The sequence below is a fragment of the Hemiscyllium ocellatum genome, chromosome 38 (genome assembly GCF_020745735.1).
Source record: "Hemiscyllium ocellatum isolate sHemOce1 chromosome 38, sHemOce1.pat.X.cur, whole genome shotgun sequence".
Taxonomy (NCBI): Eukaryota; Metazoa; Chordata; class Chondrichthyes; order Orectolobiformes; family Hemiscylliidae; genus Hemiscyllium; species Hemiscyllium ocellatum.
Window position 1 is genome coordinate 31,498,466 of NC_083438.1, and position 72,089 is coordinate 31,570,554.

Here is a 72,089-nt window from a genome sequence, read left to right on the forward strand (position 1 = left end):
CACCAAGACTAAGCTTCTCTGTTCCCTTTAATACATAAGTCGTGGTCTGAGCAAAATTTGCTGATGTTCTGATGGATTTAATGTGATCTTGTAAAATTTGCATTTTCCTCTCTGACGACATAGCTATGCAAGTCCATTGTTGTGAAAAGTAGTTGCAACTGCTCAAATACAACCAGTGAAATTCCAGACCGTTTCTAAATAGTTAACTTAGAAAGCTGAGTTTTAAATAGTCTACCAGATAAAGGGAACCTAAAATTTGCAAAGGAAGTTCTTTCACACTTGCTTTAATCTTGTGGGATTGGGCAGTTGAAAGAGGAAGGAGAGAATGAGGAACTATATGTGTCCAAAAGTGACCAAGCAAGAGAACAAATACAAACACTTGAACCAATCCATGGTAAAAAGCACATGCAATTCTCCTTCTCAAGACATTTTTTCATGCCATGCACCTATAACCGCATGAGTTATAGTTCTGGATACTTGCAGAGTGATTTAGGGTTGGCAAGATTCAAGGGATAATAGGAAAGGACAGGGAAAGAGGCTCAAGAGGGGAAAGAAATGGACAGACTCATTGAGTGGGCATGCCTCTCTATTTGTCACCCATTCCTGATTTTCTTTGAAGTAAGAACTTCCGATCGGAGACTATTTGGCAATTACAAAATGAATCTTGTTGTTCCAGACCTTGAGTTACACAACCCATTGCCACACTGAAACCTCACAAAGTTGTTAATCTTCCCAAGTAAATACACAACAAGCATATATCTGGTTTCTTTGACTACAGTATTAAATCCAGGTAAAAACAATGACTGCAGATGCTGGAAACCAGATTCTGGATCAGTGGTGCTGGAAGAGCACAGCAGTTCAGGCAGCATCCAAAGTGCAGTGAAATCGGCGTTTCGGGCAAAAGCCCTTCATCAGGAATAAAGGCAGTGAGCTGGAAGCATGGAGAGATAAGCTAGAGCAGGGTGGGGTGAGGAGAGAGTAGCATAGAGTACAATGGGTGAGTGGGGGAGGGGATGAAGGTGATAGGTCAGAGAGGAGAGGGTGGAGTGGATAGGTGGAAAATGAGCTAGGCAGGTCGGACAATTCCAGACAAGTCATGGGGATGGTGCTGAGCTGGAAGTTGGGAACTAGGGTGAGGTGGGGGAAGGGGAAATGAGGAAACTGTGGAAGTCTACATTGATGCCCTGGGGTTGAAGTGTTACGAGGCGGAAGATGAGGCATTCTTCCTCCAGGCGTCTGGTAGTGAGGGAGCGGCGGTGAAGGAGGCCCAGGACCTCCATGTCCTCGGCAGAGTGGGAGGGGGAGTTGAAATGTTGGGCCATGGGACAGTGTGGTTGATTGGTGCGGGTGTCTCGGAGATGTTACCTAAAGCACTCTGCTAGGAGGCGCCCAGTCTCCCCATTGTGGAGGAGACCGCAGCGGGAGCAACGGATACAATAAATTATATTAGTGGATGTGCAGGTAAAACTTTGATGGATGTGGAAGGCTCCTTTAGGGCCTTGGATAGAGGTGAGGGAGGAGGTATGGGCACAGGTTTTACAGTTCCTGCGGTGGCAGGGGAAAGTGCCAGGATGGGAGGGTGGGTTGTAGCGGGGGGGGCGTGGACCTGACCAGGTAGTCAGGGAGGGAACGGTCTTTGCGGAAGGCGGAAAGGGGTGGGGAGGGAAATATATCCCTGGTGGTGGGGTCTTTTTGGAGGTGGTGGAAATGTCGGCGGATGATTTGGTTTAAGCGAAGGTTGGTAGGATGGAAGGTGAGCACCATGGGTGTTCTGTCCTTGTTACGGTTGGAGGGGTGGGGTCTGAGGGCGGAGGTGCGGGATGTGGACGAGATGCGTTGGAGGGCTTCTTTAACCACGGGGGAAGGGAAATTGCGGTCTCCAAAGAAGGAGACCATCTGGTGTGTTCTATGGTGGAACTGGTCCTCCTGGGAGCAGATCTCTTGCAAAAATGCCATCCCGTATTCCCAATTCCCCTGCATCCGCCGTATCTGCACCCAGGAGGACACGATATGTCCACTCCCCTGCTCCTCGGATGCTGCCTGACTTGCTGTGCTTTTCCAGCACCACACCTTTCGATCAAAATAACTAAGTACACAATGGCAGAAATGAGCAAAGAGGAAAGTTGAAAAGGTTTTGAGATGGGATTGTGGAACAAGACTAGTACTATCATCAAGAATACTGTAAATAGGTACCAGGAATGTTGACAGAGACAGTGACAATCACAGCCCATAAACAGATACATGACAAAACTAAATATAATTCAATTTCCACAGTGTTCCCTGAGGTAAGTGATTTTGAACTACATTTAATATTGGCTGAACTGTATAAATAGTGTGCTATTTCGGCTGGAATATACGGTGATATGGTTGTGGATTGGGTGGGAGATGCACGTGTAGTGCTTGCAAAAAAAGTGTTGGATTAGTACGGCAGTGGCTATTTTCACTGGGAGGATGGGATTTCAGCTCGAGTTCCATCACAAACCAAATACAAATTACATCTTCACCTAGTCAAACACCTTACTCAAAAATAATCAAGAAGGTTATGGAATTCTGTTTGAATGTTACTAGTTGTGCTCATCCAACATGGTGTCATCCGGCAAATTCTGATATTACATCGGCAAAGTCACCACTGATCTCTTGTTATAAACATCGGACAGATGATGAATTTTTACTTCAGGTGTGTCAGGCCTGCAGTAAGATGGGAGGTTAAGGCGGTGGATCTTCATGGTAACCTCAATGGATACAGGTATTGAACCTGCAAGCTGGGAGCACTCACTATCACAAATTAGCTATGCAGCCAACTGAGCTGCAGCTAACAGGAAAGCTGTAGGAAAATAATGGTCAAATTTCAGTCGCCCTCAACAAAAATCGTAGGTTTCCCCAACAGTATTAATTGTACAGAGGAGAGGAATTGCTTTGGAATTTTTTTAAAAATGCTTACTTTGTGAACTTGAATGTTACTTCGGTTACGATATGACTGTTTAAATATTGCATCATGACTAATGATGGATTTTCTTGTTTCTTTTTCTTGCTTTTCAGCAATAGAGGAATTCTAGTACAGGAAAAAGATGAAAGCAATGTGCTCAATAATTGTGAACACTGACGTCAGGGAAGATGTTGCATAATGGAGACCCTGAGGGGTTTTCTTCTCTATGGATAGACTCCACCATCCTGTCAGTTTGAAAATGCTGAGACATTATCACTTCTGACTAAATATGCATGAATCACCATCTGGTCTGGTGTATGCAACTTCCGATCCATTTCTTGCCATTCTGGGCATCCCAGATAATTTGTAACCTTGAGAATTGTGTGGTATTATCTCATTATACTTGCTTCGTGTCTGCTGTGTTTAATTAAAATGTGGCCATTCTCTACTACAATGATTTAATTTGTATACTTTTTCAACGGTCCTCCAAAAAATAAATTTCAGTCCCAAATAAATAATGATTCAGGTGAGTAGTGTTTCATTGTATTTTTGAATATTGATGTCTCCTGCAAGCAGATATTGATCCAGCGTCCTTTTGTAGGGAGGTGAGGCAGAATCTCACCATTATTGCAAGTTTGGCGAGTGGATGTGGTTTATCAAAGGGTGTTGTCGTGTTTTCCATTCTAATGCTTGACTTCTGTCCATTGTAAAACAAACATTTAAATTAAACCAAAATAATATTGTAACTAGCACACAGTTTTTCAGTAGTACATAGTGGTACATTAGCTTTATACATCAATCAAAGCTTTTCACCGTGCCTCGGTACATGTGACAATAAATATATACAATTCAATCATGTTTATCATTCATATTATTTTAAAATGACACTATGCAATCCTTTGATGGACTGCAGCTAGGATATTTACATTCCTTCTCCCTGTTTCGATTATGTGCTTTGCCTCACTTGTCTGGCTTCTTTCTCTGTCTCTCACTACTGCCTGACGCTTTTGAACAAAAGAGGGAGTCATATTGAGTACATTGATAAAGCAAAGTGAATTAGTCAAGGTGATGTACACTGTTCATCCAGAGCCCTTGTTTCAAATCCCACAAATGATAGATGGCAGAATTAGAATTCAATAATAATCAGGAAATGACAAAGTAATGATGACTGTGAAAATATTACCAGTCATCAGGGGTAAATAAGACATCATGTTCACTTTTGGAAAGAAAATCTGCCATCTTTATCCATGATTTGCATGGGATTTTTTTCCAGGCTCTCAACAATATGGGCTATCATTCACTGCCCTCTGGGGCATTAGGGATGGGCAATGAAAGATAATCCAGCAAGAGATACCCACATTCCATGAATTACTGGAATGGCTTTTGATGAAAGATGTTGTGCAGTAATATTATGCCCTGCCCCTGAGATTTCTGCTTCTTATTTGGTCTACTTCGTAATTACTTTGAATTCAATGACTAAAGGATGGAGTAACACAGTTCTTTCTTCCTTTCATTGGTGTTTCTGAGGTAGGTGTTCCCTATCCATGAAAATTGTTACAATCACAGTTCAAAACCACTCTACTATGCATACTTTTACACTGTACTGCCTGCCTTGTATAATTCTTGGCAATGATTGTTAGAATGATGTTTGTATAATATTATAAATATAGACAAAGTGTACTCAATGATTTGGTCCAAGTTAATAATGCTGTATCTCTCCATTCTTTGTATCTCTCCATTTTCAAGTCCCCCCTCACTTATCATCAACCCCTCCCTGTTTCCCTTAACCTTTCAAATCTGACAATCTCAGCATCTCCAATCCCTCATCATCTTTCCATCTCCAACCTTTCACTCTCTCTCTATCCCTCCACCTCCAATTTCTCATTCCCTGTATATCATCTCCATACCCTAGTAATGTACATTAATATCTCCAACCTGAAAATGTGTCTCCTTTTCTTCAGTCTTTATACCTGTCTATCTCCAAATCCACATTCATTCTATTTTTTTACCTCCACTTCCTCAACCTTTCCATCGCACCTTCTCTCGGATTCTCACGTGTTTCCTATCCTTGTTATAGTGATGAAAACAAGATTGGAAGGAATCCAAAATGGCACAATCATAAATTGACCCTAATGGGGGAGCCAATGAGACAAGCTGATTCCTATATTCAATCAGCATAGGTTCCTGACAAACAAATGAAGAATTTCTTCAGAGGCAAGAATTCTAATTGCACATCCTACAGGCAGCACAGTGGCTCAGTGGTTAGCACTGCTGCCTCACAGCACTAGGGACCTCGATTCAATTCCCACCTCGGGCAACTGTCTGTGTGGAGTTTACACATTCTCCCTATGTCTGTGTAGGTTTGCTTCGGTTTCCTCCCAGAGTCCAAATATGTGCAAGTTAGGTGAATTGGCCATGCTAAATTGCCCGAAATGTTAGGTGCTTTAGTCAGGGGTAAATGTAGGGGGAGTGGGTTGCTCTCTGGAGAGTCGGTGTGGACTTGTTGGGCCGAAGAGACTGTTTCCACACTGTCAGGAATCAAATCTAATGTCCAATAACACAGAGGAAGCAGAACATTTCAAAATGTGGCACAATTACTCAGTCACTGTTACTCAACTAAGGAAACATATACAATTATATTGGAACCAACATTGTAAATCTTATTATAATATTGACCAAGTCACTGGCTACAAAGCAAAAACAGGCAAGCCAAAGATTGGAAGAATGTTGTGAAACTTGAAAGTGTTCAGAAAAGATTTACAAGGATATTGCTGGGGTTGGAGGGTTTGAGCTATAGGGAGAGGCTGAATAGGCTAGGGCTGTTTTCCCTGGAGTATTGGAGGCTGAGGGGTAACCTTACAGAGGTTTATAAAATCATGAGGGGCATGAATAGGATACATAGACAAGATCTTTTCCCTGGGGTGTGGGGAGTTCAGAACTAGAGGGCAGAGGTTTAGGGTGAGAGGGGAAAGATTTAAAAGGGACCTAAGGGGCAATGTTTTCACACAGAGGGTGGTGTGTGTATGGAATGAGCTGCCAGAGGAAGTGGTGGAGGCTGGGACAATTACAACATTTAAGAGGCATTTGGATGGGTATATGAATAGGAAGGTTTTGGAGGGATGTGGCCAAGTGCTGACAAATGGGACTGGGTTAGTTTTGGATATCTAGCAAAAAAAAGTGCAGATGCTGGAATCCAAAATGGACAGGCAGGAGGTTGGAAGAACACAGAAAGCCAGGCAGCATCAGGTGGTGCGGAAGTCAACATTTCGGGTGTAACCCTTCTTCAGGTATCTGGTCAGCACGGATGAGTTGGACTGAAGAGTCCGTCTTGTGCTGTATATCTCAATGAATCTAATAAGCAGTGCTTTTCAACTTTTAAATTCAGGGTATAGGCACGTCTGCCTCATTAAGCCCTCTGCCGTTTGTCATCTACAAAAATGGCAATGGGCAGGTGGTGGTGTCCCTAGATTGATTAAGCAATGATGATGTCCCTAGATTGATTAAGCAAATGCCACATGACATTTTGGAAACATGGGTTCACCTCGCGCCATGACAGTTGAATTTGTAAATCGGTAAAAATCTGGAAGGACACATTTATTGGTAGAGGAATTGAGTTCCGGAGTCCTGAGGTCATGTTGCAGTTATATAAGACTCTGGTGCGGCCGCATCTGGAGTATTGTGTGCAGTTTTGGTTGCCATACTATAGGAAGGATGTGGAGGCACTGGAACGGGTGCAGAGGAGGTATCCAGGATGTTGCCTGGTCTGGTAGGAAGATCGTATGAGGAAAGGCTGAGGCACTTGGGCTGTTTTCATTGGAGAAAAGAAGGTTTAGGGGTGACTTGATAGAGGTGTACAAGAAGATTAGGGGTTTAGACAGGGTTGACCATGAGACCCTTTTTCCACGTATGGAGTCAGATATTACGAGGGGGCATAGCTTTAAATTAAGGGGTGGTAGGTATAGGACTGATGTTAGGGGTAGATTCTTTACTCAGCGAGTCGTGAGTTCATGGAATGCCCTGCCAGTAACAGTGGTGGACTCTCCCTCTGTATGGGCATTTAAATGGGCATTGGAAAGGCATATGGAGGAAAGTGGGCTAGTGTAGGTTAGGTGGGCTTGGATCGGCCAACATCGAGGGCCAAAGAGCCTGTACTGCGCTGTATTTTTCTATGTTCTATGTTCTATTCACCTCACTGCACGCACTCACAAATGTTCGGCTCATTAGCATCATTTTTGGAAAGAAATATCCTTTCTGACTTTGATTTACAAATGACACCAGACAAATATCAAGATCTGTCTACTGAAGAATGAATGATTAGAAAAAAAAACAACAGCCCAGTGAGTTGATGCTACTTTCATTGTTATTCACTGTTCTTAGGTGACATTTGTGGGTGTTTGTAATCATAAAAATAAAATGATTCACTTCAACATTTCTAGTGGTATCTGTGCTAACTGTTGTTTCGTCATGGTGTCTAACTGTCTTACCGATTCACATTTCTGAACAGTTACCATGGTAGCGATTGCAATCTTTGTCCAATGCAAGTGTGATCTTTCAAAATGTCTCACCTATTACTTGATGGCAATGGCAGCAGCAGACCTGTCAACTATTTTCACTAGTGTTATACTCAATCAAATTATTGGCATTTTCTTTCCCAGAAACTATCCATCGTTGACTCCAGTATGTCGAACAAAAACTTTCCTGGTTTATATAACGACAGACTGCCCTGTATGGTTTACTGTTGCATTTAATTTTAATCACTTTACAGCCATCTGTTGTCACAAGTTGAAGAGCAAATATTGTGCACAGGAAATGGCAGCTATGGTAGTAGGGATTCTGTGCACTCATAGTTGTTTGAAGAACATTCCCTGGTACTTTCTGTTGGAATCTTTGTACATAATTAACAACTGGCCTTGGTATTGCTGAATAAGACCAAAATTTCATATTTCAACTGTATGTCTAACATTTTCTTATTTTGGCCAGATTAAGACTCCTTTTCTACCATTTCTGGTTATTGTGGTGCTTAATGATCTCACCAAGAGAAAAGTAATCACTGTGAGCAAAGCTTGTGTTCCTCTTGTAGAATATGGGAAGTCAGGGTCCCCATTAGTGTCCCCACTGACTTCATCTGCAGGAAGTGCCTCCAGCTCCTCGGAAACCGTGTGAGGGAGCTGGAGCTAGATGAACTTCAGATCATTTGGGAGGTGGTGGGGGCAATTGAGAGGAGTTACAGAGAGGTAGTCTCACCTCAGGTATAGGAAAAAGGTAGATGGGTTACTGTCAAGGACGGAATGGGTGCAGGCAGATAGTGCAGGGATACCCTGCGGCAAATCCCCTTAAGAATAAGTGTACCATTTTGGATACTGTTGGAGGGGGATGACCTGCCAGGGAAAAGCCATAGCGGCCAGGCCTCAGGCACTGAACCTGGCTCTGTGGCTCAGAAGGGAAGGGGGGAGAATAGAAAAGTGCCAGTGGCAGGAGACTCAACAGTCAGAGGAATGGCAGGAGATTCTGTGGTCACAAACAGGCCTCCCAGAAAGTATGCTGCCTCCCAGGTGCCAGGGTTCGTGATGTCTCTGATCGAGTTAACAGGATTCTGAAGGCGGACAGTGAGCAGCCAGATGTTGTGGCACCAATGACATAGCCAGGAAAAGGAATGAGGGAGTTGGGTTGGAAGTTAAAAAGCAAGACAAGCAGAGTAGAAATGTCAGGAGATTAGTAATCCACTCCCTGGTGCAGGAGGGGGGAGGGGGGTGGCTTCAGATATGTAAATCATTGGAGTACCTTCTGAGGAAGGTGGGACCTGTACATGAAGGACGGGTTGCAGTTAAACTGGAGGGGCACCAATGGTTAGAGCAAATTGGGAGGGTTTAAATTAGTTTGGCAGGGGGATGGGAACCAGAGTGACAGATCAGGGGAGAGTGTAGTTGTTGAACAGGCAGAAATAGAATGCAGAGAGTCTGTCAGGAAAGATACCGAGTTGATGGGGCAAAGGGAAGAATTAAAGTGTGCTTGTTTCAATGCAAGGAGTATCAGAATTAAAAGTGATGAACTTAGAGCAGGGATCAGTACTTCAAACTTCGATGTTGTGGCCATAATGGAGACATGGATTTCACAGGGACAGGAAAAATTGCTGAATGTTCCATCATTGAGATCTTTTAAAAAGAGGAGGGGAGTAGTGTTGTTAATTAGAGTGTGCCTTGCAGCTTGAGAAAGAGAGTTGATGAGGAGGGTTTGTCTGCTGAGTCAGTATGGGTGGAAGTCAAGAACAGGAAAGGAGCAGTCACTTTATTGGGTGTTACCTATAGACCCCCCAATAGCAGCAGAGAGATGGAAGAACAGATTTGTACAGCAGATCTTGCAAGGGTGCAGATGTAACAGAGTTATTGTTATGGGTGTCTTCAACATCCCCAATATTGATTGGAACCTCCTCAGTGCAGATGGTTTGGATGGAGCTGATTTTGTCAGGTGTGTCCAGGAAAGATTTCAGATTCAGTATGTAGATAGGCTGACTAGGGCGGGGTGGGTGGGAGTGCATTTTGAATTTGGTGCTAGGCAACAAACCAGGCCCGGTATCAGACCTCTTGGTGAGATAGCATTTCGGTGACAGTGACTACAACTGCGTCACCTTTACCGTGGCCATAGAGAGGGATTGAAACAGGCAGAATGGGAGGGTATTTAATTGGGGGAAGGGAATTTATACTGCTATTAGACAGGAGCCATGGAAAATAAATTGGGAAAATTTGTTCTATGGGAAATGCACAACAAAAATGTGAAGGCTGTTAAAGAAGCACTTGTTGCAAGTGCTGGATAACTTTGTCCCACTGAGACAGGAAAGAACAGTACAGTGGATGGCAACAGCTTCTAGTCAAAAGGGAGAAGGAAGCTTACTTAAGGTTGATGAAGCAAGGATCTGGCACAGACTTACAGGATTACAGGGTAGCTCGGAAAGAACTCAAAAACGGACTGAGGAGAGCTAGGAAGGGGCATGAAAATGCCTTGGCGGGAAGGATTAGAGAAAACCCAAAGGCGTTCTACATGTATGTGAGGAATAAGAGAATGATCAGAGAGAGGTAGGGCTGAACACGGATAGTGGAGGGAACTTGTTCCTGGAGTCTGAAGAGGTAGAGGAGGCCCTCAATGAATTTTTTGCTTCAGTATTTATGAGATGAGGGACCTTGTTAATAGTGGGAACACCATGGACCAGGTTAGTAGGCTTGAACAGACTGATATTAAGTGGATGTACTGGAAATTCTGGGAAGTATCAAGATAGATAAGTCCCCAGGGCCAGATCAAACATATTCAAGGTTACCATGGGAAGTGAGGAATGAGATTGCTGCACCTCTGGTGATGATCTTGGCATCCTCGCCCTCCATGGGAGTTATACCGACTGACTGGAAGGAGGCGAATGTTATTCCTCTGTTCAAGAAAGGAACTAGGGAAATCCCTACTGGAAGGTTTCTGTGAGGTAGGATTTATGACTATCTGAAAAACAAAATTTGATTAAAGATAGTCAGCTTAGCTTTGCAAAGTTAAAAATCACAAAACACCAGGTTATAGTCCAACAGGGGAAGCACACTAGCTTTTGGAGCGTTGCTCCTTCATCAAGTGGTACTGGAGGGCTCAATCCTAACACACAGAATTTCAAATCATGGCTCTGTGAAGGGCAGGTCATTCCTCACAAACCTTATTGAGTTCTTTGAAGATGTAACAAGACAAGTTGATGAAGGTCGAGCAGTAGATGTGGGGTTTATGGATTTCAGTAAGGCATTTGATAAGGTTCCCCATGGTAGGTTCATTCAAAAGGTTAGGAGGTATGGGATACAGGGAAATTTGGCTGTCTGGATACAGAATTGGCTGGCCGACAAACAACAGCCAGTGGTAGTGGATGGCAAGTATTACTCTTGGAGGTCGGTGACCAGTGGTGTCCCACAGGGATCTGTTCTTGGGCCTCTGCTCTTTGTAGTTTTTATAAATGACTTGGATGAAGAAGTGAAATGGTTGGTTAATACGTTTGCTGATGACACAAAGGTCAGTGGTGTTGTAGATAGTGTTGAGTGCTGTTGCAGGCTACATAAAAACATTGACAGGATGCAGAGCTGGACTGAGAAGTGGCAGATCGAGTTCAACCTGGATAAATGTGAAGTGGCTCATTTTGGAAGACTGAATTTCAATGCTGAATACAGTGTTAAAGACACGATTCTTGGAAGTGTGGAGGAACAGCAGGATCTTGGTGTCCATGTACATAGATCCCTTAAAGTTGTTACTCAAGTTGGTAGGGTTGTTAAGAAGGCTAATGGTGTTTTGTCTTTCATTAACAGAAGAATTGAGTTTAAGAGCTGAGAGGTTTTGCTGCAACTCTATAAAAGCCTGGTTAGACTACACTTGGAATATCGTGTGCAGTTCTGGTCGCCTCATTTTAGGAAGGATGTAGATGCTTTACAGAGGGGGCAGAGGAGATTTACCAGGATGCTGCCTGGATTGGCTGACTTGTATAATGAAGAGAGGGTGAGTGAGCTAGGGCTTTTGACACTGGAGAGAAGAAAGAAGAGAGGTGTACAAGGTAATAAGAACATCAGAACTTAAGAACTAGGATAAGGAGTAGGCTATCTGGCCCTTTGAGCCTGATCCACCATTTAATAAGATCATGGCCGATCTTTGCGTAGACTCAGCTCCACTTACCTGCCCACTCATCGTAACCCTTAATTCCTTTACTATTCAAAAAAAATCTACCTTCGCTTTAAAAACATTTACTGAAGTAGCGTCAACTTCACTGAGCAAGGAATTCCAGAGATTAACAACCCTTTGGGTGAAGAAGTTCCTTCTCAATTCACTCCTAAGTCTGCTCCCTTTAATTGTGAAGCTACGACCTCCTGTCCTAGTTTCACCTGCCAGTGGAAACATCCTCTCTACTTCTATCTTGTCTATTCCCGTCATAATTTTATATGTTTCTATAAGATCCCCCTCAATTTTCTGATTTCCAATTAACTTAATCCCAATCTTCTCAGTCTCCCCTCATAAGACAAGCCCCTCAACTTTGAAATCAACCTAGTGAACCTCCTCTGCACCCCTCTCCAGTGCCTTTCTCAAGAAAGGAGAACAAAATAGCGCACAGTACGCCAGGTGTGGCCTCGCCAGCACCTTGCACAGCTGCAACATAACCTCCCCACTTTTAAACTCAATCCCTTTCACAATGAAGGATGAAATACTTCCTCAGCACTGACCCTCTGACAATGCAGCACTCTCTCAGCACTGACCCTCTGACAGCGCAGCACTCCCTCAGTATTGACCCTCTGACAGTGTGGCTCTCCCTCAGTACTAATCTTCCAACAGTGCGGTGCTCTCTCAGTGCTGACCCTCAGTGCGACTCTCCCTCAGTACTGACTCTCTGCCAGTGCAGCACTCCCTTCATACTGACCCACACTGACAGTGTGGCATTCACTCAGCACTGACCCTCCAACAGTGTGGCACTCTTTCAGTTTTGACCCTCACTGTGGCTCTCTCTCAGTACTAATCTTCTGACAGTGCGGCGCTCTCTCAGTGCTGACCTTCAGTGCGGTGCTCCCTCACTACCGACCTTCTGACAGTGCAGCACTCCCTTCATAATGACCCACACTGACAGTGTGGCATTCACTCAGCACTGACCCTCCAACAGTATGGCACTCTCTCAGTACTGATCCTCTGACAGTGCTGCATTCCTTCAGTACTGACGCTTCAACTCTCTCTGTAATTACTTTCCAAGAGTGCAGCACCCTCTCTGAACTGATCCTCTATCAGTGTGGCTCTCCCTCAATACCTACCCTCCGACAGTGCCTGTCCTTCAGTACTGACTGTCCAGTAAGGAGGCACAACAACCGACCCAACCTCCACCTGAGTTGTTAAAGTCAATGGAGGAGGAGGAAAGGGAGGAGGTGGGAGAATGGATAACAGTGAGAAACATCCAGAATTGGAAAATGTGTCGGGCCCCCACAGGCTCATAGTTAAAAGTAAAGAGGCAGCTGCAAGATGGACACACCAGCAACTCATCTCATGATGAAGATGTGCAGAGCGATGGCCACCAACAGAAAAAGAGGGTCATACAATGGGGAAGAAGGAGAGGAATACCCACTGACCCAGAAATAGCCAATGTTCCAAGGGGTCTGGTAAAACCCGACATCCAGCCTTCAGGAATCACAGCTCTGGGCAACCGGGAGCAGCAACATTCTGAACTAGGAACAGAGCACGACAGTGCCTCTGTCAGACTCAGAATCGCAACTGAAAACCAAAATGCTTGAAATGACCATGGGTCAGGCAGCATTTATGGAGAAAGAGCAAGCTAACATTTCAAGTCTCGATGACTGTTCATCAGAACCTGAACTTCCTGGCTTCGCTCCCACCCTAATGACACCAAATTAGGACATTTCCTCCCATGGAGGAAAGGGGCAGCTACCTCAGTGCAGAGAGTGTCCAACAGTTACCCTACAACACCAGGATGCAGAGAGTCCACCAGTGATAAAACCGCCGGTGAATGGACAATGGGTCAATGGGTAACTCCATGAACTCTCAAAATGTGTTTTAAAATTGCCTTTATTAATATGTGTAGCTTTAAATGTATTATACAATGTGTTTCCACGATAGCTTTATCTGGCCAAAGTCAAAGCAGACCCCCTGTTTCTGCTGGAATGTAGGGTACCGCACCTTAGCAGCTACAGGAGATGGTCAAGCTAACGGGCCAATGGACCTTCAATTTGGTTGGGGAGAAGAGAAATAGTTATTGTTCCTCCTGCCTGGGTACTCTACTGTGAGGAGGCAACTTCACTATCTCCAAGGTTAAGGAGGTTTGGGTGGCCACCTCCTCATAGCAGACGTTACGTAGAGAGACGTTCCCAAGATTAATTAATATATAAGCCCCGGTAGTAAAGAGTGGCTGGCCATTCTGCAGCAGTTCCCACTATAACACGTGCAAAAAGACATCATCACCATCTTCCACAAGCAGCAGGGAGGAGATTTGAAATTGGTGACTAATTTCATGCTGAATGCAGAAACTCATCATCACTAAACGTGTCAGGTCTGCTCTGGGATCAGTGATTCACCCTGACCAAACCTGTGCTGTAGTTGGCAGAACGATCTCTGAAAGCCTTGCGCTCCTCAGGGATACAATTGCCTATTTATAGGATAGAGGGAGTGGACACTTGCCTCATCAACCTGGACCGGGAGAAGGCCTTTGACAGGATATAGCACACGTACATGTGGAATGTACTCTCCAAAATGGGGTCTGGGAAGGGAATAAAATTGAGCCCAATTGCTCACCACAACATTGTTAGTGTGGTCTCAATGGGTAGAAATCAGGAAGTTTGTCGATCAGATCCGGAGTCAGGCAGGGCTGCCCACTCTCTCCTGCCTTGTTTGTGTGTTGCATAGAGCCCTTTGCTGAGTATATCAGAAACATTGTGAGCCCAAGAGGGTGACTATTCCAGGCAGCGAGGGCCAGCAGCTCAAAGCCTCCCTGTACATGATTGATGTCACCATTTCTGCTCAGGTCCACTGTCAGTGCACAGACTCATTGAACTCTGTGACCATTCCAAACAGGCCTCGGGAACTGGGCTGACCAATCCTTTATCCCCTCCACCATCAGGGCAGGTTACCTGAAGATGCTGGGACTGTGGTTTGGAGGAGCTGAGGCATGTGAAAAATCTTCAGAGAAGTGCAGCACCAAGGTGAAGCAGAAACTGGTCTTTTGGGAGCACCGCTCCCTCTCCATTATGGGTAAAAACCTGGTCATCAAATGCGAGGTACTCTCTCTGTTGTTGCATATAGCGCAGGGCTGGCTCATTCCCAGAACCTGCACCATTGCAGTCACCTGAACCATCTTCCAGTTCATCTAGAGGTCTAAGAAAGACCGGATCTGCAGGGACTGCTTGTACAAAGCTATCGATAAGGAGGAGGGGTAGGGCAATAATCTACCCAATGTCACCGTCATCCTAATGGCCACTTTGGGTGTGGCTGCTGCATCAAGCTGTGCATAGATTCTTGATAAGCAAAAACCAAGTGTCACTACATACTGAGGTTCTACCTGTCCCCGCTGTTGCAAAGATGGGACTGGCCTCGATGCCGCAGAATGCTCCAAGAGTTCGACCATTCTATATCATAAGTCCTTCATGGAGAAATTTGCAAAAAAAAACAAATCAACCATAAGTTCATCAGGAAGCGGTCAACACGTAGGATCCACAAGACCCTGAGGGAAAAGGAGAGAATGGATCCTGTCATGTGGTTCCCTGAGCAGACTGTCAAAGTCATTTGGCAGAATGCCTCATCTAACAAGCACTAAGACATCACTTGGCCTGCAGTGAGAAGGGCAATACCTGTGAGATCCTTCATGTACAATTTTGGAGAAGATTTGTAGCTCAGGTTGAGGTTCAGGTTGTAAGTTTCCTTGTTCAGTTGGCAGGTTTGGTTTCAGACAATTCGCCACCATGTTAGGTAACATCATCAATGAGCCTGAAACTTGCTGGCCTTCCGGAACAAGGAGTTGACCCTGACTAAGTGCTGCAGACTGGTACATCCCAAGGTTCAGAACTACGTGCTGAGTGAAGCACTAAAGCTTGGGGAAGCTATTGCCAAGATGCAGTGGGGAAAGACCATTTTCTGGGGTCTTTCTGCTGGTTAAATGGGGATCCATTCAGTTTTCAGACCCTCCAACAGCTAAAAATCTATGTAAATATAGTATTAGATGTGTTGGTGAGGACTTCGGTTTTTTTGGATAGAGTCAAACTCAAATGTGTGTCTGTTTCCTTAATCTGCAACTGTGTACCACAGGACTGTGTTTGTAACTATGTACATATATAAAGGTATTTTTATTAATAAAGTACATATTTGAAATTAAAAAGGAGGTTCTCCCAGGACAAGACTACCCCATTGCACTTTGGGTGTTCTAACCCCTGCAATGTCCCCAAAAGCAGGAAATTCGACTGCAAAGTTTGTCACAGTGGGGGACTGCATTCACACTCTTAAAAAGATTTAAAAGCTAAAAGCAGATTATTTCAATATTGGCCAATAAAGGGTGCTTCTTTGAGAATACTACTGTATTTTAGCTGTTTCTCTTTAGGTGCTATTCCACCACATTCTGCCTCCTTTTACATTACTGCACACTGCCAAAAACTTAGATGGTACCCAATGAGTATGCGTGGACTATTGCAACGGCAATCCAGTTGTAAAGTCTGAGTCATATCCTTTTCCACTTTTGGAAGGCTGTATTGAAAAGGTGGGATAAGCAATCCATATTTCTTAATTAGATTTAGAGGATAGTGGCAAGTATCTTCATACAATTCTGTCTTTCATGACACTCAATGAACAGTTCAGCACTCCCTCAGCACTGACCCTCCGACAGTGCGGCACTCCCTCAGTGCTAACCCTCCGACAGTGCCCACTCCCTCAGCACTGACCCTCCGACAGTGCGGCACTCCCACAGCACTGACCTTCCGACAGTGCCCACTCCCTCAGCACTGACCCTCCGACAGTGCGGCACTCCCTCAGCACCTACTCTCTGACAGTGCGGCGCTCCCTCAGCACTGACCCTCCGACAGTGTGGCATTCCCACAGCACTGACCCTTCAACAGTGCCCACTCCCTCAGCACTGACCCTCCGACAGTGCCCACTCCCACAGCACTGACCCTCCGACAGTGCCCACTCCCACAGCACTGACCCTCCGACAGTGCGGCACTCCCTCAGCACTGACCCTCCGACAGTGCGGTGCTCCCTCAGCACTGACCCTCCGACAGTGCGGTGCTCCCTCAGCACTGACCCTCCGACAGTGCGGCGCTCCCTCAGCACTGACCCTCCGACAGTGCGGCACTCCCTCAGCACTGACCCTCCGACAGTGCGGCACTCCCTCAGCACTGACCCTCCGACAGTGCCCACTCCCTCAACACTGACCCTCCGACAGTGCAGTACTCCCTCAGCACTGATCCTCCAACAGTGCAGCACTCCCTCAGCACTGATCCTCCAACAGTGCAGCACTCCCTCGGCACTGATCCTCCAACAGTGCGGCAGCCCCTCAGTACTGACCCTTCGACAATGCAGCACTCCTTAGTACTGATCCTCAGGTAGTGCTCCACTCCCTCAAAACTGACGCTCTGACAGCGCAGCGCTCCCTCAGTACCAATCCTCCAACAGTGCGGCACTCCCTCAGCACTGATCTTCCGTAAATGCACCCCTCCCGAGAATAAATTTTTAATAAAGTTGAGTTCCTGCTGAACAGTAGTGCTTGCCCCTAAATGCCTTTTCTGGAGTCAGTTAAGTGGAAATGAAGTCCATATGACAGGTGGAACTGGAATCAGGAAGAGCAATATCCCGTGTTACCTGCCTCCAGAGGCTCTGAGCTCAGCAACTGAGAGAAATGTTCCCAGTATTGCTCCTGGGCCTCGGGAGAAATATTTGCTGTGCAGGAGAAATTGGAGGAGACCACATTACCAAGGAGGTTAGATCAAATGAGGATGGCTGGTTGCCGATTGTGTAATATTATGAACAAGATGAAGTTCCTCAGTGACTACTGAGCGATTCTTAGTCATTGTACTAACAAGCATGTTCAAATCACGATTTGGAAATCATCCTCAATTCTGCTAGCTGCGCTACTCCATTAAAAGTAATGTCTCCAAAAACAGCCCGTTCCTCAATCAAGCTCACATTATTCAAAAACTAGTTTCATCAGCTGGTTTCTCAGGAAACGAAACTGCCACCCATTTCTGGAGAAAATACTCTGAGAGCAGTATTCAAGTTATTAGTTATGTCAATATCTAGGCACTGCCTCAGCACTGATCCTCCAATACTGCGGCACTCTCTGACAGTGTGGTACCCCTTCAGCACTGATCCTCCGATAGTGTGGTTCGCCCTCATTACTGAACCTCTGACCACACGGCAGTTCTTCCTAATACTGGAGGATCTCAACCTGAGCTTTGAGGTCAAGTCTCAACCTGGCTGTAATCTGATGCAGGAGGAGCAAAAGAGAGAAAGAGCAAAATCAAAAGAGAACAGGAGACAAAGCAAGTTGGACACAGTAAGTCAGAGACAGAAGTGGGTTTAAGTCTAACAGAGACACAAATTGTGAGGGAGAGAGCTAGTGAGAGACTATTTGAGGGCTACAGATTACAAAAGAGAAGAAGAACCAAAGAAACGGTGGAAGAGATACAGACAGCGGGAGAAAACAGAGACAGAAAACCAAGATAGAGAAGGAACTAGAGAGAGGCAGAGAAAGTGAGTGGAGACAGAAAGAAATTGGAAAAAACAGAAACCATGGAAGAGAGAGAGATGAAAGAGACAGAGAAAGAACAGCAATCGAAAGGGGAGAGACAGAAAGACAGACAGAGGGAGTGACAGAAGAAAGAGACAGTGATAACTCGAAACTTTAACTCTGTAAAATGTGTACTTGAACACTGGTTGATGTGCTTTGATGAAGTATTTTATTAAAATGTCTCTTTTTTTTGTTTAGGTGAGGAACTGAAGATGGGAAGAATGGCTGTGGTATTGATAACTCTCAGATTGCTGTCAGGTATGAAGCAATTATTACCTAATCTCTCCAAACGGACATGATTCAGGCCATCATGCCTGGCTGGCTCTTTGAAAGATCTCTCCACTTAGCTTCAGTCTTCCCATGCTTACCACCCTCCCCACCTTGCACTGTCCCTGCAATCTCTTCCCCCTACAGTATTTCACTGACACCACTGTTTTCAAAGGTTCCTACTGAATGTACTCCCACTTCCTTTCAGACAAAGGAACTCAGAGCACAAAAACTTGTTGAGTCAAAAAAAACAATTCTCCTCCTCTCCCTCCCCCCTCCCATTCTTTTCCTGATTCTCTCCAATCTGTCTCCCTCTGGTGACTGACACCCTCCCCCCACCCAACCCCCCAGACAGATTTCTGTCTGTCCTTAAATAGCAAGATCAAGCATGTCAGTGAGGTATGCAGCAATCAGTGTCCTATACAACTGTTGCAAAATGGTTGCACTCCATCTCTTTTTCAATAAAATCTGATATTGTGTTTGCCTTCTCATTAAGTACGTAAAGACAGAGTCCATAGCCTTACTGCAGACTGTCTATACTAGTGCATTCCATTCTTCAAATCCAAAAAAAAAACACTGTTTTGAATTTTGTTGATTTCAATTTTGATTTTTTTCTAAACAGTGCCTCTTCCAGAGGCTGACACCCTTTAATCTGCTTTCGAGTCATAGAGATGTATAGCACGGAAACGGACCCTTTGGTCAAATGCGTCCATGCCGATCAGACATCCCAAACAAATCTAGTCCCACCTGCCACCACCCAGCCCATATCCCTCTAAACATTTCCTTTTCATAACCTATCCAGATGCCTTTTAAATGTTGCAATTGTACAATCCTCCTCCACCACTTCCTCTGGCAGCCCATTCCATACACACACTACCTGCTGTGTGAAAAAATTGCCTTGTAGGTCTCTTTTATATCTTTCCCCTCTCAACCTAAACCTATGCCCTCTAATTCTGGATTTCTCCATTCCCTGTCTGTTTATCCTATCCATGCCCTTCATGATTTTGTAAACCTCTATAAGGTCACACCTCAACCTCCGATGCTCTAGGGAAAACAGTCCCAGCCTATTCAACCACTCCCTGTAGCTCAAATCCTCCAACCCTGACAACATCCTTGTAAATCTTTTCTGAACCCTTTCAAGTTTCACAACATCCTTCCATTAGGAAGGAGACCAGAATTGCATGCAATATTCCAACGGTGGCCTAACCAATGTCCTGTACAGAGGCAACATGACCTCCCAACTCCTGTACTCAATGCTCTGACCAATAAAGGAAAGCATACCAAACACTGCTAATTAAGTCTGAATAAACACTTTTCACTCGGCTCAAAAGACCGGCATTTTATTAGATCCTGAAAGGTCTTTTCAAATTGGATGTGGCAAGGATGTATCCTTTTAGAGTCACACAGCAGGGAAACAAACCCTTTGGTCTAACTGGTCCATGCTGGCTATTATCCCAAACTAATCCAGTCCCAATTGCCTGCATTTGGCTCATGCCCCTCCAAACATTTCTTATTCATGTAATTATCCAAATGTCTTTTAAATGTTGTAACTGAACCTGCAACCACACTTCCTCTGGAAGTTCATTTCACATACAGACCGCTCTTTGTGTAAAAATTTGCCCCCACGTCTTTTTTAAATTTTTAGCCTCACCCCTTAAAAATATGCCACCTATTCTTGAAATGTTCCACCATTGGGTAAAGACACGTGACATTCACTTTATCTATATACCTCTTGATTTTGCAAACCTCTTTAAGATCATCCCTCAACTTCCTACACTCCAGTGATAAAAGTGCCAGGCTATCCAGCTGCTCTCTTCCATTCCTAGCAACATCCTGGTAAATCCTTTCTGAACCTTCTTCAGCTGAATAATATTCTTCCCCAGATAAATGGATTTTTTTTTCTGATTGGAGATCAGTGGCTAGCGGTATGCGTCAGAGATCAGTGTCGAGACCTCAATTGTTTACAATTTACAAAGATGATTTAGAGTTGGAGATCAAGTGTAGTGTGTCAAAGTTCGCAGGTGACACTAAGATAAGTAATTGAGCAAAGTGCACAGAGGACACTGAAACGCTGCAGTGGGTTATGGACAAATGAGTGGACAAGGCTCTGGTCAATGAGTACAATGTTGGTAAAGGCCATCCATTTTGGTAGGAATAACAACAAAATGGACTATTATTTAAATGGTAAAAAATTGCAGCATGCTCCTGTGCAGAGGGGCTTGGGTGTCTTCTGCATGAATCATGAAGAAGCTGGTGAATAGAATATGGCCCTTCACTGCTAGACAAATAGAGTTTAAAATAGAGAGTCTGTGCTGCAGCTGTATAGTGTGCTGATTAGGCCACACCTGGAGTACTGTGTACAGCTTTGATCTCATTATTTGAGAAAGCATGTACTGGCACTGAAGGGTGGTGCTGAGGAGGTTCACTAGGTTGATTTCGGAATTAAGAGGGTTGGCTTATGAGGAGAAATTGAGTAGACCGGGACTATGCTCATTGGAGTTTAGAAAGATATAAAACTATGAAAGGAATAGATAGGAAAGAAGCAGGGAGGTTGAGTCCACTGGTGAGTGTAACCAGAACAAGGGGCATAGCCTCAAAGTAAGGGGGAGCCAATTTAGGATTGCATTGAGGAGGAACTTTTTCACCGAAATCTGTGGAATTCCCTGCCCAGTGAAGAAGTTGTGGCTGCCTCATTGAATATTTTTTAAGGAAAACTTAGATTGTTGAACAGTAAAGGAATTAAGGATTCTAGTGAGCAGGCGAATACGGGGAGCTAAGTCCACGAAAAGATCAACTATGATCTTACTGAACTGTGGAGATGGCCTACTCCTGCTACTATTTCTGATGTTCTTATAACAAGGCAGCCAGAATGGCACACAGTACTCCAGAAAAGGCCTCACCAATGTCCTTTACAACCTCAACATGAATTCCCAACTCCTATACTCAAAGTCTGAGCAATGAAGGCAAGCATAGCATACATCTTCTTAACTACATGTGATGCAAGCTTCAAAGAATTATGCATCTGAACCTGTAGGTCCCTCTGTTCTACAATTCTACCCAAGGCCCTACAATTACTGTATGACACTTGCCCTTGTTGGTTTTACCAAAATGCAATACCTCATATCTATCCAATTAAACTCCATCTATCACTCTTCAGACCATTGACTCAATCAATCAGGATCACTTTGGAATCTTAGACAGCCATCTTCACTATTAATGATGCCACCAGCTTTGGTGTCATCACAAACTTACTAACCATGCCTTTTATATTCTCATCTATGACATACATAAGGGGATCCAACACCAATCCCTATGGAACACCACAGGTCTCAGACCTCCAGCCCAAAAAACAACCGTCCACCACCACTCTATCTCCTGCTGTTAAGCCGATTTTCTTTCCCATTGGCAAACTCACCCTGAATCTCATGTGATCCAACTTTACTAATTAGTCTATCAACTTGTCAAAGGCTTTACTAAGTCCAAATAAGCAATGTCTATTGCTCTGCCCTCATCAATTTCTTTGTTACTTCCTCAAAAACTCAATCAAGTGGGTGAGACACGATTTTCCTCACACAAAATCATGCTGTCTGTCCTTAATCATTCCTTGCCTCTCCAAATACATCTAAATCCTAACTTTCAAAATCATCTCCAACAACTTACCCACCACCCACAAGTCTATAGTTTCCAGGCTTTTCCTTGCAGCCTTGCTTAAACAATGGCACATCATTAGCCATTGTCCAGTCACCCTGCACCTCACCCGTAGCTATAGATGATACAAGTATTTCCAAAAGAGCACTGCAAATTCCTCCCTAACTTCCCACAGCACCCTGGGATACACTAGATCAGGTCTTGGGGATTTTATTCACTTTTATGGTTCTGTGTTAAATTTGCCATTTTAAAACAGAACATGTATGTGACTTTGGAACTCATTGCCTCAGGCAATGGTGGAAGTGGGAATTGTAAATACTTTTAAGGCAGAGTTAGATTCTTGTTGGGCTAGGGAATCAGCGGTTATTGGAGATAGATGGGAGTGTGGAATTCTAAACATAAACAGATCAGGCATGACCTTATTGAATGGTGAAACAGGATCAAGGGGCTGAATGACCAACTTCTGTTCCAGATTCAGATGTTCATTCGCATTAATGTGCTGTTATCCATGTTAGCCTCCTCTGTACTCTGTCTCCTAATTCAATGACAATTGGTTGTGTAATGCCTTGTACCTCTCCCTATTTCTCTGTCTCTCTTACTCAGATGTGGCGACAGAAGAATGGACAATGACAACTTCAGATCGAAAGGCCATCAGTGGGTCATGTGTGGTTATACCTTGTATATTTGACTTTCCGTCCCACACTTACAAGGCCGTGCACGGAGCTTGGTTTAAGTACTGGTACTCATGGAAATACACTATCGCCTACAGCAAAGATCCCAATTATAGGATGTCCACCTTTGTTGGACGCACAGATATAATTGGGGACTTGGAGCAAAAGGATTGCTCCTTGAAGATTGATAACCTCAGACCTGAAGACAGTGACAACTATTACTTTTATGTGGATGTGGAGGGGTTTGATGATCACACCTTCACAAAACCAATCCAGCTACAGGTTCTAGGTAAGCCCCAATCCCTGTAACAGTCTATTGGGGTATGGATCAGACTGAAAGTTGTGTGTTCAGTCTCATTGCAGGAGATATCTCACTGATTTGATCACAGGGTGCTGTACTGTCAGATGGTCACTACTGATATAGTGCCGCACTGTCAGAGGGCCAGTACAGTGAAAATGCAGCACTATTGGAGGGTCAGTGCTGGCGGAATGCCATACTGTCAGATGGTCAGTGCTGAGGGACTGCTGCATTGTTGGAGGGTCAGTGCTGAGGGAGTGCAGCACTGTCAGAGGGTCAATGCTGAGGGAGCACCACACTGTCAGAGGGTCGAGCTGAGCGTGCACCACACTGTCAGAGGGTCAGAGCTGAGCGTGCACCACACTGTCAGAGGGTCAGAGCTGAGGGAGTGCAGCACTGTCGGAGGGTCAATGCTGAGGGTATGCCGCACTGTCAAAGGGTCAATGCGAAGGGAATGCAGCACTGTTGGAGGGTCAATGCAGAGGGAGCACTGCACTGTGGGAAGGTCAGTGTTGAGAGAGTGCCGCACTGTTGGAGGGTAAGTACTGAGGGTTTTCTGTATTATTGACAGGTCGGTAGATGAGTCTAATAATTGCCAGTTATATTGTCTCCCACATTTACCATATCACTGCTTGTGAATCAGAGGAGGTCAGTGTGGAAGGACTCAGAAGAGGAGAGACTATTGCTGTTTGAACATTTTCACCATTCAGTGGAACTGAATTTGAAGTTTTGAAAATCAGACAGACCTTGCCACCATGGTTGGTCATCAGGAAGAGAGATTCAGGGACAGCTGTGCAAGAGAGCAGTGATCTGGGCAGAGAAATGGCAGGTACAGTTCAGTGCTGAGAAGTGTGGAGTGACGTACTCTGACAGGACTAACAAAGAAAGAACAGACAACAAACAATTTATCAAGTGTAGTTGGACGGACAGAGGTACCCATTTTGAAAGATTATACTAATAAAGTAGTTGAAACAGTACATGGGTCCCTTCTGCTTTGAACCTGAACTTGAGGTGAGTGTAGGGAGAAATTGCTGCACGGTTAGAAGTGGATGGTTCAAGCTCCAGTTCAGTACTGACCTGAGCTCCCAGTCACTACAACAAAGATGCAAAGGCTCTGGAAATGATGCTGGAGAGATTGACCGAATGGTTCCTGGGAGCAGGGATTTTCGTGACAGGTTTCAGGTGAAGAAGCTAGAGCTGTTCCCCTCACAGTGAAGGAGACTGGGGGCAGTCTGACCAAGGTGGCCCAGATTGAGGACAGGTTTACATCAGGGAAACAAAAGAAAGCTGTTTCCATTGTTATGAAGGTGTAGGTCTGAACTGTACCTTTAAGACAAGAGTGGGAGCTGGCACGAACTTAGAGAGGCGCAGAGTGTGCTGGAAGATTTAAAAATGTAACATGTGGTTGACACAAACAGCTGATACTGTGTTACCATGGTACAAAACAAATTCAAATTCGGCCAGTTTACATTATGCCCTAGATACCAAAATCTGATCAAAGTTGATTTTTACTGTTTTTAATGACATCAAACCAAGTGATCCAATGTTTTGGGGTATAAAATCAGACATCTTGAACAGTTAGGAGGAGAGTGGCAAAGAGCACCAACAAACACAGACTGCTAGCAGAATATCTCTCTGAAAGGTACCTGTTTATAAGAATTTTGTGCAGCAGAAGACTGGAGAAAAGACGACCCCAGAACAAGCTAGAGAGGAAAATCTAGAGAGGAGAATCACTGTGTAGCGGGTCACTGATGATACAAGGACTAGGGGAGACAGATTGAAGCTTCTATGGAAGAGATACAGAGGGCGGTTTGTGAGGAAAGACAGGAGTTTGGAAGAATGAGGTGGAGAGGTGAGGGGATATCAAAGAAAATTTTAAAATTCTGATGGGACTAGACAGGCTAAACACAGGAAGGATGTTCCCAATGACCAGGGTAGTACACAATCAAAAGGTGGCAATCTAAGCATGCAGGATAAGGTATTTAGGACTGAGATGAGGAGAAATGCCTTCACCCAGAGAGTGGAGAGTCTGTGTAATTCTCTATCACAGAGAGTAGTTGAGGCCAAAACATGGAATGTTTCCAAGAAGGTGTCAGATATGATAATAATGGCTAAAAGGATCAAAAGGTAAGGGGGAGAAAATGAGGAACAGGGGATGAGCTGGGTGATCAGCCATGATTATACTGAATGGCAGAGCTGAAGGTGGAATGGAAGGGGTTATTGTCAGTGATTTCAAAAGAAAATTGGATGGATGCTTGAGCGAAATAAACTCATAGAATGACAGGAAGAGACCAGGAGAATGGGACTAACTGAATTGCTCTACAGAGCAAGCCAGCACAGAGTGAATGGGCTGAAAGTCCTTGAGTTTTTAAGATTCTGAATTCTGAAGGAATACCATAGAACCAACCCCAACATCCTTCCAATGGATGCTAACATCTGGCTCTTCCCATTTTACAGATGTTCCTGACCGTCCCAAGATGTTACTCCCAGGGGATATACAGGAAGGGACACTGGCACACATCATCTGCAAAGCCCTCCACACGTGCCCTGATAACCCTCCCAAACTGACCTGGAGTCAACTGCTGTCTTCCTCAGTGAGTGACACCATAGAGAGCGTGGACGAGATTTCCACAGTGCTGACTTTTAACCCTTCATACAGGCATCACAATCAAATTGTCCACTGTACATGTGTCTACCCTCAAACGAACCATCGAGTGTTCAACTCGGTCACCTTGAGTGTGAAATGTAAGTTATTGGTAACATATTGCTGCCTGTGATTGAGATTGTATTGATCTTGTATTAAATCAGGTATTGCTCAAGGTGCAAATAGGATCTACAATGGATGATGCCAGAACTGAGAGGTTATAGCCATCAGGAGAGACTAAACAATCTGAGGCTCTTTGCTCTTGATGAAGCCGATGGGTGACCTGATCGAAGGTGCTTAAAATTCTGAAAGGGTTTTCTATCGGGGAAACATAGAGAAGATGTTTCCAGTTGTGGGGGCAGGGGGCCGATCATAGAATGCACTCCCTAAAAAATCCAAATGCAATTCAGAAGAAACATCTTTCCCTCAAAAGTGGTCAGGGGGTGAAAATGTGGGATTCATTCCGAAAGGGAGTTGGCTGGAGGGAAATATGGTACTCGCTCCCATAGGGAGTGGGGGTGGGGAGAATGTGGTACACGCTCCCACAGGGAGTTTGGAGGCAGGAGAATGCGGCCTCGCTCCAGCAGGGAGTGTAGAGTGGAAGGACTCACTCCTAAGGGGAGCGTTGGGGTGAATTATTTCAATGTATTTGAGTGGGAGAAGTTTGATTAACAGATGATGGAGAAATGGAGAGAAGGAGATGGTGATAGGGATGGCAGATGCTGAAGAGGTTGGAAACAGGCTGGCGTGGGCCAGAAACACCGGTGTGGAGAGGAGAGAGATGTTCCTGTGTTGTAGTTTTGTTGTAATTCGGTGTAAAATTATCTGCGGGTCAGGGACCAGCACAGTTTATACACATGCTAAACTTGAAGTTGTCTGCAGCTCATTATTATTTTCAATTGCTATCCATATCTGGTGGTTACACCTTATTCTCTTGCATAGTTATTTACATAATGTGGGTAAAGCTAGCTGGACCAGTATTTACTACCACTTGAGAAGTTGGGGGGTGAGCTGCCTCCTTGAACCGCTGCAGTCCATGTGTTGTAGGCAGACCCACAATCCCTTAGGAAAGGCATTCCAGGATTTTGACCCAGTGACAACAGATGATATATTCCTAAGTCAAGATGGTGAGTACCTCAGATGGGAACTTGCAGGGGGTGTTGTTCCCACGTATCTGTGCTCCTGTCCTTCTAGATGGAAGGGGTCATGGGTTTGGAAGGGGCTGTCTAAGGAGCCGTGGTGAATTTCAGCAATGTATCTTGTAGATGGTACGCACTGCTGCTACTGAGTGTCGATGATTGAGGGAGTGGATACTTATAGATGTGATGCCAATCAAGCAGGATGCTTTGTCCTGGATGGTGTTGAGTTTCTTGAGTGTTGTTGGAGCTGCACCCATCCAGGGCAAGTGGGGAGTATTACATCAGACTCTTGATTTTATCCCACTATTTAATATGTTGATAATTTTGTATTTACCTCCTCACAACACATCGGTCAGGATGACAACAGGAAAAGGAAAGACCATTTCTTTAATCTGTTCCAGTGATGGGAATCCAGCAGTTCACAGATTTAACTGGTTCAAGATTTCCGAAGGGAATGTTTCCAATCTGACATTATCTGGTCAAACTATCACTGTTCCTTATGGATTTGAGGTGGAAATCTCCTACTACTGTGTTGCAACAAACAGCCTGGGCAGCTCACACTCTCTCCCTGTTCAAATTCCCACAGAATATGCGTACTTTTAATCCTCATTTTAAAAAACAACTTCATATCACCTTGAAGCTTCAGGATGAAGCAAATACCTTTTCAGTCAAAGTTTTAATGCTCTCGCGGATGAATCCTGGAACGTGGGTCACAAAAAAATGTCAGGGGTCAGGTGCAGCAAGTGCTTTGGAATGCGAGTGGGATGTTGATGGTTGTTCCAATGGGAATTGGGAACAAAAGGTAATGGTGTTGTTACAGCTGTGTGGTGCCCTGAACACATTTGGAAAACTGGTCTCATCACTGAAACAGCAGAGGTGGCGGTGTACTGGAAATGTCACTGGCCTGATAATCCAGACCCCACCCCAGCTCATGCTCATGGGGGACATGTCATTCCAACCCACCATGTCAGGCGGTGACATTAGAATTCAACAAAAACGTAGAATAAAAAAGCATCTTCCTGCAACCACTGTCAATTATTACACAAATCTACTGGGTTCACTAATATCACAGTCACAAACAGTCATAGAATTATACAGCATGGAAATAGACCCTTCAGTCCAACTAAATCTATCATTCTACCCAGATATTGATGTGGTTGACAATTAACTGCCATTTCAAATAGCCCCAGCAAGGCACTCAGTTTTATTCCCAAGGATCAGTTCATGATGTAAAAATGATACGGGCTCACCATTATCAAATACATTAAAATGGAACAGAATGCAGTCTGGATATGAAATAAGACTTTAAACTGGGTGCAGAATTTACAAAGGACGATTCCAGAACTAGGACAATATGACTGCCAGGGGAAACAAAATAAAAAGGCTGGGTTTCCTTTCTCCAAGAAAAAAGCTGGCTGAGGACGAAAAGAAACCAGAAAATGCTGGCAGTGTCTGTGGAGAAAGAGAGAGAGAGAGAGAGAAAGATACAGAGAGAGAGAGAGAGAGAGAGAGAATGTTTTTGTTAGCTTTAGAATAAGGAGGCGAAGGAATGACCTGATTGAGGGCGGCACGGTGGCACAGTGGTTAGCACTGCTGCCTCACAGCGCCTGAGACCCGCGTTCAATTCCCGACTCAGGCGACTGACTGTGTGGAGTTTGCACGTTCTCCCCGTGTCTGTGTGGGTTTCCTCTGGGTGCTCTGGTTTCCTCCCACAGTCCAAAGATGTGCGGGTCAGGTGAATTGGCTATGCTAAATTGCCCGTAGTGTTAGGTAAGGGGTAAATGTAGGGGTATGGGTGGGTTGTGCTTCGGCGGGTCGGTGTGGACTTGTTGGGCCGAAGGGCCTGCTTCCACACTAAGTAATCTAATCTAAGGTCTTTAAAATTCGTAGAGATGATGCTTCCAGCTGGGAGACAGGAGTGAGGGGCCTGTTTCCACACTGTAAGTCTAATCTAATCTAATAGAAGGCAGCCCTAAATCACTCCAATGGGTTAATTCAGGTTTTGGTAAGTGTTAAGTTCAGAATAAGATGGAATATTGGCAGATGAGGTACAATGAGGAGAAGTATGAGATATATGTGTTGGCTCACATACACACTTTGGTGCAAAGAACATGGAGAGATAAAATAAAGGATAGAAGTATGTACAGGAGCACTGAAGGTGGCAGGACCAGTGAGGAGCAGTTAATAGAGCATACAGTGTCATAGGTTTCATTAACAGGTGCTTAGAGTGGGTCAGGTTCGTTTTGGCACCACCCTTTTAGTGCTGATCTTTTGGCCCCGATGTTTTGGCTCTAGACTGTTTTGGCACTCATTAGTTTGGCACTGAGCTGTTTTGGCGCCAATTCAGAATTTTAAAAAAGTCTTGTTTGGTTAAAGAGAGGATAACCAACGACCCGATGTAATTTTCTCAACTAGTAAGAGTTGATAGTCAAAGCTGTAATGACCCGCTGTAGATTCAAATCTCGTTTTGTAATCATTTTCTCATTTAACAATTGTTAATAGTCATCTACTGCCTTGATGATACTTAAGCCCTACTGTCTTCACATTGGAAAGCTGTGTTATGTTATTCAGGTGGATATCCTCAATAGGTATGGGTTACTACCGGATTAAACTACAGTACCTCGGGCATATACCTGAGGCCGTTACCTGTCAAGTTTACCAGTGGTCCCTATTGACTGTATGGTCCTGATAGCTACAAACTCGGCTGGGTTTATCGCAGGTCTCTAGGTCCCTTCAGTTTATCCTTTCACCTAGGAGTGAGAGGGATTCACTTTAAGTCAATCCTAATGCCTTCTCAGCTAAGTTCTAGACTTAACATACCAACACAAAGGTAAACATATCTTATCAAATAAAGGTTCGGCGAATACGAAGTGTGTGGTGTAAAATATAATAGAAATTTATCAATATAATAAGTTGAATACTCACAATCAGATGTTTTCAGTTAATCACAATCGTTACAGCCTTTTTGAATGTTCTTAAAAGATACCTAGGATAAAAGCAGAGCTTAATACCTGAGTGTCCCAAATGGGATCTTCATAGACTAGCGTGTATCAGCTAGTTGGTTCAGATTGTATCTTCTTCAGGCTAGAATGCAGTGCCTCAACCGAGAATCTTTTAGGCAGGCGTATTTCAGCAAGCTCTTAGCCGTCCGTATGTTTCATCCGATCGGTCCGTATTTTGCACAAATGTGTCTTTTCTGCAAGCCTGGTGGTTCAGAGGATGGTTGGGTGACTCATTGTCTGTGTTTCAAGACAAGAGTGAGTTCTGTCTGTTTTAGCTCTGCTTTTATATCCCTTACAGTCTAAGTTAAGCAATTACATCATTTGTTTAAAGAACTGGAATCTCAAACTGTGCCTCGGTCAGCATTGTTTAAAGGTCGCGTTAAACACTTAATTAGCTGAGAAAACAATAAGTAGCTGATAAGTAGCTGGTAGAGAGCAGTTGCCACATAGTCATAGTTATACTTAATTGTTGCTAGGCTAAAATACAATAAAGAGTTAATAGTATCATTGTTGCTACAATCTAATATAATCAGGTAAAATTCCACAGAAGAATTGAGTCTTTTCATGAAGAAGTAGACAGATCCCATGACACTTAACGAGTTAATAGCATCATTGCTGTTAAGCTTAATCTTATACAATATAATATAATCAGGTAAAATTCCACAGAGGAATCGAGTCTTTTCATGAAGAAGTAGACGGATCCCATGACACTTAACGAGTTAATAGCATCATTGTTGTTAAGCTTAATCTTATACAATATAATATAATCAGGTAAAATTCCACAGAGGAATCGAGTCTTTTCATGAAGAAGTAATGGATCCCGTGACAGCTGTAATGCAATTTTCTTTGTATTTTCTTGTACAGCTCCTAGCAGAAATGGTTGAAAACATTCTAAGCAAGAGAGACGAACCAAAATTTTCACACGATGGTTATCTATATGTGTTTGATAAATGTAGCAAAATTTAGAAATTCAGTTTTATAATGAATAGGTTAAAAATAATGAATAAAAAAAAATTAGATTTCTTATAATGCAATAAAAACTAATTTCTTACGTGGTCTACAAGACATTTTTTATTTTGAATTGGTGCCAAAACAGCTCAGCGCCAAAGTAATGAGCGCCAAAACAGTTTAGAGCTAAAATGGTGGGGCCAAATGATTGGCGCCAAAAGGGTGGCGCCAAATAGTCCCATTCCAGCTTAGAGTACAGCAGCAAAGAAGTGATTTCAACTTGTACAAGGTACATGTTAGACCTCAACTTGTGTATTGTGTACAGTTGTGGGCACCACATTATAGGAATGATGTGAATGCACTGGAGAGAGAGTTCAGAAGATATTTACAAGAATAAATCCAGGAATGGTAACAGAAACTTTAGCAAGGAGGGTAGATTGGAGAAGTTGGGACTGTTCTCCTTGGAGAGGAGAAGGCTGAGGAGAGATTCATGAGTGGTCTGAACAGAGTGGAAAGGGAGAAACTGTTCCCACTAATAAACAGAGGAACAAACAAGGGGAACAGTTTGACAATGGTTTGCAAAACAAGCAAATGTAAATCATAGAAAATCTTTATCACAGAGAGAGGTTTGCGTCTGGAATGCACTGCCTGAAATTGTGATGGAGGCAGGTTCAATTGAGACACTGGAGAGGAAATAGGACATTTATTTAAACAGACACAATATGCTGGGTAATGGGGAAAAGGCAGGACATTGCCTTTCTGAATTGTGGGTGAAAATGAGGACTGCAGATGCTGGAGATCAGAGTCAAGAGTGTGGTGCTAGAAAAGCACAGCAGGTCAGGCAGCATCCAAGGGGCATGAGAACGCTTTCTGAATTGTAACAATTCTGTAACTCTCCAAATTAAGGGAAAGAGGTTAGTTAGTTTCAGGGTTTTAAGTCAGTGATATTGAAGGATCGGCGATGTTTCCAAGTTAGGATAGTGAACAAACTGGAGGAGAACTTTCAGGGGGTGGTGTTCCCATGTATCTGATGTCCTTGTCCTTCTAGATGGAAGGGGTCATGGGTTTGGAAGGTGCTGTCCAAGGCACCTTGAGGAAGTTCTACAGTGTACCTTATGGACGTGTGGTGATGCTGCTCATTTAACAAGGTTATGCTGTCCTTGGCATTTTATTCAGAAAAGTGGTAAAAGACACAGACTCCGAAAAGTTTAAGTTTGAAGGGTTTTAGGGCCAATTTGATTATAGCTAACAGATACTGCCTCAGGCAAAAGGCTTTTAAGTTTTTAAAAAAAACACATACAATGAAAGGATGGTGGCCAGTTCTCCCACTTCAGCTTTTCTCTGGTTTGGTTCGGTTTTTTGACAGTCTAGCTATTCACTGAAAGCAGTCAGGCAGTTGTGAAGCTGCTGGACTCAAAGAAGCAGCTCCATGCTAATCCTCCCTCTCCTGTAAGACCCTGTATTGGATTTTACCTTTTGTGACAAGGGATATTTGTGGGGATTATTGCAAATCCCTGAAGAAAGGGATTAGGAGAGCTAAGAGAGAGCATGAAAAGTCTTTGGCGGTTAGGATCAAGGATAACCCCAAGGCCTTTTATGCATATGTGAGAATGACGAGAACGAGGGTAGGTCTGATCGAGGACAGTAGTGAGAGACGTGTATTGAGTTGGAAGAGATAAGAGAGGTCTTAAATGAGTACTTTTCTTCAGTATTTACAAATGAGAGGGACCGTATTGTTGAGGAGGAGAGTATGAAACAGACTGGTAAGCTAGAGGAGATTCTTGTTAGAAAGGAAGATGAGTTGGGCATTTTGAAAAACTTGAGGATAGACAAGTCCCCCGGGCCTGATGGGATATATCCTAGGATTATGTGGGAAGTAAGAGAGGAAATTGCAGAACCGTTGGCAATGATCTTTTCATCTTCACTGTCAACGGGGGTGGTGCCAGGGGACTGGAGAGTGGCGAATGTCGTGCCCCTGTTCAAAAAAGGGAATAGGGAAAACCCCGGGAATTACAGGCCAGTTAGTCTTACTTCGGTGGTAGGCAAAGTAATGGAAAGTGTACTGAGGGATAGGGTTTATGAGTATCTGGAAAGACACTGCTGGATTAGGGACAGCCAGCACGGATTTGTGAGGGGTAGGTCTTGCCTTACAAGTCTTATTGAATTCTTTGAGGAGGTGACCAAGTGTGTGGATGAGGGTAGAGCAGTGGATGTAGTGTACATGGATTTTAGTAAGGCATTTGATAAGGTTCCCCATGGTAGGCTTATGCGGAAAGTCAGGAGGCATGGGATAGTAGGAAAGTTTGGCCAGTTGGATAGAGAACTAGTTAACTGGTCGAAGACAGAGAGTGGTGGTAGATGGTAAATATTCAGCCTGGAGCCCAGCTACAAGTGGAGTTCTGCAGGGATCAGTTCTGAGTCCTCTGCTATTTATAATTTTTATTAATGACTTGGAAGAGGGAGTCGAATGTTGGGTCAGTAAATTTGCAGACGATACGAAGATTGGTGGAGTTGTGGATAGGGACTGCAAAGAGACTTAGATATGATGCAGAGCTGGGCTGAGGAGTGGCAGATGGAGTTCAACCCTGTTGAGTGTGAGGTTGTCCATTTTGGAAGGACAAATAAGAATGCGGAATACATGGTTAACAGTAGGGTTTTTTAGTAAGGTGGAGGAGCAGAGGGATCTTGGGGTCAATGTTCATAGATTTTTGAAAGTTGCCACTCAGGTGGATAGAGCTTGTAAGAAGGCCTATGGTGTATTCGCGTTCATTAGCAGAGGGATTGAATTCAAGAGTCGTGAGGTGATGTTGCAGCTGTATAGGACCTTGGTAAGGCCACATTTGGAGTACTGTGTGCAGTTCTGGTTGCCTCATTTTAGGAAAGATGTGGAAGCTTTGGAGAAGGTGCAGAGGAGATTTACCAGGATGTTGCCTGGAATGGAGAATAGCTCGTACGAGGATAGGTTGAGAATGCTAGGCCTTTTCTCATTGGAACGGAGAAGGTTGAGGGATGACTTGATAGAGGTTTATAAGACGATCAGGGGACTAGATAGAGTAGACAGTCAGAGACTTTTTCCCCGGGTACAACAGAGTGTTACAAGGGGACATAAATTTAAGGTGAAGGGTGGAAGGTATAGGGGGATGTCAGGGGTAGGTTCTTTACCCAGAGAGTGGTGGGGGCATGAAATGTGCTGCCTGTGGGAGTGGCAGAGTCAGAATCATTGGTGACCTTTAACCGGCAATTGGATAGGTACATGGATAGGTGCTTAAGCTAGGACAAATGTTCGGCACAACATCGTGGGCCGAAGGGCCTGTTCTGTGCTGTATTGTTCTATGTTCTATGTTCTAAATATTTGGAACAGTATCATTAAATTGTAATAATCTGTTTGGGTTTTTCGAGAGGTTAAGCTATTCTGCATTCTATTCTCTTTTGCTTGTGTTTCTTTCGGTATTCTTGCAAATGAATTCTGTTTCATTTAAAACTAAGTAGGTTGACCAGCTACATCCCTCCTGGAATATCTGTGTTACACCTGCTTAAAACAACGAGTAAAATTAGGGTCTGGGCTACTTTCTTGAAATATTTTGAGGGGGTCTGGCCTGGTCCATAACAGATGAAACACTGCTGACCACTGGTGATGAAAGAAGCGAATGGTTGTGGATGTGTTGAGCTTCTTGAGTGTTGTTGGAGCTGTATCCATCCAGGCAAGTGGGGAGTATCCCATCGCACTCCTTCCTTTAGCTCAGAGTTTAACGTGTTGATAATTTTGTATTTGAAAGATTCTCCTCGCAATACGTCTGTCAGAATGACAACAGGAAAAGGAAAGACCATTTCTTTAAGTTGTTCTAGTGATGGGAATCCAGCTGTCCACAGATTCAACTGGTTCAAGATTTCCGAAGGGAATGTTTCCAATCTGACATTATCTGGTCAAACTATCACTGTTCCTTATGGATTGGAGGTGGAAATCTCGTACTACTGTGTTGCAACAAACAGCCTGGGCAGCTCACAGTCTCTCCCTGTTCAAATTCCCACAGAATGTGAGTACTTTTAATCCTCGTTTTAAAACAATTTCACATTTTCTAAGAGTCTGGTGCTGGAAAAGCACAGCTGGTCAGGCAGCATCCAAGGAACAGGAGAATAAATGTTTCGGGTATAAACCCTTCATCAGGTGACACAAGAGAGGTTGAATCAGTTAGGACTAAATTCACTGGAGTTCAGAAGAATGAGGGGGGAATCTCATAGAAACGTACAAAACTCTAAGAGGACTAGACAGGGTAAACACAGGAAAGATGATAGAACATAGAACATAGAAAGATACAGCGCAGTACAGGCCCTTCGGCCCTCGATGTTGCGCCGACCGAATCCTACCTAACCTACACTAGCCCAATAACTTCCAAATGCCTATCCAATGCCCGCTTAAATGACCATAAAGAAGGAGAGTTCACCACTGCTACTGGCAGGGCATTCCATGAACTCACAACCTGCTGTGTAAAGAATCTACCCCTAACATCTGTCCTATACCTACCACCCCTTAATTTAAAGCTGTGTCCCCTAGCAACACCTGACTCCATTAGCGGTAAAAGGTTCTCAGTGTCAACCCTATCTAAACCCCTAATCATCTTATACACCTCTATCAAATCTCCCCTAAACCTTCTCTTCGCCAATGAGAATAGCCCCAAGTGCCTCAGCCTTTCCTCATAAGATTTTCCTACCATTCCAGGCAACATCCTGGTAAACCTCCTCTGCACTCGTTCCAATGCCTCCACATCCTTCCTATAGTATGGCGACCAAAACTGCACACAATACTCCAGATGAGGCCGCACCAGAGTCTTATACAGTTGCAACATGACCTCAGGACTCCGGAACTCAATTCCTCTACCAATAAAGCCCAGTACACCATATGCCTTCCTCACAGCACTATTTACCTGGGTGGCAACTTTCAGAGATCTGTGTACATGGACACCAAGATCCCTCTGCTCATCCACACTACCAAGTAGCCTACCATTAGCCCAGTAATCCATCTTCTTGTTACTCCTACCAAAGTGAATGACTTCACACTTAGCTACATTGAATTCCATTTGCCACATTTCTGCCCAGCTCTGCAACTTATCTATATCCCGCTGTAACCTACCACTTCCTTCCTCACTATCCACAACTCCACCGACTTTTGTGTCATCCGCGAACTTGCTTACCCAGCTTTCAAGCCCTTCCTCTAGATCATTTATAAAGATAACAAAAAGCAATGGTCCCAAAACAGATCCTTGTGGTACACCGCTAGTAACTGCACTCCAAGATGAACATAGTCCATCAACTACTACCCTCTGTCTCCTTCCAGCTAGCCAATTCCTAATCCAAACCTCTAATGTATCCTCAATGCCATACCTCCGTAGTTTTAGCATTAGCCTACCATGGGGAACCTTATCGAACGCCTTACTAAAATCCATATACACAACATCTACTGCTTTACCCTCGTCCACTTCCTTAGTCACCTTCTCAAAGAACTCAATAAGGTTTGTGAGGCACGACCTGCCCTTCACAAAACCATGCTGGCTATCCTTGATCACGTTATTCCTATCTAGATGTTCATAAATCTTATCCCTTACCATTCTCTCTAAGACTTTGCCCACCACTGAAGTCAGACTCACTGGCCTATAGTTACTAGGGCTATCCCTACTCCCTTTCTTGAACAAGGGGACCACATTCGCTATCCTCCAGTCCTCTGGTACTATTCCCGTTGACAATGACGACATAAAAATCCAGGCCAATGGCTCTGCTATCTCCTCCCTAGCTTCCCATAGGATCCTAGGGTAAATGCCATCAGGCCCAGGAGACTTATCTATTTTCATCCTCTCCAATATTCCCAGAACCTCTTCCCTGCATATTTCCAGGCCATCCATTCTAATCATTTGTGACTCCATATTCACATCAGCAACAGTGTCCTGTTCCTGAGTGAATACTGATGAAAAGTATTGATTTAGTGTCTCTCCAATCTCCTCCGCCTCCACACACAACTTCCCACTACTATCCTTGACTGGACCGATACCTACCCTAGTCATCCTTTTATTCCTGACATACCTATAGAAAGCCTTTGGGTTTTCCCTAATCCTACCAGCTAAAGACTTTTCATGTCCCCTTCTCGCTTCTCTTAGCTCTCTCTTTAGATCCTTCCTGGCTACCTTATAACTCTCTATCACACCAACTGAACCTTCACGCCTCATCTTTACATATGCCGCCTTCTTCCCTTTCACAAGGGATTCCAATTCCTTACTCAACCACGGCTGCCTCACAAGGCCCTTTACACCATGCCTGACTGGTACATACTTATCGAGGACACGTAGTAGCTGCTCCTTGAACAATCCCCACATCTCATTAGTGTTCTTCTCTTGAAGCCTGTTTTTCCAATCCACACATCCTAAGTCATGCCTCACTGCATCATAATTTCCCTGCCCCCAGCTATAACTCTTGCCCTGCGGCGCACACTTATCCCTCTCCATCACTAAAGTAAAAGTCACCGAGTTGTGGTCACTGTCCCCGATTTCAAATACCAATTCGGCTAGATCTGAGGATCACAGTTTAAGCATACAGAGTAGGCCTTTTAGGACAGAAATGAGGAGAAATCTCTTCACCTACAGCATGGGGAGCCTGTGGAATTCTCCGCCATAGAAAGCAGTTGAGGCCAAATCACTGAATGCTTACAAGAAGATCAAGTGTTTGGGACGAAAGAAATCAGAATGTATGGACAAGAGAGAGCAAGAGCAGGGTGGTGAGTTGGATGATCAGTCATGATCCGATTGAGAGGAGAATTAGTTTGAGGGGCCAAATGGCCTACTCATGTTCCTATTTTCTATGTTGCTATGACTTTGGAGGTAAATGGCATTATGGCATTTATCACAAAGGGAACCAGGTGGAGCTTGACAATAAGGAATATCATCGTCCCTGAGAACTGCATTATGTGAAATTAAATTGAACCACCTCTTAGTGGTTCCTAAACAAGTTCTTAGGGCGTTAGTGAATCTGACTGGGTGTCCAGCCCAGTGACATTACTACAACACCATGGTGTCCCCCTGAACTCGTTGTTTTTACTGTGTCTCACAGATGGTGCTGTCATATTGCCAGAGTCAAAGTGTACCCAGTATCAAACCTACATCATCTGCCTCTGTCTGGTCCAGACCAACTCCACTGTTAATGTCACATGGGCTCTTCCGGATGGAAGCATTGGTGAGACGGGATCAGATGGAATCTATGAAGCACAGTCAGTCACAAACAGCTCCTTGATGACCAACACTCTCACCATCAGAGGTGGCAAACTGTTTGATGGGATAAACTGCACCATAGCAGATGATGAAGGGGGAAGACCCTTACAGAGGCTTTTGGAAATCCAGTCTGATGGCAGGTCAGGTCAGTATCTGCCTAAGGTCAATTTAACAAAAGCTTTCTTTTTAAAAGAAATAATTCACAGGATGTGGGTGTCACTGCCTAGGCCAGCATTTATTGGCCATCCCTAACTCACCCTTGTGAAGGTGCTAGTGAGCTGCCGTCCATGTGATCAAGGGACACCCGCACTGCTGAGTGAGCTGATATTCATGAAATAATCACCAAAGATCACAACTAGACCACCAATTCATCTGACTGGATAAAAGGAATCTACAGCAGGTTTTGTAATTAATAGAAAGTTGTTTTGTTTATTGGAACACACAACTTTAATAAGAGCAGAAAAATTAATGGACTTCTAATTTACTACAATGCAACTTAGACATTACCCCTTCAGAACAGCAAAATACACACACACACACACACACACACACACACACACACACACTTGTTCAGAATTAAGACAGACAAACGACTGACAGTTTTACACAAAGACAACGGATGCAAAACAATATAGACAGAGTACAGTAAACTTTGAAGATCAAAACACAGTCTGCAAGGTGGACAATCATTTTTGAATACAGGAGCATGAATTTTTAATTTTAGCAGCATTGACATAAAATTGTTTCTAGGTGGTGATTGCTTTCTAAAGTCAATGAGTCATAGAGATGTATAGCATGGAAACAGATCCTTCGGTCCAACCTGTCCATGCGGACCAGATATCCCAACCCAAACTAGTCCCAACTGCCAGCACCCAGCCCATAGCCCTCCAAACCCTTCCTATTCATACACCCATCCAAATATCTTTTAAATGTTGTAATTGTACTAGCCTCCACCACATCCTCTGGCAGCTCATTCCACACACATACCACCCTCTGCATGAAAAGGTTGCCCCTTCGGTCTCTTTTATATCTTTCCCCTCTCACCTTAAACCTATGTCCTCCAGTTCTGGACTCCCCGACCCCAGGGAAAAGACTTTGCCTATTTATCCTATCCGTGCCCCTCATAATTCTGTAAACCTCTATAAGGTCAACCCTTAGCCTCCGATGCTACAGGAAAAACAGCCCCGGCCTGTTCAGCCTCTCCCTGTAGCTCAGATCCTCCAACCCTGGCAACATCCTTGTAAATCTTTTCTGAACCCTTTCAAGTTTCACAACGTCTTTCCGATAGGAAGGAGACCAGAATTGCACATAATATTCCAACAGTGGCCTGACCAATGTCCTGCACAGCTGCAACATGACCTCCCAACTCCTGTACTCAATACTCTGACCAATAAAGAAAAGCATACCAAACGCCTTCTTCACTAACCTATCTACCTGCGACTCCACTTTCAAGGAGCTATGATCATGCGCTTCAAGGTCCCTTTGTTCAGCAACACTCCCTCGGAACTTACCATTAAGTGTATAAGTCATGCTAAGATTTGCTTTCCCAAAATGCAGCACCTCACATTTATCTGAATTAAACTCCATCTGCCACTTCTCAGCCCAATGGTCCATCTGGTCCAGAACCTGTTGTAATCTGAGGTAACCCTCTTCGCTGTCCACTACACCTCCAATTTTGGTGTCATCTGCAAACTTACTAAGTGTACCTCGTATGCTCGCATCCAAATCAATTTATAAACGACAAAAAGTAGAGGACCCACTGGTCACAGGCCTCCAGTCTGAAAAACAACCCTCCACCACCACCCTCTGTCTTCTACCTTTGAGCCAGTTCTGTATCCAAATGGCTAGTTCTCCCTCTATTCCATGAGATCTAATCTTGCTAATCAGTGTCCCATGGGAAACCTTGTTGAACGCCTTGCTGAAGTCCATATGGATCATATCTACTGCTCTGCCCTCATCAATCTTCTTTGTTACTTCATCAAAAAACTCAATCAAGTTTGTGAGACATGATTTCCCACGCACAAAGCCATGTTGACTATCCCGAATCAGTCCTTGCCTTTCCTAATACATGTACATCCTGTCCCTCAGGATTCCAACAACTTGCCCACCACTGAGGTCAGGTTCACTGGTCTATAGTTCCCTGACTTGTCCTTACCACCCTTCTTAAATAGTGGCACCATGATTGCCAACCTCCAGTCTTCCTGCACTTCACCTGTGACTACCGATGATACAAATATCTCAGCAAGAGGCCCAACAATCACTTCTCTAGCTTCCCACAGAATTTTCGGGTACACCTGATCAGGTCCTGGGGATTTATCCACCTTTAACCGTTTCAAGACATCCAGCATTTCCTCCTCCATAATCTGGACATTTTGCAAGATGTCACCATCTATTTCCCTACAGTATATATCTTCCACATCCTTTTCCACAGTACATACTGATGCAAAACATTCATTTAGTATCTCCCCCATTTTCTGTGGCTCCACACAAAGGCCGCCTTGCTGATCTTTGAGGGGCCTTATTCTCTCCCTAGTTACCCTTTTATCCTTAATATATTTGTAAAAACCCTAATTTACTGTTTGGCCGGTTACATCTTGGTCTTTTCTCAATTTATATCAAGATTTTGCAGTTATCTCTGCAAGAGGTAAAGAAAGTAAGATAGATGGGTGCTTTCCAGTTGCAGGCACTGCATGTTCCTCTCAATCGCCATGGCACTTTGAACACAACCTATCAGTCAGCTGTTGTCAGGCAGAATTTGTTTACCTCACTGTGCAATCTCAAATTTAAACTCTCACTGCTTCAAATAGCAACACTGGACTGCTGAGCTCAATCAATAAGCAGAACATGACTTTCAAGTTATGAAACTCTTCGGGTGTTTCAATTGTGCAAAACTAGACTCCATTTAATTTTATACCTCTAAAGGAGAAAACTGTGGGGCCTGTTGCAAAAGTATAAATTTGACATTATACAACTAGGATATGACCACCTATCATATCAATTGTGAGTAATAATCACTATGTTCAGTGCTTCTCTCCTGTTGTCGGAGGGTCAGTGCTGAGGGAGTGTCTCACTGTTGAAATGTCAGCGCTGAGTGAGTGCCTCACTGTCGGAGATTCAGTGCTGAGGGAGCGCTGCACAGTCGGAGGGTCAGTGCCAAGGGAGTGTCTCACTGTCAGAGGGTCAGTGCCAAGGGAGTGTCTCACTGTCAGAGGGTCAGTGCTGAGGGTGCACCACACTGTCGAAGAGTCAGTGCTGAGGAGTGGCGCATTGTCGGAGGGTCAGGGCGGAGGGAGCACTGCAGTGTAGGAAGGTCAGTACGGAGGGAGTGCTGCACTGGAGAAGGGTCAGTACTGAGGGAGTGCTGCACTGTCAGAGGATCAGTGCTGAGGGAGTGCTGCAGTGTAGGACGGACAGTACTGAGGGAGCTCTGCACTGTCGGAGGGTCAGCGCTGAGGGAGCACTGCAGTGTAGGAGAGACAGTACTGAGGGAGTGCTGCACTGTAGGAGGGTCAGTGCCGAGGGATTGCCGCACTGAAGGAGGGTAAGTATTGAGGGAGCGCTGCACTGTCGGAGGGTCAGTGCTGAGGGAGCACTGCAGTGTAGGAGGGTCAGTACTGAGGGAGCGCCGCACTATAGAAGGGTCAGTACTGAGGGTGGGCGGCACTGTTGGAGGTCAGTGCTGAAGGAATGCCATGCTGTCAGAGGGTCAGTGATGAGCATGCATCACACTATAGGACTTCCTGAGAGGCTAAAGCAATGCACGCATCCTTGATGCTTTCTGCTTTGTCGGCTGTACTTCCCAGCTCCCCTCTCATGGCCAAGGAGTCAAGGATGTTCCAGGATTGAGTCAAAAGGTGTGGCGCTGGAAAAGAATAGCAGGTCAGGCACCATCTGAGGAGCAGGATAATCAAAATTTCAGGCATAAGCCCTTCATCAGAAATGTGGGGGGAAATGGGGAGAAGGGTGTTGAGAGATAAATAGGAGGGTGGGGCTGTGGGGAGGTAGCTGTGAAGGCAATATGTAGATGCAGGTGGGGGATGATGGTGATAGGATGAAGGGAAGTGTGGAGTGGAAAGGTGGGGCAGAAGATGGACAGGCTGGACAGGTCAAGAAAGCAGTGCCAGGTGGAAGTTTGAATGTGGGATAAGGTGGGGGGAGGGGAAACCAGGAAACTGATGAAATCGCTGTAGATGCTATGTGGTTGGAGTGTCCCAAGGCCGCAGATCTGACATTCTTCCTCCAGGTATGAGGTGGCTTGGATTTTGCAGTGGAGGCGGCCCAGGACTTGCATGCCAACCTATCACTGTCACCTCCCACCTGCATCTACCTATCGTATTCCCAACTGCCTTCCCCCCAGCCACACTCCCACCCTCCCATGTATCTTTCAGCCCTCTCCCTCCTATTCCTGATGAAGGGTTTATATCCGAAATAGTAATTCTCTTGCTCCTTGGATGCTGCCTGACCTGGTGTGCTTCTCCAGCACTACATTTTTCGACTCTGATCTCCAGCATCTGCAGTCCTCACCTTGTCCCTATCACAGGACTGAGTCTTTCTGTGGACTGACAAATACCAGCTGCTACTTATTAGGGATCAGAAGCTGTGTTGTTAAGTCCTATGCTGTATTTGTGCTGACAACTCAGATTCTTCCCCTACGATAAATAACTCCACACTCAGCAATTCCCAAAGGGAGGTTCCTGTCATATTTCAGAAAGATGTCACAATGGTCAGTTACAACAAAAATTTCACTGTGACTGGAAAATAACTGCTTGCAGAATGTATGTACTTTTAACAAATGAAACTAAGATATACTTCTATATCTGGCCACAGAACTGAAAATAGAATCGAAATGTAAGAGAGTTACATTAAACTTGCAGAGCATTATTCAGACCACATTTTGATCATGGCGCATGGTTTTTGTATGCCTCTGTTCGGCCCATACTCGGAGTACTGTGTACAGTTCCAGTCTCCATATCCCTTTGTTTGACCACATGTGGAGCACTGTACACAATTCCTGTCTCCACATTTATAGAGAGGGTGTAGAGGCGCTGGAGAAGGTGAAAATCAGATGTATCAGCTTGAATCCAGACTGAGAAATTGTTACTATCAAGAAAGATTTACCAGGCTGGAGATTGTTTTCTTGAGCAACAACTGAAGGTTGACCTGTTACACAACTTCAAACAATGATATGACTTTGATCAGGTTGATGTTGAGATGTTTGAATCTGTTAGAAACTGAGAGGGCCACAATAGAATGTAGCTGGCTCTCAAACAGCAAGTGATGACGGTGGAGACATGAATATATCAGTCCCTTAGGGGCCCTTCTTGCTTCCTGCAGGACATAGTATATTGACTAGCAGCACAGGCTGGAAGGGTTGAAGGGTCTGCTCCTATCACCATTCACCTCTGTTCTGTTCGAGAGTCAGATGACTCTCAAAATTGAAATTGAGTGAGGTTCACATAACCCCTCAGTAGCCAAAGGAAAGGGAATTCTTTGGAAGCTGTGCAGTGGACTTCAGAAAACTCTCATCTGATCAGTACAATTATCTCTTTGTCAATCCTTCACAATCAGTGGGAATGAGATGGGAACTGATACAGAAATACGGACTGGTGGCTGCCGGAGGCGCTGTTCTGCTCATCACCTCACCACTTCTGATTTACTTCATTGTCAAGGCCAGAAAGAGAAGAGACAAGTAAGTGAATGACATATACCTCTTCTCACACTTGTAACCCCCTCCAGCCTCTACACATCTCCCTATCTCTACAACCTCCTGCAGCCTCCATACCACACCCTAACTCTAACTCCCTCCAGCACTTACATCCCTCCCTAGCTCTGTAACCTCCTTTGAACCCTACACTCATTACTATTTCTGTAAGCACATCCAGCATCCACACCCTCCCTATCCCTGTAATCTCCTCCAGCCCCTACACCCCTCCCTATCTCTCTAACCTCCTGCAAACCCTACATCCCTCTTTATCTCTGTAACATCCTCCAGTCCATACACCCCTCCCTATCTCTGCAACCTTTTCAACCACTCCATCCATCCTATCTCTGCAACCCCCTCCAGTCCCATATCCTTCCCTATCTGTAACCTCCTCCAGCACTGACACCCCTCCCTATCTCAGTAACATCCTCCAGCCCTAATTCCCCTTCCTACTTCTGTAACCTCCTCCAGTGCCGACACCCCTCCCTTTCCCAGTAACCTCATCCTTGGGACCTGAGTTCAAATCTCACCACAGTCAAAGTTAGAAATTTGAATTTTGATGTATCCAAATATTGTTATGATCTGGGAGGTGCTGTCTGTAAATAACTAAATTTCTGAAGTACATCTAGCAAGGCCCCTGAGGCAGCACCTTCCAATCCCCTGTCCATCTGAAAGGACAAGGGCAGACATGTGGAAACACCGACCCTGCAAGTTCCCCTTCTAGCCACTCATCATCCAGACTCTGTTGGGGGGGGCTGGGATCATGCCTCCTTCACTGTCGCTGGGTCAAACTCCTAGAATTTCCTCATTAAGGGCTCTGTGGGTCTACCTCCAGCACGTGGACTGTAGTGGTTCAAGAAGGCAGCTCACTACCATCTTCTCAAGAGTTAGGAGCAGGCAATAAATGCCGGCCTAGCCAGTGATGCCCCCATCCTGGGTGTGAATAATAAAAAAGTGAAGATGAGACTTGTGGTTTGGGACGTTCTACCTGAAATGGCAGTGGAAGTAGCTTCAACAGAAACTTCTGAAATATTTCCTGGAAGTGGGGGGGGGGGGGGGGTGGTGAGGAGCAGCGTGAGCAGTAGAGACTGGAAGGGAAGACCTTTCAAACAGCCAGCACCTCTTCTTGAAATGTATCATCTCTGAATTATGTGTGAAGTGTCATTTCTCCTCCAATCTCTTGAACTGTCCCTGTTCAGAAAGCACTGGACCATCCTCACCTTCCTGACTTGCTGTCCAGTTTTAATGTGGGGGACCACTGCTGTACTTCAGATCATGAGCTATCCACAATCATTAAAGTATGATCAAATTAAGATAACCCACCATCCATTTCATTGTGTGCAATGGGGTGATCTCTTAACAAGCCGCTCCTGTGGCGCATTCATTGGTAATATCCATCCCTTTAGGCCAGATGATCTGGGTTCAAGTCCCACCCACCTCAGAGGTCTACCTGACCACATTGATCAAAAACTGTACTTGAGGCCTCTGCTCCTGTGGCAAGAGGACAGGGCCCTTACCTTTGAATCAGGTTACTCAGGTTCATCTCCCAACTGCTCCAGAAATGTGTAATAACACCATTGAACACTGATTGAGAAGTATGTTGATCTCTCCCTTAATTGTTCCCCACATTTATCATTTTGCATGAAATAAACATGTGCCTTCAGGCCACAAGGAAATGAAATCAAACAAACACAGAAGGCAAACTCAACGACAAAGTCTGAGCTGACGTCAGTGAGGCCAAAGCAAACGGAGAAATGTGTCGAAGCATTTGTCACGCGAGCCAAAGTGAACCAGGTAATAGCTCTTTGCCATGTCTGGGGGCATACATCGCGGCATTTCTGTGATTGAATTGGCAGACTCCAACATGATAAGATAAAGGAATGACATCTTTCTGCATGGCATTTTACCACTTCACACAAAATAAGGCTTCAGTTATCACATGTTAGACCCATATGATCAACCACAGCACTGCAGAGGAGTGACAGAAGTAAAGAGGGCTAAGGTTAAACCTCCTTTCACCTCGGCCTGGCAACACCCCAGGTCTGAAAAACAGCAGCGGCTGAGATAGCTGAAGCACTGGTTTTAATTTTGTTTTTAATTTTGCCTCAATCCCTCTTGGGGATTGCATAGCATTCCTCTGCTCAGGATAGGAAGGTAACAGAAGGTTGGAAACTCAATGTTTCCAACTGTTGTACAGGAAAATGCTAGAATCCATGATTAAGGTTATGAAATTGTAAAACTTAATGTCTTCACACAGCCTCAACATGGTTTTTGAAAGGGAAATCATGCTTGATTACTTTGAGAGAGATGACTGAGGAAATTGTAAGATTTGTGGATAAAAGGAGAACTGTCGATGTGGCCTACTTAGATTTCCATAAAGTGTTTAACAAGGTCATACAGCAGAAGTTACTAAATGTAGAAAGTGCTCTTGGTGCAGCTAGTAATATATTATCATGTATAGCGGGTTGCTCAGCAAACAGGAAACAGACAGGAAGGAGAAATGGGTCATTTCCAAGTTGGCAAGATAGAACTGGTGGAGTACCACAGGGATCAGTGCTGGAGCCTCAACTATTTACAGTCTAAATAATAATAACTTATTGTACAATTGCTAAATTTGCTGATGGCGCAAAATGTTGTTTTTATACTGTGTTTGTTTTTTACTGGAATCAATAATGTCAATCACTGATCACTCTGATTGTCATACCTCTCAATTCCCTTTCTATTACAGAGGAAAGATGACGAAGGGCTAGAAATGAAATCTAACTTTCACCCGAATTCAAACTTAGAAGGTAACCTGTATGAAAACTACCAGTGGGACCAGGATCTTGTGTACACAAACATATAAACAGAACTGGGGAAAGGGACATGTGCTCGTCGAGAAGGCAGAATCAGAAATTCCTGTAATTATTACAGCATCAATTAAAGCTATTCAACCCATCATATCCATTCTAGTCCTTCAAACAAGCACTGGTCCTCACCCACCCCTCTACCTACAGTGCACCTCAGCAGCGTAATTTGAATATTTCAATAATATAAAATGATGTGCAATGCAGAAGGAGGCCAGTCAGGAAGTCAGGCACCCAGCCTTATCCCACTTTCCAGCAAGTGGTCCATATCCCTGGAAGATAGTGGACTTCAAAAATTATATGCAGACATTTTTTAAAGAAGATGAGGGTTTCCATCTTGATCACCTTTCAAATAGTGAGTTCCACATCTCCACTCCTTCGAGTGCAAAATCTTTGCTTATCTTTCATAAAAGAACAGGAGGAGGCCATTTGGCCCCTCAAGTCTGCTCTGCCACTCCATAGGATCATGGCTGATCTCACATCCCTCACGTCCATGTTCCTGCCCTTTCTCCATAACTCTGGATTCCCTGATTGATCAAAAATCCATCTGAATTTACACAACAGTCTACCCCCACAGTTTGCTGTGGCAAGAAGTTCTAAAGACTCTTAGCCTTTGGAGAGAAGAAATTTCTTCTCATCTCAGTTTGAAATTGGTTTCCCTTTATTCTGAGACTATGCCCTCTCCCAGGAAGGAGAAGCATTCTCTTAGCATTTACCCAGTCAAACCCATTCAGAATCTAATATGGTTCAATGAAATCACCTCTCATTTTTCTAAACTCCAATGAGTACAGTCCTAACATGTTTAACTTTTGCTTATAAGGCAATCCCTCCATTCTGGGGATCATCCCAGTTAACCTTCTCTGAACTGCCTCCAATGAAATTATCTTTCCTTAAATAAGGGGACCAAAGCTGATATCAGTACTCCAGATTAGGTTCCAACAGTACCTTGTACATTTCCAGTGAGACTTCCTTCGTCTTATCCTCCAAACCCATTGAAATAAAGGCCAACATTCCACTCGCCTTCCTGACTACCTGCTGCTCCCTCTGTACTAGCTTTGTGTTTTGTGCACAAGTATCCCGAACTTTGTGTTGCAAGTTTCCATTCCAAAATGAACAACTTCACATTTTCCCACATTGCACAACATTTGCCAACTTTTTGCCCACGCACTTAACCTATTAATATCGCTTTATAAATCTCTGTATTCCTCTCATAACTTGGCTTGCCACCTATTTTTATCATCTGCAAATTTGACTACAGTACGTCCATTTCTTTCCTCCAAGTCAGTAATACCTTCTGTAAATACTTGTAGTCTCAGCACTGATTTCTGTGGACCCTCACTGGTCAAGGGTCTCCAACCTGAAAAGGAACCTCTTATCTCCACTCATTGTCTCCTGCCCATTAGCCAATTTTCTATCCGTGACAAGAATCCTCCCCCAATACCATGCACTCTTACCTTATAACAACCTTTTGTGAGCTTGTTAAATACCTTCTTCAAATCCAAATACATCACATCCACTGATTCTCCTCTATCCACTCTGGTGGAGACATCCTCGTAAAACTTTAAAAGAACGAGTGAGATGAGATTCCCCCACCCCCCCACCCCACCATTCTTTTTTCCCAATCAATTTAAATCCATGCTTCCTAATCTGATTTTGTTCATAGCCAGTGAGTCCTGGAGTTGGGACTTAATCTTCAGGTCCTCAGCCTCTTAGGCCTACTGTCAGTTGTGATTATGCAGTTGGAGACAAGATTATCTGGACAATCCAGAATGTGCTAAAATTAAAGTTATTTACTCAAATACAATAGGTGGCTCATTTTCACTTGCTAGAAGAGATGTACTTTCATACAAACGTTTCCTCTCTCAGCAAACAAAACAAATATGCACAGGCCTCTGTATTGTGAATAGACTTTCTGCACTGTCGGGAGAGTCAGTGTTGGAATATGAAGTGCAATTGGATTCCAGTTTGTGAAATCACAGATTTTTCTATGATTTAGCAGATTTGAGAATTAATTTGAATAGGTATTTTGATGCATTCTTCACTTCTTTTCTGAATTTAGTCTGGGTTACTGTATAAATAAATGTGTTGGTGCAGAGGCTGAGAATCAGAAGCATTTCTCCCATGGATTCAATGCTGTATATTGTATCTGTAGAGGAGGAATCATAATGATCAGGAGCAATTCTCCGATAAAGGTTAAACACAACATATATCATCCAAAGCGATATGAAATTGCCAGATATACTGAAGAGTAAAATGATGGATTTTCTCCGGTTCTCCATCTCTGGGTCTTTGTGATTTCCTCCACTGCTGATACCCCGCAGAGCTGTGCGGACTTGACTGGTCACTAAAATAGATCTTGCTGTCAGAGCGTTAAGCAGCAGGACCAGAACAAATGGGAGACATGGAGTTAAAATCAGGTGAAGCAGTTCATATCCAGCCCACAATGGGGAAGTGTAGAAGCTTGATTTAAAAACACAATACCAAGGAACATTATCAATGATATAGTCAGGTTCATATGTAAAATACCAGGGCAATGCCTCTAAACAGCTCAACACACTCACTGTTCCCACAACCACAGCTGCCGTTTTCTGGGTACAATATTTTGGTTTCAGCTTCTGACAACAAATGGCCACAAATCGATCGAAGGTAAAAGCGACTGTGAGCCAAACAGAGGCACCCGTGGCTGTAAACATCAGGGTGAGATTGAGGCTACATACTGGAGTAATCTCTAGGAATGAATCTTCAAAATAAATTGAAGTAGTCCAGTTCAATATAACATCGAAGATAACAACTAGGAGATCAGCCACTGCCATTCCCACCAAATACTGAGTAATACATTGAGAGAGACCACATTTTCCCCGAGTCAGGATAACAATTGCGAACAGGTTAACTGCAAGAGAGGGAAATAAATCCAATAATTTCAAGATTGGACTTAGAATAAAATGAGCAGTTTAAAGAGACAAAAATGAAACCTTTAGCATTGTTACCTCATCAACTAGTAAGAACTTATTGAAAAACAAAATACCTATTTACCAAAAAAACTGAGCAGAGAGAAAGCAGAGTCCAGTGACCTTTCTTCAGAGCAGACCCAAAATATGAAGTCTACTTTGTCTTGATAGATGCAGTCAGACCAACAAATTCTGATCTTGTTTCTGATTTCCAGCATTCACAATTATAGAGTCATAGAAATGTATAGCATGGAAACAGACCCTTCGGTCCAACCCGTCCATGCCGACCAGATATCCCAACCCAATCTAGTCCCACCTGCCGGCACTCGGCTCATATCCCTCCAAATCTTTCCTATTCATATACCCATCCAAATGCCTCTTAAATGTTGCAATTGTACCAGCCTCCACCACTTCCTCTGGCAGCTCATTCCATACACGTACCACCCTGTGAGAAAAAGTTGCCCCATAGGTCTCTTTTATATCTTTCCCCTCTCACCTTAAACCTATGCCCTCTAGTTCTGGACTCCCCCACCCCAGGGAAAAGACTTTGCATATTTACCCTATCCATGCCCCTCAATTTTATAAATGTCTAAGGTCACTCCTCAGTCTCCAATGCTCCAGGGAAAACAGCCCCAGCCTGTTCAGCCTCTCCCTACTGCTCAAATCCTCCAACCCTGGCAACATCCTTGTAAATCTTTTCTGAACCCTTTCAAGTTTCACAACATCTTTCCAATAGGAAGGAGAGTAGAATTACATGCAAATTCTTTGGTTTTATTTTTGTTTAGTGAAAACATATTCATTGACTTAGATATTTCTTTGCCATAGAGAAACAGTCAATTGTGAATTATTCATTGGCAAATCAGTAGAGAAACTGAATTAAACCTGAACAGAGTCCACTAAACATGTTGAGAAAAAATGCTACAGAAATCATGCCAATGTTTTGATGCTGTGTTGAGTTGCATATAAGTTGGGTAAAAACAATAAAAGGAAATTGCTGAGACAAATAAGAGTGAGTTTGAGTTTTCAGTGTTGGAATAGGCAGCCCAAAGCTGAGTGCAAATGTGAGGGAGACAAGAAAAATCTACAGAAACTGAGAAGGTAAGTGTACATGATATTGGAAAGTGTTCAAACTGAAGTATCAACTTAACAGAAAATTCAATCCAGTTTAAAAGTTCGGCTGAGATTCCGCTGTTTTCAGAGAATGTAATCAAATAGAGTCATAGAGATGTACAGCACAGAAACAGACCCTTTGGTCCAACTCGCTCATGCCAACCAGATATCCCAACCCAATCCAATCCCCCCTGCCAACTCCTGGCCCATATCCCTCCAAACCCTTCCTATTCATGTACCCATCCAGATGCCTTTTCAATGTTGTAATTGTACCAGCCTCCACCACATCCTCTGGCAGCTCATTCCATATACGTACCACCCTCTGCATGAAAAGGTTGCCCCTTAGATCTCTTCTATATCTTTCCCCTCTCACCCTAAACCTATGCCCTCTAGTTCAGGACTCCCTCAACCCAGGGAAACAACCTTGTTTATTTACCCTATTCATGCCCCTCATGATTTTACAAACCTCTATAAGGTCACCCCTCAGCCTCCGACGCTCCAGGGAAAACAACCCCAGCCTGTTCAACCTCTCCCTATTGCTCAAACCTTCCAACCCTGGCAACATTCTTGTAAATCTTTTCTGAACCCTTTCAAGTTTCACAACATCCTTCCGATAGGAAGGAGACCAGAACTGCATGCACTATTCCAAAAGTGGCCTAACCAACGTCCTGTACAGCTGCAACATGACCTGATTAACAAAGTCTAGTTTGAGTGTACTGGCACTGCAGAAAATCTCATTGGATACATCACGTGTTTGATCAATTTGCACTTCAGTCTTTTAAAATTAAGTTAAAGTTACAAATTAAATAAACAATGTCTTTGTTGAATGCACAGCATTAAATGCAGAATAATCACATAATTCATTGAAGAAACATGCAAAAGGATCCTCACCAACGCTTACTTGGGTCCTGATAATGACAAATATTTACAAAATACCATATATATTTTAAATTTTGAAAACCTCTTCATTCGATCACCATTGAAATATTCCTTATAGTTATACTGGAAGTGTAACAATTTCATTTGGTCATGATTCTTACTGATGGTAATACTGTACTTATCAGATCTGAAAGGGAACCCTAACTTGATAGATGACATTTTTTTTTCAAATTTCTTTTACTGTGATGCTCAGTTACAGAAAATTTCTTATTGAGACTGCAGTGTTTATCAAAATAACATCAGTTTGTGACACACAGAAGAGTAGCAAACTCATGTATATCGTAACAAACAGCAAAAAAGAATAATTCAATCTATTTCCCAGCAATATCTGTAATGAATACTCAATCACAGGGATCCATGACACCAACTTGAAGTTTCTTACAAAACTGACTTTTTAAACAGTTGGTTAGGAGATTTCTTACCAGTTCCAAGATCCCAGATTCCTTTTCAGTTCTGAAAGCCACACCCACAGACTCTTAAAATTTGGAGATTTTACAAGTTAACAAACGTATTTTTTCATTGGATGAAATTGTTCTTCTGAACTGAAATGAAACCACTAGGAGCCACAACTATATTTTTTTCCTATTTGTCATAAGAAGCCACAGTAAAGTAGCCACAGTCCTATTAGATCATTGGGGGGGGGGGGGGGGGGGGGGGGGGGGGTAGGGAGAGAGAGAGAGAGAGAGAGAGAGAGAGAGAGAACACATGTTGAGAAGGAGAGTCCTTCATAGTAGCCTCAGCCAGTGCAGGAGTTGCACTGAGCAATTTGCATCGTAAACCAGTTATCCAGCCAACTAAGCCAACAAACTCCAAAGTCATAAAGATCATCACTGTAAATATTTTGGCAATTAACTTCATTACGTTTTGTGAAGCACTCAGTCTACGCATCAATGCCACTGGAAATAAAGTACTAATTTCACTTTTCGAAATGGTGTTCTGTTAATGAAACTTCTCAGATTAGAGATGACAAGTCTATTGCACCACTATTCTAAATCAACATTTCCAAATGATCTTAAACACTGAGCAGAATTCTGGCTCATTAGTAATATTGCCACAACTCTTAGTCCTTGCATCTGTTTACTCACCCACCCATCCCGTATGGTTTAACTCTATTTCTTTGCCGCTCCTTACTGTATTTTTTGTAGTGACATTAATTGCTTCCCGCTGGCTCTGTACAAATTCAAGTTATTATTCACATGCTGTGATTTTATCTGTTCTCTAGCTCCATATTCATTGATTCCATTCTCAGGGTCACTTTGTTCAATGGTACAGTCTCTGAAAATCTGAATGTTGCTACACATCACTCAAGGCCACACTCTGTTCACTGACACTGCTGCCATCATCTACCATGTGGGTTGGACCTATATGTTTGTCTCTTCCAGGCACACTTCAGAAGTGTGGGATTTCCTTCCCCTGTAGTTATAAAGTGCAATGTTAGATAGTGCCATTGATCAATAAATGATACACCAACAATACCACTGCCATTTACAGATGATGGTTACAACAAATAATTCCAGCAGATGTAGTGCAAATTGATTCAACTTCACATAAATAGACATCAAAGTTGTCACAGAACAAACAGCAGTGAGTGGTGAAGGATCAAACTATTAGTCCAGTGTCATTGGCAGACTAAAGATTAGCTCTGACTGAAGACAAGAGCGTGAAATCAAGATGGAGACGGAAGGATAAATGAGGCCAGCTTATAGTCTGAAAGTTCAACAGCTTCTGATTTTCTTGCTTCCCCTCTTGGCACAGAGACCTGATTCCAGTATGTCCAGAACAGAGAATAATCCAGTAAGTGACTGTTCCAGGATCAGATCAATAATAACCACTACAAATGTGAAGCAGTTCCTGCAAGGACAGAAACTGAGGAAATTCCACAGCAGCAACAGACAAAAAAAACCCAAAAAAACCAGTCTGAAATAATACCGAGCACAGCAACAAAATAATTAAAAACCAGAAGAAGCATAAGCAGAAAAAGCTCAGCAGGTTGGGCAGCATCTGTGAAGGGAAGTCAATTTCGGGTCCACTGACCCTTCCTCAAAGGATGAGAGCTAGAAAATGTTGGTTTATTTGCAGGAGATAGGTTGAGGGAAGGAGTAAGAGGTAAACAATAGGTATGGATAGATAGGTCTCTTTGAACTCTATCCCTACCTATCATTTACTCCTTACCCCATCTTCTGCATATAAACGTACATTTTCCTAGCTACCATCAGTTCTGAGGAAGGGTCACCTGTCCCAAAACATCAATTCTAATTTCTCTGCACAGATGCTGCCAGTTGTGCTGAATTTTCTGAGCAATTGCTCTTTTTCATTTGTGAACAAAGTAATTAACACTGGCACAAAACAGTGACAGCAGTGATAACAACTTACCACTGATTCCAACAGCCGCGCACACAGGAAAGTAAATATCCTGTATCTGATAGATAATTAAATATCCCATTTCTGTGAGAAGCAGTTTCTGTGTTCCAGGAGCCCACTGCACTGACACACTCTCTATTTCAACGGTTTATAATGGACCCTGATTCATCTGGGAAAAGCTCTCCACTGACATGGTTATACCCCTGAGCACTGCAATTAGTTACATTCACTTGAACAAACAGCTCTTCATTTAATGTCAGAATTTGCTCGATCCAAAGTAGAAGTCATTCAACACCAGGTTATAGTCCAACAGGTTTATTTGAAATCATACAAGTTTTCAGAGTGCTCCTCCTTCGTCAGATGCAGTGAGAGAGGAGGGCAAATACACAGAGTTGATAGGCGGAGATATAAAGGGTAGAAGGATCAAAAGATCATAGTCGTTGCTCTCTCTCTCTACAGCTGACAAAGGAATAGCACTTCAAAAGCTTGTGTGGTTTCAAATAAACCTGTTGGACTATCACCTGGCATCGTGTGACCTCTGACTTTGTCCAGGAAAAAGTGAGTAATGCAGATGCTAGAGATCAGAGTCAAGAATGTGATGCTGAAAAGCAGCAGGCCAGGCAGCATCCAAGGAGTAGGAGAATCGACGTTTCAGGCAAGAGTCCTTCATCAGGAATTTGTCCACCCCAGTCCAATGGATACAATGGAAACACCATAATGTCGTGGATAATTACTTAATTAAACATCTTTCAGGAATAAACTCAAATATTGTGCTCTTAAAGGAATGATTTCACTCAGTTTTACATCAATGCATTTACCATGTCTACTCCTGTGCATTCCATTCTGAATGTTACTGGTTTATTTGCAGTGTAAACTAAATCTGAGGACATATGACATAGAACATAAAATAGTACAGCACAGTTCAGGCTCTTCAGCCCTCGATGTTGTGCCAACCTTTTATCCTACTCTAAGATCAAACTAACATAAACACCTTACATTTTACTATTATCCACGTACCTATCCAAAAGTCGTTTAAACGTTCCTAATGTACCTGACTGTATTATCACTGCTGGCAGTGCATTCCAAACACCCATCACTCTCTGTGTAAAGAATCTACCTCTGACATCATCCCTAAACCTTCATCCAATCACCTTAAAAATTATGTCCCCTTGTGATAGCCAATTTCACCCTGTGAAAATGTCTCTGGCTACGCACTCTGTCTTTCATCATCTTGCACACCTCAGTCAAGTCATCTCTCATCATTCTTCACTCCAATGAGAAAAGCCCTAGCTCCCTCAACTTTTCTTCATAAGATATGCCCTTCAGTCCAGGCAGCATTCTGGTAAATCTACTCTGCACCATCTCTAAAGCTTCCACGTCCTTCTTCTATAATGAGGTGACCAAACATAAGCAGATGCATTCCATTCTGTCGCTGCAGTTTTCCCAATTGAGATATGAATTTGGATTCTCCAACCCTATGAAGTTAGGGACCATGTGAAGGACGACATGAGGATATGGAGAATGAATGAATGAGTTTCAACAACATTCCCCTCTTCATTAGAAACATTTCCTTGTTTTGCCTACACGTTAAACATCGGAACAGAAGTCTGCCATTCAGCCCCTCAATCGTTTTCTGCTATCCAATGAGATCATGGCTGATCAGTGGCCTAACTCCACATATCTGTGGCATTTGGCCGCAATTCCTTGATACCTTTGCTTCATTAAAAAGTACCTCTCTCAGGTATACAATGAACAATTGATCCAGCATTCACTGCTGTTTATGGATGTGAGTTCCAAATATCTCCTACCCTTTGTGCGTTAAACTGCTTCCTAACATCTCTTCTGAATGCTCTAGCCCTAATTCTGAGACTGTACTCTTTAGTTCTATAATCTCAAACCAATGGAAGTAGACTGTCTTTAACTTGGAAAGACAGCGGAGATAAAGTCTTTCATTAAAATATTAAAGCCTTCAGTAAAATTAGAACTAATTCACAGTGGTGTGGCAACAAGAGAGGATGATGCCAATCAGCTACCACAGAGTTTAGATGGGCAGACAGAATTTAGTGTAGAGAAGAATAAAGGAAATTAGGAGGGCAAGGAGGGTCCACAAAATATCTTTGGCAGATGGGATCAAGAAAAGCTGACTGGCTTTTACTAAATATATGAAGTGTAGGAAGATAACCAAGGAAAGAATGTGGCCTATTAGGAACCAAAGGGGCAACCTGTGCATTGAGCCAATGATGTGGGTGAGGTCTTAAATACTTCTCATCTGTATTCACAGAGGAGAAAGACGTTGTAGCCAGGGAAATCAGTCAGTATGATGACATTCTGGAGCTTGTTAGGATTAATGAGGAGGAGTTATTCAAAGTTTTAGATTAGATTAGATTACTTACAGTGTGGAAACAGGCCCTTTGGCCCAACAAGTCCACACTGACCCGCCGAAGCGCAACCCACCCATACCCCTACATTTTCCCCTTACCTGACACTACGGACAATTTAGCAAGGCCAATTCACCTGACCCGCACATCTTTGGATTGTGGGAGGAAACCGGAGCACCCGGAGGAAACCCACGCAGACACGGGGAGAACGTGCAAACTCCACACAGTCAGTCGCCTGAGTCGGGAATTGAACCCGGGTCTCAGGCGCTGTGAGGCAGCAGTGCTAACCACTGTGCCACCGTGCTGCCCATTTTAGTGGGAATACAGGTGCATAAATCCTCAGAACCAGATAAGATGTACTCTCAGCTGCTTTGAGAGGCAAAGGAGGTGATTGCTGGGGCCTGGTGACAATATTTAATACACCGCCAGCCACAAGCCAAGTGCCAGATGATTATGGCTCATTATTTTGTTCAAGAAGATCACAGGGACAGGCTAGATAATTACACACCTGTCAGTCTGGCGTGAGTGACGGAAATTATTGAAAAAATTCTGAACGACAGATTGCTCAATACTTCGAAAGGGATAGTCAGCACAGATTTGTTCGAGAGAGTTGCTGTCTGACTAATACAACTAAGTTTTTTTGAAGATATGCAAACAAACTTGATGAGAACAGTCCAGTTGATGTTTACATGGACTTCATTAAGGCTTTGAGAAGGCTCGTCCAAAACGAAAGCGCCCCATGGGGTTCAAGGTAACTTAGCAAACTGGAGGCAAATAGGAGGCAAAGAGGAAGTAAGAGGTAAATAGGATGGTTGTTTCAGTAATTGGAAGCTTGTGGCCTGCGGTGTAGCACAAAGATCAGTACTGGGACGTTTACTGTTTGACATGTTCACTAACAACATGGATTTGATTCCAGAAGTTTCAATTACTTTCCCAACATTGATTGGAACCTCCTTCGAGCAGAAGATTTGAATGGAGTTGTTTTTGTAAGGTGCGTTCAGGAGGGTTTCCTAACACAGTACGTTGACAGGCCAATGGGGGAGAGGCCATTCTAGACTTAGTGCTCGGAAACGAGCCGGGGCAGGTATCAGATCTTGTGGTGGGAGAGCATTTTGGTGATCGTGACCACAACTGCCTCACATTCTACATAGCTATGGAGAAGGAGAGGATTAGGCAAAATGGGAGGATATTTAATTGGGGAAGAGGAAACTATGATGTGATTAGACATAAGTTAGGAAGCATGGATTGGGAGCAATTGTTCCATGGTAAAGGCACTATAGACATGTGGAGACTGTTTGAGAAACAGTTGTTGCAAGTGATGAATAAATATGTCCCTCTGAGACAGGCAAGAAGTGGTAAGATAAAGGAACCTTGGATGACGAGAGCGGTGGAGCTTCTCGTCAAAAGGAAAAAGGTAGCTTACATAAGGTGGAGGAAGCTAGGGTCAAGCTCAGCTCTACAGGATTACAGGCAGGCGAGGAAGGAGCTTAAAAATGATCTGAGGAGAGCTAAAAGGGCACACGAGAAAGGCTTGGCAGATCGGATTAGGGAGAACACAAAGGCATTTTACACTTATGTGAGGAATAAGAGAATGGTCAAAGAAAGAGTAGGGCCGATCAGGGATAGCATAGGGAATTTTGTGTGGAGTCTGAGGAGGTAGGGGAAGCCCTAAATGAGTTTTTTGCTTCTGTCTTTACGAAAGAAACGAACTTTGTAGTGAATGAAACCTTTGAAGAGCAGGTGTGCATGCTGAAATGGAAAGAGATAGAGGAAGCTGATGTGCTGAAAATTTTGTCAAACATTAAGATTGACAAGTCGCCAGGCCCGGACCAGATTTGTCCTCGGCTGCTTTGGGAAACGAGAAATGCAATTGCTTCACCACTGGTGAATATCTTTTCATCCTCACTCTCCACTGGAGTCGTACCTGAGGACTGGAGAGAGGAGAGAGGGGGAAATCCCCGGCAATTACAGACCAGTAAGTCTCACGTCTGTCGTCTGCAAGGTGTTAGAAAGGATTCTGAGGGATAGGATTTATGACCATCTGGAAGAGCATGGCTTGATTAAATGCAGTCAACACGACTTTGTGAGGGGCAGGTCATGCCTCACAAACCTTATTGAGTTCTTTGAGGATGTGACTAGAAAAGTTGATGAGGGTCGAGCTATGGATGTGGTGTATATGGACTTCAGCAAGGCATCTGATAAGGTTCCCCATGGTAGGCTCATTCAGAAGGTCAGGGGGAATGGGATTCAGGGGAACTTACCTGTCTGGATACAGAATTGGCTAGCCAACAGAAGACAGCGAGTGGTAGTAGAAGGAAAATATTCTGCCTGGATGTCTGTGGTGAGTGGTGTTCCACAGGGCTCTGTCCTTGGGCCTCTATTGTTTGTAATTTTTATTAATGATTTGGATGAGGGGATTGAAGGATGGGTCAGCATGTTTGCAGATGACACAAAGGTTGCAGGTGTCGTTGACAGTATAGAGGGATGTTGTAGGCTGCAACGGGACATTGACAGGATGCAGAGATGGGCTGAGAGGTGGCAGATGGAGTTCAACCTGGATAAATGCGAGGTGATGCATTTTGGAAGGTCGAATTTGAAAGCTGAGTACAGGATTAAGGATAGGATTCTTGGCAGTGTGGAGGAACAGAGGGATCTTGAGATGCAGGTACATAGATCCCTTAAATGGCGACCCAAGTGGACAGGGTTGCTAAGAAAGCATATGGTGTTTTGGCTTTCATTAATAGGGGGATTGAGTTTAAGAATCGTGAGATCTTGTTGCAGCTCTATAAAACTTTGGTTAGACTGCACTTGGAATACTGCGTCCAGTTCTGGTCGCCCTATTATAAGAAAAATGTGGATGCTTTGGAGAGGGTTCAGAGGAGGTTAACCAGGATGCTGCCTGGACTGGAGGGCCTATCTTATGAGGAGAAGTTGACTGAGCTCGGACTTTTTTCATTGGAGAAAAGGAGGAGGAGAGGGGACCTAATTGAGGTATACAAGATAATGAGAGGCATAAATAGAGTCGATAGCCAGAGACTATTTCCCAGGGCAGAAATGACTAACACGAGGGGTCCTAGTTTTAAGCTGGTTGGAGGAAAGTACAGAGGGGATGCCAGAGGCGGGTTCTTTACACAGAGAGTTGAGAGAGCATGGAATGCATTGCCAGCAGCAGTTGTGGAGGCAAGGTCATTGGAGACATTTAAGAGACTCCTGGACGTGCATATGGTCACAGAAATTTGAGGGTGCACATGAGGATCGGTGGTCGGCACAACATTGTGGGCTGAAGGGCCTGTTCTGTGCTGTACTGTTCTATGTTCTGTGTTCTAATTAGCAAGTTTGCAGTTGACACAGATATTGCTGGTGTTTTTGTACCTGAGGAAGATGGTCTCAGGCTACAGTCTGATATTGACCAGCTGATAAATTAGGCACTACAATGGTGGATGGAATGTAATTCTGATAAGTGCAAGGGGATTCATTCTGGGAGGTCTGACAAGAAAAGGCAATACATAATGAATGGGAGGTCCCGAGGAAGTACTGAGGAAAAAGTGCCTTTGGTATAGATCCTTTAAGGTGTCAGCACAAATAGACAGGGTGATGAAGAAAGCAAATGGAATGGTAGTCTTTATTAACCAGGACGCAGAGTATAGGAGCAAAGAACTCTTGTTACAAATTTATAAATCACTGGTTAGGCCACAGATGTATGCAGTTCTGGCCGCTACACTATCAGAAAGATATGATTGCATTGGAGGGGATGCAGAGAAGATTCACCAAGATTTGCCTGGGATTAAAAGTCTCAGTCATGAGGAGAGACTGAAATAACTCCACAACACTGATTCCATCATCAAATCACCCTTTACTTATACATGGAAGTCCTTGACACTAATCCAGCTCCCTGAGAGCCAGCTTTCAATGTGAACAGAACCTCTGATATTCCTTTTTTTCTTTTTTTTAATATAGTAGTAACTGCCTTTGCACGTGAGCACAGCTTCAAATAAGTAGAAAAGAAAAGCCAGTAAACAAACAAACAAACAAACTCAATAAACAATATAGAAGAAACAAAGAATTTCAAAATAACCTCCTCCTTAAAGCAAAGACACCAATAAAAATCAGTTTCCTCTTCTCTTTAAAGGGCAGAGTCCTTCACTTCCACACTGATTCAGCTCTCAGAGGGGCACTATTTCTGACACTCAGAGTCATAGAGATGGACAGCATGGAAACAGACACTTCAGTCCAACCCGTCAACATCGACCAGATATCCCAACTCAATGTAGTCTCACCTCCAGCATCCGGCCCATATCCCTCCAAACCCTTCCTATTCATATACCCATTCAAATGCCTCTTAAATGTTGCAATTGTACCAGCCTCTACCACTTCCTCTGGCAGCTCATTTCATACACATACCATCCTCTGCGAGAAAAGGTTGCCCCTTAGGTCTCTTTTATATCTTTCCCCTCTCACCTTAAACCTATGCCCTCTAGTTCTGGACTCCCCCACCCCAGGGAAAAGACTTTGTCTATTTACCCTATCCATGTCCTTCATAATTTTGTAAACCTCTATAAGGTCACACCTCAGCCTCCAACACTCCAGGAAAATAGCCCCAGCCTGTTCAGCCTCTCCCTGTAGCTCAGATCCTCCAACCCTGGCAACATCCTTGTAAATCTTTTCTGAACCCTTTCAAGTTTCACAACATCTTTCCGATAGGAAGGAGACCAGAATTGCACGCAATATTCCAACAATGGCCTGACCAATGTCCTGTACAGCCGCAACATGACCTCCCAACTCCTGTACTCAATACTCTGACCAATAAAGAAAAGCATACCAAACGCCTTCTTTACTATTATATCTACCTGCGAATACACTTTCAAGGAGCTATGAACCTGCATTTCAAGGTCTCTTTGTTCAGTAATGCGCCTTAGGACCTTACCATTAAGTGTATAAGTCATGCTAAGATTTGCTTTCCCAAAATGCAGCACCTCACATTTATCTGAATTAACCTCCATCTGCCACTTCTCAGCCCATTGGCCCATCTGGTCCAGATCCTGTTGTAATCTGAGGTAACCCTCTTCGTTGTCCACTACATCTCCAATTTTGGTGTCATCTGTAAACTTACTAACTGTACCTCTTATGCTCGCATCCAAACATTTATGTAAATGACAAAAAGTAGAGGACCCAGCAACGATCCTTGTGGCACTCCACTGGTCACAGGCCTCCAGTCTGAAAAACAACCCTCCACCACCACCCTCTGTCTTCTACCTTTGAGCCAGTTCTGTATCCAAATGGCTAGTTCTCCCTTTATTCCATGAGATCTAATCTTGCTAATTAGTCTCCCATGGAGAACCTTGTCGAACGCCTTACTGAAGTCCATATAGATCACATCTACTGCTCTGCCCTCATCAATCTTCTTTGTTACTTCATCAAAAAACTCAATCAAGTTTGTGAGACATGATTTCCCACACACAAAGCCATGTTGACTATCCCGAATCAGTCCTTGCCTTTCCTAATACATGTACATCCTGTCCCTCAGCACTCCCTCCAACAACTTGCCCACCACTGAGATCAGGTTCACTAGTCTATAGTTCCCTGGCTTGTCCTTACCACCCTTCTTAAACAGTGGCACCACGTTTGCCAACCTCCAGTCTTCCGGCAATTCACCTGTGACTATCAAAGATACAAATATCTCAGCAAGAGGCCCAGCAATCACTTCTCTAGCTTCCCACAGAGTTCTCGGGTACACCTGATCAAATCCTGGGGATTTATCCACTTTAACTGTTTCATGACATCCAGCACTTCATCCTCTGTAATCTGGACATTTTGCAAGATGTCACTATCTCTTTCCCTACAGTCTATATCTTCCAAATCCTTTTCCACAGTAAATACTGATGCAAAATATTCATTTAGTATCTGCCCCATTTTCTGTGGCTCCACACAAAGGCCGCCTTGCTGATCTTTGAGGGGCCCTATTCTCTCCCTAGTTACCCTTTTGTCCTTAATATATTTGTAAAAACCCTTTGGATTCTCCTTAATTCTATTTGCCAACTCGATCTCATGTCCCTTTTGCCCTCCTGATTTCACTCTTAAGTATACTTCTACTTCCTTTATATTCTAAGGATTCACTCGATCTGTCCTGTCTATATCTGACATATGCTTCCTTCTTTTTCTTAACCAAACCCTCAATTTTTTTAGTAATCCAGTATTCCCTACGTACTAGCCTTCCCTTTCACCCTGGCAGGAATATACTCTCTCTGGATTCTTGTTATCGAATTTCTGAAGGCTTCCCATTTTCCAGCTGTCCCTTTACCTGCGAACATCTGCCTTTCAAAAGGACTTTCGAAGGTTCTTGCCTAATACCATCAAAATTGGCCTTTCTCCAATTTGGAACTACAACTTTTAGATCTGGTCTATCCTTTTTCATCATGATTTTAAAACGAATAGAATTATGGTCGCTGGCCCCAAAGTGCTCTCCCACTGACACCTCAGTCACCTGCCCTGTCTTATTTCCCAAGAGTAGGTCAAGTTTTGCACCTTCTCTAGTAGATACATCCGCATACTGAATTAGAAAATTGTCTTGTACTCACGTAAGAAATTCCTCTCCTCTAAACCTTTAACACAATGGCAGTCCCAATCAATGTTTGGAAAGTTAAAATCCCCTACCATAACTACCGTATTATTCTTACAGATAGCTGAGATCTCCTTACAAGTTTGTTTCTCAATTTCCCTCTGACTATTGGGGGCTCTATAATACAATCCCAATAAGGTGATCATCCCTTTCTTATTTCTCAGTTCCACCCAAATAATTTCCCTGGATGTATTTCCGGGAATATCCTCCCTCAGCACAGCTGTAATGCTATCCCTCATCAAAAATGCCACTCCCTCTCCTCTCTTGCCTCCCTTTCTATATTTCCTGTAGCATTTGTATCCTGGAACATTCAGCTGCCAGTCCTGCCCATCCCTGAGCCATGTGTCTGTAACTGCTATGATATCCCAGTCTCATGTTCCTAACCATGCCCCGAGTTCATCTGCCTTCCCTGTTCGGCCCCTTGCATTGAAATAAATGCAGTTTAATTTATTAGTCCTACCTTGTCCCTGCCTGCCCTGGCTCAGCTGTACCAGTCTCAGATCGATCTCTTTCCTCACTATCTCCCCAGGTCCCACCCCCCCACCTTACGAGTTAAAATCCTCCCAAGCAGTTATAGCAAATTTCCCTGCAAATATATTAGTCCCCTTCCGATTTAGGTGCAATCCATCCTTCTTGTACAGGTCACTTCTACCCCAAAAGTGATTCCAATGATCCAAAAATGTGAATCCTTCTCCCATACACCAGCTCCTCAGCCACGCATTCATCTGCTCTCTCCTCCTATTCCTGCCCTCACTAGCTCATAGCACTGGGAGTAATCCAGATATTACTACCCTTGAGGACCTCCTTTTCAAATTTCTGCCTAACTCTCTGTAATCTCCCTTCAGAATATCAACCTTTTCCCTTCCAATGTCGTTGGTTCCAATGTGGACAATGACCTCTTGCTGGCCCCTCTCCCCCGTGAGAACATTCTGCACCTTCTCTGGGACATCCTTGATTCTGGCACCAGCGAACCAACACACCATTCTGCTTTTTCTCCCTGGCCACAAAAACGTCTCTCTGTACCTCGGACTACAGAATCCCCTAACACAATTGATCTCTTGGAAGCCGACATACCCCTCGTTGCATTAGAGCCAGTCTCAATACCAGAAACTTGGCTGTTTGTGCTACGTTCCCCTGAGAATCCATCACCCCCCTACATTTTCCAAAACAGCATACCTGTTTGAAATGGGTATATCCACAAAAGACTCCTGCTCTAGCTGCCGACCTCTCTTACCTTTCCTGGAGTTAACCCATTTATGTGACTGTATCTGAGACTTTCCCCCCTTTCTATAACTGCCATCCATCACATACTGTAGCTGTTGCAAATTCCTCATCGCTTCTATCTGTCTCTCCAACCGATCCACTCGATCTGATAAGATTCACATCCAACAGCATTTATGGCAGATATAATCCGCAGTAACCTTTAAACTCTCTTTAAACTCCCACATCTGACAAGAAGTACATATCACTGCAAAGGCCATTTTTGCTCCTTCACAATCTACAGACCCAGAAAATAACACCGTCTTATTTCTCTATAAACACTGCCCCAGGTTAAAATATAAGCCATAGCTATTAATTTAAGTTTAATCAAGAGACTTATCTCCAAAAACATCTAATCAAGAAAGAATCCACTGTACCCACTACTGCAGCTTTTCTATTGGACAGACTTAAAACAACATTTAACTTATCTGATTCTGTGCTGTGAACTTCACCCAACAAATCCTCCAAGATTAGTTGTGAATTTCATTGTTTGTTAATTTTTCCAGATACACTCCGATGTCCAGCGATACACAAATTCAAACAGCAAAGGTGGTAACTGTGCAGGCGCTCTCTCTCTCTCTCTCTCTCTCTCTCTCCTGCACTGTCCTCACCATGTGACTCCTTTCATTTTTTTTTCTTTACCCCCACACTACAGGCCTAACTGCAGTAGTGCTTATTTTCCCCCCCGCCCCATGGTGTGTGTGTGTGTGCAGGTGACATTCCATGGCTCTCGGATTGGTACAGATTAACTGCCCCCAATCAGGGAGCTCACATTTTATGAGGTCCACCTGGCTGACCTTATTACAATCACTGCATCCCTTCCTCTCTCAGTCTGAGGGCATTAGCCAGTTTCTTTTTTTTGTAGCTCCCCCTGAGGAGTTTCTGCAGTAGGTTTGGTTCCTTCAACTCTCCCTCTGATAGGAGTGGTAAGTAACACACAATAGCTCAACTCCTCCACCCACATTGAATTTTTCTAAGATATTCTTCTCTTCAGAGGGCAAAGGCATCGAGGTGGCAACATCCACCAAGACAATCCCAGATTCCAAGATATCTTTAACAGAAAGGGAGAACACACCAGTTCTGGAACAGTCAGAAAGGCTATCGAGAACCATGCTCATTTTGCTGTTTCTTTCAGCCTGCCTTCAAACATCAGACTGCTGTTTCTGCCACACCATTGGGTGATGGATGGTATGGAGCTATCCTTAGATGTCGAATACCATTCGACTTTTGGAAAAACTCAGCTTCCCTGCTGATAAACAATGGCCCATTATCTGTGACCAACACTTCCAGGAGTCCACGTCTTGCAAAAGATGCTCGCAGTTTTTTTCTATCATCACCCCCATGCTTGACGAATGAACTCTATACAGGTCCAGCCATTTTGAGTGGGTGTTCACAATAACTAAGAACATTGAGCCCATGAAAGGACCTGCATAGTCAACATGTAAGTTGAGTTCAGGTTTACCCAGCCATTCCCACAAACATGGGGCTCCTGCTGGCAGTATTTTTTGTCCTTGTTGGCACTCTGGACACTGCCCCACAAATGCAGCTATGTCTGCATCCAATTCTGACCACCACACATAACTTTTTTGCCAACTCCTTCAATCTGGAAACTCCTGGTAGCATTCAGCCAGTGATATGGCAGCCACTCTTGCCTGTGACAAATCACTGTTGTTCCCCATAATTAGATGCCATCTTTTACTGTGACCTGGTCTTGCCAAGTCCAGAAAGATTTCAGTTCTGGTTGTGATGGCCCTTTGGTTTCCCTCATCACCACGGCTGTTTCAGTTTTTCCAGGACCATATCTTTCTGCATCCAAAGTCTGATAACATCAGCTGCAATTGGAAGTATGTCCAGAAATTTTAAAACTATTATGCAGTCTTCCAGTGGAGGTAGCAGTGTGGCTTACCTGCCAGCAAGAGGCAGCTCAATGCTTAAACATTCCTTATTTGGCCTCCTGGAAGATGTTCCAACTTATAATTAAATGCATTTAGTATCAGAGTCCGCAGCTAAATTTGGCCTGAATCTATAGGTGGCCTTTTTTTCTTTAAGCAGACCTAGCAAGGGTTTGTGGTCTTTATTATTACAATTTATATCCATTATGGTATCAGTGAAACATCCTGACACCAAATATGACCGCCAATCCTTCCTTCTCTATCTGGGCATACCTACACATTGCATTGGCCAAAATCCTGAATGTATACACTTTTGAATCTTCTTCTCTATTGGGCCACTATGAGCAACTACCACTCTGATGCAGGGAGGCATCACACGCCAACGCCAGATTTCGCTTGGGATCACAGTGTGCCAACATGTTCGAGGGTGATAGCCGTTTCTTCATTTCGCTGAAGGCTATGACTTGGCTGCATGACCATTTCCAAGGCTGATCCTTTTTTAAAAGGTGATTCAAAGATGCCAGGATGGAGGCCAGGTTATGCACGAACTTTCAGCAATAGTTTACAAGCCCACGGAAAGACCTCAGCTCCAGTGGGAGTCAGGGCATATTTGATCACCCTCACTTTATCTTCCAACGGGTGTAATATGATCTTGCTGACTCAGTAGCCCAAGCACGTCATGTATCATATCTGGAACACACATTTTTCACCTCCAAAATGTATGCCTGACTGGGAGGAACATCTCAGGACAATGTTCAAGTTCTCTAAATCTTCTCTGCTAAAGAGCATGTCATCTAAATAAATGGTGGCCCCCAGTTGACTTTGTAAAATTTCTCCATCATCTGCTGAATAGGATAACAATGCTCCAACTGGCAGTCTCTTATATTGGTAGAAATCCTTATGGGTATTAATTGTAGCATATTTCTGCGAAACCTCATCTAACCACAATTGCAACCACACATGGCACATGTCCATTTTTATGAAAACCAGCCCTCATGCCAGCATTGTATATACATCCTCTACACACAGGACTGAGTATTTATTCAACTGTGAAAAGCAGTTTACCATTTGTTAAAATCCCCACAAAGGCAAACCGACCAGTCAGACTTCAGAATCAGTACGATCCACGCTGCCCAATCTGCAAACTGGTTTGACAATTCCTTCACTTTCCAGCCTCCTGATTTCTGCCTCTACTTTTGCTCACAAGGCAAATGGCAGTCAGCAGGACTTGCAAAACCATAGAATTACTCTCTGGTCAACATGCAAGGTAGCATTGGCTCGTTTGATAGTCATAGCATTGTAGAATTATACAGCACGGAAGTAGACCCTTTGGTCTAACTCGTCTATGCCAAACAGACATCCCAAATCAATCCAGTCCCATTTGCTGGCATTTGGCCCATATCCATTCCTATTCATATGCCTTTTAAATGCTGTAATTATAACAGCCTTCACTACTTCCTCTGGCAGCTCATTCTGAACATGCACCACCTACTGCATGGAAAAGTTACTCCTTGGATCCCTGTTAAATCTTTCCCCTCTCACCTATGGCCTCTAATTTTCGACTCACATATCCTGGGAAAAAGACTTCGGCAATTCATCCTGTCCACATCTGTCATGATTTTACAAACCTGTATAAAGTCACCTTCAACCTCTGATGCTCAATGGAAACTAGCTACAGCCAATGCAGCCTCTCCCTATATCTTAAACACTCCAACATCCTTGTAGATCTTTTCTGCCATCTTTCAAGTTCAATAGCACCTTTCCAACAGCAGGGAGGCCAGAATTGAATGCAGTATTCTAAATGTGGCCTAACCAATGTCCTGTACAGCCACAACATGACATCCCAACTTCTATACTCAATACACTGACCAATATCATTAGAGGCAAGTATCCCAAACGTTTTCTTCATTGTCTACTTTTGAGAAGAGCGACCAAAAAGCTGGATGAGGGTAAAACGGTTGGTGTGGTGTATATGGATTTCAGTAAAGCATTTGATAAGTTTTCCCACAGTAGGCTATTGCAGAAAATACAGAGGCATGGGATTGAGAGTGATATTGCAGTTCAGATCAGAAATTGGCTTGCTGAAAGAAGACAAAGGGTAGTGGTTGATGGGAAATGTTCATCCTGAAATTCAGTTACCAGTGGTCTACCTCAACAATCTGTTTTGGGGCCAATGTTGTTTGCCATTTTTATAAATGACCTGGATGATAGTGTAGAAGGATAGGTTAGCAAAATAGCAGATGACTCTAAAGCCGGTGGAGTTGTGGACAGTGCAGAAGGATGTTGCAGGTTAAAGAGGGAGCTAGATAAGCTGCAGAGCTGGGCTGAGAGGTGGAAAATGGAGTTTAATGTGGACAAGTGTGAGATGATTCACTTTAGAAGGAGTAACAGGAATACAAGGTACTAGGCTAATGGTAAGATTCTTGGGAGTGTAGATGAGCAGAGTGATCTTGGTGTCCACGTACATAGATTCCTGAAAGTTGCCACCCAAATTGGTAGGGTTCTAAAGAAAGCATATGATGTGTTAGCTTTTATTGGTGGAGGGATTGAGTTTCGGAACCATTACGTTATGTTTCAGCTGTACAAAACTCTGGTACAGCCACATTTGCAGTATTGCAGACAGTTCTGCTCATCGCATTATAGGAAGGATGAGGAAGCACTAGAAATAGTGCAGAGGAGATTTGCCAGGATGTTGCCTATGGAGGGAAGGTCTTATGAAGAAAGGCTGATGGACTTGAGGCTGTTTTCATTAGAGAGAAGAAGCAGTGCCCCTATTAAGCAGTGACTTAATAGAGGCATACAAGGTGACCACAGGATTAGACAGGGTGGACAGAGCCTTTTTCTTCAGATGGTGTGGCCAGCATGAGGGAACATAGCTTTAAACTGAGGAGAGATAGATAGAGGACAGATGCCAGAGGTAGGTTCTTTACTCAGAGAGTAGCAAGGGCGTGGAACATCCTACTTATAATAATAGTAGACTCGCTAACTTTAAGGGCATTTAAATGGTCATTGGATAAATATATGGATGATAATGGAATAGTATAGGTTAGATGGACTTCAGGTCAGTTTCACAGGTCGGCGAAACATCGAGGGCTAAAGGGCCTGTACTGCGCTGTATTGTTCTATGTTAAAACAATTCTGAGCAGCAGGGCGGTTCAGTCGTTAGCACTGCTGCCTCACAGTGCCAGGGACCCGGGTTCAAGTCCTGCCTTGGGCAACTGTCTGTGTGAAGTTTGCACATTCTCCTTGCGTCTGTGTGGGTTTCACCCGGGTGCTCCAGTTTCCTCCACTGTCCAAAGATGTGCAGGTTAGGTATTTTGGCCATGCTAAATTGCCCATTGTGTTCAGGGAGTGTAGGTTAGGGGTATTAGTCAGGGAATTGTAGAGTAATAGGATAGGGGAATGGATCAGGGTGGATGATTCTTTGTAGGGTCGGTGTGACTTATTGGGCCAAATGGCCTATTTCCACACTGTAGTGATTGTATTCCATACCTGTGAATCCACCTTCAAGGAACTGTGAGCCTGCACTCCAAGGTCTCTATGTTTAGCAACAGTGTTCGGCACATTACATTAACAATACAAGGCCTGCCCTAACTTGTCTTACCAAAATACACCACCTCACATTTATCAAAATTAAATTCCATCTGCCACTCCTCAGCCCATCGATCAAGGTCCCATTGTCGTCTGAGATAATGTGCTTCACCATCCACTACACCACCAATTCTGGTATCATCTGCAAACTTACTAACCATTCCTCCTATATTCAAAGCTAAATCATTTATATCAATGACAAAAAGCAGTGGACCCAGCCCTGATCTTTGTAGCACATGCTGGTCACAGTTTGAAAAACCTCCTATCATTCTCTGTCACCTGCCTTCATGCTGATTTTGTATTCAAGTGGCTTACTCTCCCTGGATACCATGTGATCTAGCCTTACTCACCAGTCTACCATACTGAACTTTGCTGAATGCCTGCTGAAGTCCATATAGATGAAAGTCCATATCCCATTACATTTGGTTCAGGATTGAGAGGGTCACCAGCACCCAGTTAAACACAAACAGTCAGATTCTCTCCTTCACACCCGTAATACGCAGGAATGATGCAGGTTTTCTATTGCACAGTGACAAACTCATTGGGCATCAGTAGCTCGAACATGACCTATCTGAACCTAGAATGTAAGCATTTTACTCTGTCTTCTTAAAACTTCGGGACCGTCTGCCTGGGGGCAGCTTACTCACTGTAATATAAAATAAAGAGCAGAACCTCCTCACTGCTGTAGCCTGTCCCTCACTGAGATACACAGAGTTATATTAGGACAGGCAGCCAACAAATTAGCTGCTAATGAGCATAGTAAAGGAGGAAAGAGATGAGCTGAGAGGATTAGGGTGGGAATTTTAATAATTTGGTTCCTGAGCAGGTAGAGATACAGCCATCAATAGAGGGGCGACTGAGAAGGTTCAAGAGGATAGAATTGGAAGAGAACAGAGATCTCAGAGGGTTGCAGGGGCAAAAGAAGTTGACAGAGATAGGGAAGGTTGTTGGGGCTGGAAGAGAACAGAGAAATAGGAAGAGATGTAGCATTGGAGGAGGATATGGAGATAGAAAAGGGTGTAGGGGCTGGTGGAGTTTACAGAAATAAGGATAATCGAAAGGGCTGGAAGAGGTTACAGAAATAGAATGTTGGTAGGCAGGGATCTGAAAGCAAGGATGGGAATTATAAGTAGGTGTTCCCAGACTGAGCATCAACTTTGCACAGCTAATGACTGAGTATAGTTATTGAATCCAATTCAGTGCAACTTGGGACATGACAGTAGAGTTTTCGATAAGCTGAAGTTTACAGAATGTGGGAGATGGGAGTGTGTTGAGATAGAGTCATACTTACTGCTCCTGCCCTGCTTCCCCCCCAACCTTTCATTTCCTTGAACTTATCCAAATGTCTTTTAAATGTTGTAATTGTAGCCACATTCACCACTTCCTCAGGCAGTTCATTCCACCCACAAACCACCCTCTGTGTAAATGATTTGCTCCCATCTCTTTTTTTTTAAAACCTCTCTCCTTGCACCTTAAAAGTGTCCCGTCTTGAAATCCCCCTCCCTAGGGGGAAAGACACCTATCATTAACTCTCTCTATACTCCTCATTATTTTATAAACTTCTATAAGGTCACCTCTCAACAATGCTCCAGTAAAAAAAAAGTCCCAGCCTATTCAGTTTTTCCTTATAACTGGAACATTCTATACCAGCAACATCCTGATAAATCTCTACTGAACCCTCTCCAGCTTAATATAGTAACTGACTGTCACAGCTCATTTGGAGGCCAGAATCCTTCTCTCCAAGACTTCAAGATGGGGTTACTTTCTGATTTGCATCCTGTATTTCCACTTGGAGGACAGCTACATTGTATACTCAATAATTATACCAATTAAGCATGGCAAAAACATAGAACACTACAGCACAGAATAGGCCCTTGTAGCCCTCGATGTTGCGCTGACCTGAGGAACCAATCTGAAGCCTATCTAACCTACGCTTTTCCATTTTCATCCACATGTTTATCCAACAGCCATTTAAATGCCCTTAAATTTGGCAAGTCTATAATGTTGCAGGCAGAGTGTTCCACGCCCCTACTACATTCTGAGTAAAGAAATTATGTCCGACATCTGTCTTATGTCTGTCACCCCTCAACTTAAAGCTATGCCCCCTCGTGCTAGCTATCAGCATCTGAGAAAAAAGATTCCCACTGCCCAATGACCATCACATAGTTGTAATAAATAGACATTTACTTTATCTTCCTGCAGATCTAGGTTCAAATCCAGCAATAACTTGCATTCCAAATAAAATATGGAATTAAATGTCTACCAGTGACCATGTAACAATGAGGAATGGTCCACTGCTATCCCACACCTTATGGACTTACTATCTCATCTTTATCATTGTCATTGAAACCCATCTGGCTCAAGAGTGTCCTTGAGGGAAGGAAATGTGCTG

At 43.8% G+C, this 72,089-nt stretch overlaps 1 protein-coding gene across 1 annotated transcript; it reads left to right on the forward strand.

Annotated features, from left to right (window-relative positions):
- Positions 1 to 17,753: 17,753 nt before the first annotated feature.
- On the forward strand, positions 17,754 to 46,685 carry LOC132833957 (Schwann cell myelin protein-like). The gene is made up of 9 exons (XM_060852655.1): positions 17,754 to 17,954; positions 18,387 to 18,446; positions 22,707 to 23,063; positions 25,530 to 25,817; positions 34,582 to 34,839; positions 37,898 to 38,200; positions 43,624 to 43,744; positions 45,421 to 45,550; positions 46,485 to 46,685. The coding sequence occupies exons 2-9, from the start codon at positions 18,401 to 18,403 to the stop codon at positions 46,599 to 46,601; spliced, it is 1,620 nt and encodes a 539-aa protein (XP_060708638.1). The 5' UTR covers positions 17,754 to 17,954; positions 18,387 to 18,400; the 3' UTR covers positions 46,602 to 46,685.
- The last annotated feature ends 25,404 nt before the right edge of the window (positions 46,686 to 72,089 follow it).

What these genes read in the sequence shown, in the direction of transcription:
- LOC132833957 (XM_060852655.1), top strand. Translation starts at nt 18,401, where the DNA reads ATGGGAAGAATGGCTGTGGTATTGATAACTCTCAGATTGCTGTCAG. An exon ending in GGTCACCTTGAGTGTGAAAT is followed by an intron (nt 25,818 to 34,581) that starts GTAAGTTATTGG and finishes TGTATTTGAAAG; the next exon opens with ATTCTCCTCGCAATACGTCT. An exon ending in GCCAGAAAGAGAAGAGACAA is followed by an intron (nt 43,745 to 45,420) that starts GTAAGTGAATGA and finishes ATGTGCCTTCAG; the next exon opens with GCCACAAGGAAATGAAATCA.